Source organism: Saccostrea cucullata, unplaced genomic scaffold (genome assembly GCF_032062105.1).
Source record: "Saccostrea cucullata isolate Sc308-1 unplaced genomic scaffold, CSIRO_AGI_Scuc_v1 ctg2511, whole genome shotgun sequence".
Taxonomy (NCBI): Eukaryota; Metazoa; Mollusca; class Bivalvia; order Ostreida; family Ostreidae; genus Saccostrea; species Saccostrea cuccullata.
Genome location: NW_026922582.1, coordinates 55,542 through 127,630, shown reverse-complemented (window position 1 = coordinate 127,630; position 72,089 = coordinate 55,542). Strand labels below are relative to the sequence as shown.

At 33.2% G+C, this 72,089-nt stretch overlaps 2 protein-coding genes and 1 long non-coding RNA gene across 3 annotated transcripts; 2 read left to right on the top strand and 1 right to left on the bottom strand.

Annotated features, from left to right (window-relative positions):
* Positions 1-22,584: 22,584 nt before the first annotated feature.
* Positions 22,585-24,386, bottom strand: LOC134261986 (uncharacterized). The gene is made up of 2 exons (XM_062744367.1): positions 24,332-24,386; positions 22,585-24,006 (listed from the first exon to the last, which is right to left on the bottom strand). Exon 2 carries the CDS (start codon positions 24,000-24,002, stop codon positions 22,947-22,949), a length of 1,056 nt encoding a protein of 351 aa, XP_062600351.1. The 5' UTR covers positions 24,003-24,006; positions 24,332-24,386; the 3' UTR covers positions 22,585-22,946.
* A 10,647-nt stretch (positions 24,387-35,033) lies between these two features.
* LOC134261984 (uncharacterized) lies at positions 35,034-38,877 on the top strand. The gene is made up of 4 exons (XR_009990922.1): positions 35,034-35,125; positions 35,229-35,344; positions 38,265-38,319; positions 38,839-38,877. It is a non-coding gene; the product is annotated as an uncharacterized LOC134261984 (long non-coding RNA).
* An 8,882-nt stretch (positions 38,878-47,759) lies between these two features.
* On the top strand, positions 47,760-54,784 carry LOC134261987 (patched domain-containing protein 3-like). Its single transcript, XM_062744368.1, has 4 exons — positions 47,760-47,801; positions 47,913-48,941; positions 52,195-52,401; positions 52,637-54,784. Exons 2-4 carry the CDS (start codon positions 47,930-47,932, stop codon positions 54,151-54,153), a joined length of 2,736 nt encoding a protein of 911 aa, XP_062600352.1. The 5' UTR covers positions 47,760-47,801; positions 47,913-47,929; the 3' UTR covers positions 54,154-54,784.
* Positions 54,785-72,089: the final 17,305 nt, after the last annotated feature.

The window sequence follows — 72,089 nt, the reverse complement described above, 5'->3', positions numbered from 1 at the left end:
ATTATATTTTATTGCCTAGATGAAATTAATTCTTTACTGATAACAAACATAAAAGTCATGAAATATAATTTTTTTTTAAATTCGTTTCATACTTTGTCTTCATGTTGTCAGTAAGTTTTACTTTTTTTTTTACTTATTCATTAATTTATGATTTTATACATAGTTGTTTGCATGAACTGCTCACCATGATGGGCGTGCATAAGACATGGAACCAAAACATATTGAGTTTCCACATATGAATAACAGTGCCTTAAACAACTAAAAAGGGAGGGTATGAATAGGCAGTTTGCATGTCGTCCTATCTATTCAGTGTTCTGAATAAATATTGTTTATATCTATAAAGGACCAGAAAAATGCATTACAATGATACGACCGGTACAACCAGTCATGCATAAAAACTTTTTTTTCATCGAAGAAAATCATGGGACAAAAATATTTTCAATCATAAATTATCCATGAGTAAAAAGATTTTTAAAGCATTACTGTACTTAACCTAAGAGACACGTTTACTCAGTTTTTTTTTTTCAATATTTTTTAATGCATTTTCATTTTTGAAAGTCATACAAAGTACAACACACAATTTCATATTTATGCTGCACATGCAAAATTTAACTTACCAACATCTTCAGTCACTAAACATACCGTGTAAAAGTTCTTGGTAACATTGTATTTTTCATTATTTTTTTGCAATATTCTCACAATCATCAATATGTAAGCATGGGACAGTAACTTTATTATATAACTCTAAAGGCATGAGTCAGATATTTTAAGGCAAAAATCATGAGTCGTGATGATTTTTTAATGAGAAAGAGCTGGTTCCACTTATGTGTGGTAGGATTGGATTTTACATAATTAGTAAATAACGATAATTCTTATTGGTTACGATCGTTTGTTTTATATTCGGAAACTTTCTAGCTTTATACAGTGATTTGGATAACGTCCTTGTCTGGGTTATACATAGAACATAGATTTTAATTGGATAAGAGAGACACACCTTTAGACCGCGGTGTATTTAAAGTCCAGCATTTCATGTGTAGATCAGTTGGCTTGGAACCTTCTCAAAGGTTCGTACCAGCTCACTCTTTGATAAGATGGTTGGATCCCGGTCTCTGTCTCTGTTTCGTTCAAATATGATTATCTGTCTCGTTCATTCGTTCACCATTATCCTTTTTGTTTTCCTTATTTTTACGTCCATTTTTCAGTTCCTTATTTCTATTTTTGGTAAACCGGTTAGGTTAGGCATAGTAGATTTTTCGTGCAGGAGTGGGTCACTTTCATTCGGACTTAGCGTTGGGTAGGACGGGCTCTGGACATTGTACATTTGTTAGGTAGGCACTAATTTTTATTGAGGCTCATAAGTATAAGGTCGTTAGTACATCAGTTTTTGTTGTAAATATATAAATGTAAATATTTTTGTGCTGTTAATAAAATACATTTGTGGCCATAATAAATATTTGTTAATTTGCAAACTCTTGTTATTAAAATTCTTGGGTTAGTAAGTCACCTTCGTGACTATTTGAAAATCAAGAGGTTTATTGGTTAGTAAGAAATTTGAATAAAACGTGAAGTACTTTTATTGATAAAGAAAGTGTGTGATATTAAAGAGGTATTTTCATACGGTCATTTTCGCTACACTGGTATCGTGGAATTTCCTAAATTGCATTGATACCATGTAGCGAATTCCGGTTACATTGGTGCCGTGAGTGGTACTTTGGTTTGAGGGTAAAACTAAATCCTGTCACATTGGTGCCGTGACGGTCACTGGGCGTGAAGGTTAATGTCCTGTCAAATGTGGTTACTTTGTAAAATAAGATAGTCATAGACCTTCCAGGGGTGAACCTGGGTAAGTGATAACTAAAATAAATTTATGCGCTCAATTTTTTTACACCGTACGATTTTTTGGTTTGAGTATAGATCTGTTTAAAATTACAATATTGAAACACCACTATGAAATGAACACATTACTAGCAGTAGTCAGCCACGCGCAAAGTTCATTCAAATTAAACACTCGATTGACTTCATTCTATTTTTTTCTTACAGGTAAATTTATCACTCAGTAGCTACTGTATAAAGTCTGTTTTTACGTTAGGTAGTACACCTAGCACTCATGCGTGTCCTTATATGGTTTTCGACTGGTTTGACAAGTTATAAGTAAAATTGAATGACAGTCACCATAAATAGGATATTCATCGACCTTTCAGCAGTTTTTATTTAAAGAAAAATGTAGAAACCAGAGTCTATCTCAATACACTGGGCATTTTTCTTGAATAAATTTAGACAATTAAATGATAGACAAGTTATTTTCAAGATGAGTTTGGAAGTTTATTAAGTATAAAGTATATAAGCATATGATAGATCTGTAGACGGATTATTTTTTTTTTTATCGTTCAGAAGGTTATATCAGTATGCATGTGCTACATATTTTTGTAAGGCATTCCATTTTAGGCTTTTTGATCCATGATTCTAGATATTGGATGCTTGAAGCAGTGATATGGTGTGTTTTATTCAAGATAAACTAGTATAGAATTTTTTTTCACGAAAATCTTAGTTAAGATTTTCTCAGGTTGAGACATATTTTTGAGAGACTTCATTGTGTGAAGCCTACTGTATTTTTGCTTTTCTATTTGAGGTCCTTTTCTTTGGTTGTTTGTTGAGTTTCTCATGTAGGTTTTGAACGAGACAGGGGCAGAGCCGGTGATCATCCCTTAGGTCCGCCATTTTTAGATCTTTGGTCTATCACATGGGTTATTTCCAACAGTAAGGCCCGGTGATCATTATAGGACCTTAACGCCTCAAAATTTCGAAACGTTTTCTAAATTTGGGAGAAAAATAAAACCACCAGAAAAATATTCTCCATGATTTTAATTATTATTTATGTTTAACTTAACGTTCGCTGTCACGCTGAAAAGGAATTCAGACATTAACTTGAATATATGTAATTTAAAAGTTATTTTTCACCAAAAACTTTTTGTGTCCCCTAAGTAAATGTAATTTATTTTTTTGCATATAGTTAAGCTTAACATCAGTCACGCTTACTGCCTGGTGCAGCAAAGGATATTCTCGTTTGTTAACCCAGCTATATGTAGTACTTTGACACTAAGATTACTTTGAATTTGTTGTAGTAAAAGTAAGCTTTCATATTTGCCGATTTCTTTAATAACTTAGAAAGCACCGACTACTTTTTATAAAATTGGTTTATACCTATATTTTTGGTTTGTTTATTTATCATTTAAAATTACAAAATCAATGAAATTTGTCAGGATTAATGAGAGAAATTTTACATCTTGACAAGACAGTACTCATTACTGTTGCTTAATGTTCTCGATGAATTAATAATAATAAATTTTACTGGAATATGGTTCGAGCCATTTCATGAGCTGTGAATTGGCCTGTAAATAGGTGAAAGTACAATATTAGGCTAATACTGCGGGATTAGCTGCCAATACTGCGGGATTGGGGTTTTATTGTGTTTGAATATTGTACTACCCATGTCGGTCGTGTTCTGACAAGCTTTTATAATTTAAGAATCTATATCCGGCCCAATGTTATGTTTACATTTCGAAATGCTAAAATGCAGCGGGGTTAGTTTCCTACTGCAGGAGGGAGTTGTGGCTCTGCCGAACTACAGGGGTACACTTATTGCAAGGTATCCAGTACTAAAACGCAGCGAGGTTAGTTTCTTACTGCTGGAGGCTGTAGGGACTGGGGCTGCAACTCGAATGACTCATAATATCTGTGACAGCATAAGTACTCTGCTTTATATTTAAGATATTTTTTTTCATGGATTTTATGCATATTACTCACTCTTTTTCCTTTGTCTACTTAGTATGGACGTTGTGGACAACTTTATGTAGTTGTAGTGAAGTTGATGATCTCCAGCGAAACTGGTTGCAAGTATCTACAGGTGAAAGTACAAGAGAAACACATTGTTCTGAAAAGGAATCAACGCGTCATTTTTCAATATTGGAGGAGCCTCGGAGTCTTCGGCACGTCAGTGATTCATGGAGGATGATCGTCGTATTCGACTTGTGTGATTAATTATGTGTAAGATATGTGATGTCATGTAAAGTGATGTGATGTGATGTGAAATCAGTCGAAAAATGTTGTGAATATTTATGTAAAAGTATTCTGAAATATTTAAATTAAGATGTTCCTTATGTTGTGCATTGATGAACCGCCTGGGATTCCATGATGATTCCATCCAGATTAACAGTAAAACCAGTGAACATTTATCTTATTAAAGGTACTTGGACACAGATTTGAAGTTAATATTTTCTCCATAATATCACGAATTATATATTCTAATAGCATTTCACACAAAAATTAATTAAAAATCTTATTTCATTTGAAAGTTATTAAAACTTCACATATTTAACTTTATTCTTAATCCTTCAAAAAAGTGGCAATCTTGTTGTGTATTTATGAGAAATATTAAAACTTTAATCCAGAAATATAATTTTATATAGAATAGAAATGTTAGAAAACAAAACACCTTCACAAGTATCGTCATTCCGAGCTAAGTCGTGTGTGCAAATCGATTACACTCGTGTAATGTACACAGTTTTTGTAAACAAGGCACGAGCTCTGTTTTTATTTATTTTTAGATTTCACCGGGTGCGTTCTGAATCGTCACAGTCTGCTTACCACAACCGCACGGACTGAGAATATATTGTGTGTTTGTTTTGCTTTCGAACATGTCTACTCTGAATTTTCTGAATTATAGTATCAATATTTTGCATTCATACACAACAAGATTGCCACTTTTCCTAAGTATTAAGAGTAAAATTAAAATTTGTGAAAGTGTAAGGATGTGTCAATCAAACCCGCCAAAAGAATTAAAGTTTTAATAACTTTTAAATGAAATAAGATTTTTAAGTAATTTTTGTGTGAAATGCTATTAAGAAAAATACTTCGTAATATTATAGAGAAAAAAAAACAGAAAATATTAACTTCAAATCTGTGTCCACGTACCTTTAACTGTTAATTGAAAGTATTGAATAAAGCTTTGTGAATGTTTAATAAAAGTTTACAAAAATTTAAAGAAAAATATATAAAGAAGTCACCATTTTACAAATACATTGTACATGTACTAACATTTTTATTTTTCAAGTCAATTTTTTTTTACCCTCAATATCTTTTCTAGATATTTCGGTTTTGAGGGGGGGGGGAGTGTGGTAGGATTGGATTTTACATAATTAGTAAATAATGATAATTCTTATTGGTTACGATCGTTTGTTTTATATTCGGAAACTTTCTAGCTTTATATTTTTAGATTTGGATAACGTCCTTGTCTGGGTTATACATAGAACATAGATTTTAATTGGATAAGAGAGACACACCTTTAGACCGCGGTGTATTTAAAGTCCAGCATTTCACGTGTAGATCAGTTGGCTTGGAACCTTCTCAAAGGTTCGTACCAGCTCACTTTTTGATAAGATGGGTGGATCCCGGTCTCTGTCTCTGTTTCGTTCAAATATGATTATCTGTCTCGTTCATTCGTTCACCATTATCCTTTTTGTTTTCCTTATTTTTACGTCCATTTTTCAGTTCCTTATTTCTATTTTTGGTAAACCGGTTAGGTTAGGCATAGTAGATTTTTCGTGCAGGAGTGGGTCACTTTCATTCGGACTTAGCGTTGGGTAGGACGGGCTCTGGACTTTATACATTTCTTAGGTAGGCACTATTTTTTATTGAGGCCCATAAGTATAAGGTCGTTAGTACATCAATTTTCGTTGTAAATATATAAATGTAAATATTTTTGTGCTGTTAATAAAATTCAATTGTTGCCATAATAAATATTTGTTAATTTGCAATATCTTGTTATTAAAATTCTTGGGTTAGTAAGTCACCTTCGTGACTATTTGAAAATCAAGAGGTTTATTGGTTAGTAAGAAATTTGAATAAAACGTGAAGTACTTTTATTGATAAAGAAAGTGTGTGATATTAAAGAGGTATTTTCATACGGTCATTTTTGCTACACTGGTATCGTGGAATTTCCTAAATTGCATTGATACCATGTAGCGAATTCCGGTTACATTGGTGCCGTGAGTGGTACTTTGGTTTGAGGGTAAAACCAAATCCTGTCACATATGCATAAAATGCCCTGTAGATATACCAATTGATTGATTAACACTTGATTTTCCATTTGAAGCGTTTAAATAAAAACGAGACTTAGAGCTTTCATTACCTATGAAATTTTTTCTCCTAAAACTCTTGTTCTTGGAGAACTGGCTTTCTGAAAATGCAATTTTCTTGTAATCATGTGTAATTGAGTACTTTCGGTAAAGCACTCTCCGATCAAATGACAAAATGTCTTTTAATCCCCAGGAACAGTACTTTCATTTTCTATTTGCATATTTTAGATCAGAGGTTGCGTTCTATATTAAAAATCGAAAAATGGCTTTAAAAATTGTCAGTTTTTGTAGACTTTTTTCAGAATATGAGGAAAATGATGCATTTCGTGGCGTCATAATGCATTGATTGGCCAGAACATTACTTCATTTTTTATAGATATGCAGTCACCAAAGGTCTTAGAGCTATTCAATATACAGTTGTATTGTTAACTACATGTAAAACTATGCAGTTTCACTTTTTCAGAAATTCACTGGGCCAAATAAGGCAAAAGTGAACCTTTTCTTTATTTTGTACTGGTCCTAACATTGTGATAAATTTTGCCTCCATGGCCCCTAAGTTGTACATGTAATAGTTTTTAAGACAAAAGGCTTTAGTAAATATTTTTTTAAAAATACTAATGATAACAGTTGCAAATGACACGACGATCTTTTGTCAATTCTATTTTGATAGAACATCGGCATCATAAGATAACATAACAAAGATCCACAATATCAGGATGTTGCACGTACTTTTTTTGTCAGCATTCAGACATCCTAAATAAAGCATTTTTGATACTTATGGCATTGTATTTAAAATAAAACTATGACGATACTACCCTATCTTCATCCTCGCAAGCCAGGGGACCTGATTTAACAAGCTGACGTTAGACCAATGGCAACCTATTGACTCAGGACCTATGGTTTGCAAGGAAGCCCTATCTTATATACACAAATTTATTTACTTCGTTTGATCACACTGAAAATTAAATAAAGATATGTATCAGGCATGGTATACGAGGGTTCTCCCAGAAAAAAACTTTATAAATATAATATTTCAAATACTATTCAACCAAAACTAATACCTTTGGCATGCTGTTGGAAAATCATCTTTAAGATACTCTGACAGGCAAAATGTTATAGGCCTGTAATGTCGTACGAATATATAAAAACAGCATTTAAATTATGTCGGTGTTCGGCGCACGCTAATTTTGTTTACCTTTACAAATAGCATTGTCAATGAAATTTTCCTTGTGATTGGCTAATATATATGGCAAAATAATGTCAAAAATTTTACCTACAAATATAACCTTTCGTGATCCCGTGTAGGATTGGACAAAACAAGATGGCGGCGGGAACAAATCGAAAAAGGTAGGTACCTGAGATTTTGGTAAATATCCCCCGTTAACCGTCAGATATGCTTGATTCGAAGATACTGTCGAATTCCTAGTAAAATGCTTATAAGTGTGTTTAATTGCTACTTTTCCTATCGTCTCTTAAACTTGAACATTTAACGACTGAAGACTGTAGAATTTCTCCGATTGAGTTTGAAGCGGCATGGAGTTGTTTTTTTCTTCGATTTTGACAGTTTTATGCATCCAGCAGCAGGAGTGTGGCTACAGTGGCTGGAACGTTATTGTTGACAAACCAATCGTGTAGAATCGTTCGTGTATCGTGAGTGATCGTTCGTTTAACGTGCAAGATCGTTCGTGTATCAGATTCAATCGTGTACGTTTTTAATCGTGCGAGATCGTGCGTTTAGTATCGTGTAAATTTCGTTTTGTAAGTTTTTATCGGAATGTTATTTGTAATATAAGCATTTCCCTTGTTTGTTTTTCTTAATTTATTAATTAAAATCCAAATAAAATGAAAAAGCGCAATTTACATAATAGAATGCAGAACGAACTAATTATCGCCCGTAAACAAGCAACATAGTAAGTCGTACAATATTAAGTTCTTGTCAAATAGCGCGTTCAATATTGTGATAAACCGTACTAAGATCTTTAACGCCTTTATGAAAAATCTGATTTTAATTATTATTTATTTTTTATTGTGGTCCAGATAATCTTGAAATCAATTCATTGAAAATAAATATCTTTTTTTTTACAAAGAAATAAACATTTCTCAATGCTTACATAACTAGTTATGGACACGGCATGATTCTCGGGAGTTTTGATTATCTGTGTTTATCTCTTGAGCTTATTTGTAATTAATTAATTTTAAATTTCTGCAAATAGAAAAGTTGAATAATTGGCAAGTTTATCAGACATTGAATCATTGAAAACATAAGGATAACATTTGTAATTATAATTTTAGTCATTCCATGCTGCCAATTTTGTTCAATTGTATCCCCCTTTCTGCATATCATGATATCCAATTCAATCAAATTATACGACCCACATACATGTACATGGTCTAATAGAACGAACAAAATCCGTTTTTTTGATCGGAGAATTACCTTAGAAATAATTATTTTTTATCTAAAATATTAAGTCTTGCATATATTTAGCTACAGAAATATCATTTTCCTTTTTTTTCTTCAAAGTCTATGAAAAAAATATTGATAATTCTTTGAAATCAAATAAGTATTAAGCCGTATTTCGTTTTGAAAATATTGATTCCTAAATATTTTGAACTATTTTGAGTGAAGAATCGTGCGTTTGCGTTAACAATCGTGTAAGATCGTGTAACGTGTAGAATCGTGAACGTGAAAGATCGTTCGTGTAACAGGTTTAATCGTGCGTTAATCGTGCGGAATCGTTCGTGTAACTTGATCGTGCGTGTAAGTTGTCAACAATAACGTTCCAGCCACTGTAACAAATGATACTTTGGAGTAATTCTGACCCGTTGTTATATGTTTATTTGTTATAACCCATTTTACTACCAATTTGAAAATATTTCGATTTAAAAATGTTGACACGTGCTGGATTGGAATCGGTTAATTTTAATGGAAATTGTGCCGGATTAGACTGCATTTTTGGTGCCGGATTGGATGATGTTCATGATAGTCATTTATGTAATAACTTTTTTCTCTTTTATTTTTTAAGCTATGGCTGCATAGTTCAATGAAATACCAGGAGGAATTTAATAAAGCTTATCTAAGCATCTGCACTCAGGAGTTTTGTAGAGATGACACTTTACAAGCACATAAGAATTGACCATGAAGCAGTAGAGAGGTATCGATGCATTATCTACGGCAGCTGCTACGGTGGAAGTACAACCTACGACGGTACATGTACATCAAAAACAGGCATAGAGAAATTCAGAAAGTCCGAGGAACAGACACTGACCAAAATATTTTTAGGATCTTAGATAGGTATATCTGACAGATTTACCTATCTAAGATCCTAGAAATATAATCTGTGATTATTTCAAATTCAAAACAATAATACTGATTTCCCTCATTCATATTGTTTCAAAGATTTTTTATATTATTTTTCTTTCACGCATTTTACTTTTTTTGTTTGTTATCGTTAGACACAAAAAATGTTCATGATTTTACTTTATTAAAGAACTTAGTTCACAAAGTATCATATGCGACCCTGTGATTTTCGAAAAATTAGACTTTCCTGCAGAAAGTTAGCAATGGCCCAGATAAACAACTCACAATGTGTGTTCGTGAAATCTGCATTTGATTTTTGCAGGGGAAGCCTCACGTGCATAATATAAATGTTAAAACTGGATATGGTGTCTCAAATTTACCTGATTTTATGGAAATTTTGTACTTTGTTGTCAAAGTTTATATGGGCTGCAAGCTTCGCCCAAATTACTCTCAGCATAAAAATAAATAGAAGAACATATGGAAACACTGTGACTAGTTTTAATTTTGGGCGAGATGTGGCGCCATACTTTAATTTTTAATTTTAGAAAATCGCTGTATTCCGGATTCAACAATTAGCGATTTAATTTGGCGTGAAAACGGAATAATTATAGATAACATAGAGAAGAAAACATAAAGATATTAATAAAGGGAATATATTGTGTCTGTAGCTGAATATTATCTTCGAGAAGCAAATAAACGAAACATTTTATGATTTGGGAAAATCATAGTTCTAATTCTAAAAATAGACCGCAGCTCCAGAAGATGCAGCTTGCAAGTGTTGTGAGATGTATATTGTTTCATTATGTATATGATTAGTAACATTAAGTTTCTTGAACATTCCAGAGTGGTCAACATGTTCGGTCATTTTATCTAGAACATTCTTAAATTTTTTGTATCTCCAGATTGATCCAGTAATATCATGTTTTAACAATTTCTAGAATATTCTAGATTTATATTACTGTATAAATACCCTGTCAATTCGATGCATAGAGATACTATACTTTGTCGTATAAGCACTATTGAGATATAACTGGGATGGGACATTGTGTGCAGCAACGGACACTCTGATGTATGTATTTTTAGATTCTTGCTAAGTTTGTACTATATGTTTCATATACTTATTATATATTACTGTAAATAAATTATTATTAAGTTTAAATTGTTTAATTGATCTTTGCTGGCATTTAGGGTTATTCTGACCCATAACACAAGCAACAGATCAACCTGTAAAGAATAGAACATGCCTGATATCAGCATGGTGAACAGTGCATTACGGAACTAAAAGAAAGCCCAGATTTATAAGGTAAGTTGCATTTTCCACGTAATATATGAAAACTGATCCACTGTGACTATGTAGACAAAACAAATGCTGTCGTCTGTACAGGGCGATCCCATGCAGAAAAAAATGTAATTCAGAACCAATTACAAAAAACAGGGGTTAGTTATGTTCCCCACATTTTTTAGGCTGACTGCTAATAAATATTATTATACAATGAAAACTTTAGCAGTTTTTTTTTTATTAGATCGGTTGTTTACTTTTTAGGTAATTCGGACGGATTTGAAAATATTAAACACTGTAATAAATGCGTGCATATTTAAAGGCCGAGGTTTCCAACCGTACGGTTTTCCTCGGGTAAGTTTGGTGTGGGGTGGAGCTAAATCAAAGCGGCTGAGAAGCCCCGAGGGAACGACGCTGGCTTGTGTATACTACCTATATACACAGGATGTTACCTGAGCCCCTGAGTGTATTACCTGTATGCGTTTCCTACGACTTTGTAAACCGAGGCCATTTTTACCATGTTTAGCTCATGAATTGAAATGCAAAATAAAGCATTTTTTGTTGCAAACAGAATCCTTCTCAATTTCTTTTAAAATAATTAATATTTTTACTAATTCGACATTTTTTTATACAGTTTGTTTCTTAATGAATTGTTATAACGAAAATACATTTAGCACCAAAATCTGTCGTTGTAATCTGGCGACAAAAAGGGAAGTAAATAATTCAAATTACACGTCGTCTACGCAAAACGAAAGAAGAAAGTGAATCATAAAACAGTCCCTCGGTAAATAACAATGAAATTTAGAAACGATGTTTTGAGAATAAAATGTTGAAGTAGAATTATTTTAAAGATAAACCCTACTTGGTTTTTCCATAACGCATGGTCGGTAAAAATGGCCAGGTCTTCGGATCGCGGTTGATTCCCTGACAGCTATGAAACGGGAAAAGAATCATCTACATCGTTTCTTTTTTCTTTCGGGATTCATTATTAATTTCAAACATTAAATACAAAGCAAGATGTTATATTCCGAGTAATTTCTCTTCTAAACCTTATTATTATACCGTAACTTCGTCACCAGGTCTCGAAGAAAAGCGACACGTACAGGTTTGTCTTATAAATATAAATCAGCTTGACTCATGAAGAATGTTACAATGTTGTCATACTTGTTTTAAATAATTAGTTTATTTAATTCCATGATACTAGCTTCATACGCAGGGCATTTTGTTAATTAATGGAGGAATAAATGTACATTAACTCGTGTTTTGACACGGAAATTAAAATTATCGATTGTAATCGTGATATGAAATCCTCCCTTTTAAAATTCAATTTATAATATATATTATATTGCCAGGATTTTCTTGTCATTTATTTAATTATTTGATAGATTGATTATATTTATGGCATATTCTTATTAAAAAAAGAAAAGAACGATTTGATTGCTTCTTTATCAAGTTGACATACAGTGCGGTAGGCATCAAAAGTCTGAAAGTTAATTCGATGGTCGGTACGATCTCCAGACAAGGTACACAAGATATACACAACAGCAGCAAACTAAATGTCAATCAAATCAAAATATCCAATCCCAGGCTTCATTTCAGATGATTGACAGAGGTTCTAAGACCAGGTAAATTTGAAGGAGGTGCTTATTTCCTCCCCCTTTTAGAGTGTTGTCGCTAATGTTACAAATCTGAATAAATAAGGGAACAGAATACTGGAAGTAACTTTATCAGTTTATTGTATATGAATGATATGGTTAAATACACTCCCCCTTTAGCTTCAGAAAATAAAATATAAAATCAATATGCATGGAACACCTAAATAATTTTTTGCAATTCTAGATAATAGTATAAAAATGCTGTGGCACTTCAAAATGTCTGGTTTTTTTGGTCAAGGAATTTTTTAATTTTTGGTTGTATTTTTGTGCCCCCACCCCCACTCCCTCAACTGAAATTGCTTCTTACTGCCTATATGTGATATCCATAATTCAGTTAATTTTTTGGGGTCAACTGTAAGTTATTTTATGTCAAAACAATCCATGAATAGTGCCCTGTCACCATTGTTAAGTTCATTATTTTAAAACAAAATACTACAGTACTTTTACTGTACATGTATAGCTTAGCTAAGATAATAATAATAATACTGATTTTTAACTATTTACTATACATGTAGTTATCATCTTGTACATATTTTTAGGTTCCTTTATCCGCTTATATTGTAGAGTCCTGTTATGATATAATGCCTGGACAGAAAGTTGACTACATTGAATGCATTTTATGCTCAAAAAGAACAAAACCAACTGACAGAAGACCAATCAGTAAAGATATAAAGAAGTATCTTTGATGCAAGTTGTCGGTTCCTAATTGAGGCTCCTGAAAACTCTGTAATATGCAACAAATGTTGTCATGTTTACAGAACTGAAACTGGGAAAACAAATGTGTATGCCCTAGCTCATTGCGCATCAACAACAACTTCTGATGACTCTAACAGTAAGAAAAAGAATTTGTCTAGCCCACCATCCATCTCTCTGACTTTGGCTTCTACAGCAAAATCCCATGTGCTTATCATTGTATCTGCAAAAAGCCTGGCCCAAATTTAGTGTTTGTTCCAACTGAAAGTCGCACATATGTTTTTGTTGATAAGAATATTATTCCCCCAGGGAACAGGTGCTGTCCTTTGCATTTAGATAATGATGGTGGAATGTTCACAAGTGATGCTGTCCAACAACTCAAAACAACTGAAAATGTCTTTTTAAATAGAACAACCATATCAGAACTATTACAGCAAATGGGCATTTTATGTAAGAGAAATGGAAAACCGTTTTTTTTTTACTTAGATGATCCGAAAAATTTGACAGACACAAACTATGTATACATGTCATTTTTGGAATCAGCAAGGAAAGTTTTCAAGAACTTTGTGACTCTGTGTAGGGTTTTGTTAAGAATACACCAGCAAGAAACTTGACTACCTCTGTTGCAATCTTTTTTTTTTTTTTTTTTTTTTTGTAAAATGAAAATTGGACTTACAAATCTGTTACTATCAACTTTATTCCGTACATGTAATGTATTGTCTCCTGCATATGTTTTAAGTTGAATACTTTGGGAAACCCCACAAGTAAATGACTGTTATGTGCATTGTAAATACTAAGTAACGGTATTTTCATTATTACTTTTATGTAATACAATGTACTGTAAATACTAAGTAACGATATTGTTAATTTGACTGTTATGTGATATCATAAATAAAAATACTTTGTAATGATATTCATTTGTTATTTATAAAATAAATACCAGTCATACAAATTTTTGTCCCCCGCTTGAAAAGTGGGGGATATTAATTTGGGTCCGTCTTTCTGTCTATCTGTAACGCTTTCGTTTCCAAAGATATCTCGAGAACCCTTTGAGCTTTCGCAATGAAATTTTACATAGCAACTCCCTATGAAATAAAGAACCCTAATAATTTTGATGTCAAAAGGTCAAGGTATCTCGAAAAGCCTATGAGCTTTCGCAATGAAATTTTTCATAGCAACTCCCTATGAAATAAAGAACCCTATTGATTTTTAGGGCAAAAGGTCAAGGTCAAAAATTCGCAAATTATGTCCTGTAATAACACTTTTGTTTCCGCGTGATATCACAGGAACCCTTTGAGCTTTCACAATGAAATTTTACATAACAACCCCCTCTGGCCTAAAAAAGACCCCTTTTGATTTTGAGGTCAAAAGATCAAAGGTCAAGGTCGTAAATGTATACATTCTGTTTGCGTGTAACACTATCGTTTTTGGGCGATATTTCAAGAAGATTTTGAGCTTTTGCAATAAATTTTATATCAAAACTCCCTAGTGCCTCTCTCACCACTCTCAAAGTGTCCCGTCCCGTTTGTTTAATTAGTATTAAGTGTCGCTTGGTTCTATTTTGAGCACAGGGGCATGAGAAGAATTGTTGTCGGCGGACTATTCATTCTTTTTACATCTGTTTAATAAAGGCTAAATTTGACACCTTGCATTGTGTAAAATTTTGACAATAGCGAACGTAAATATATACATGTATGTGACCTAATGTTTGCATATAATTTCCAACCGTAGAAAGCGGGTCTGTTGTGAAGTGGTATGTCATTCGCTTGTCATGCAAGAGACCCCGAGTTCGAATCCCAGCTGATCAATTTTTTTTCTTTTCTTTTCACTAAATGATAGTATTCAGCATAAGGTGATATGAAAAAGATACGACGTCTGGCTTGTAGAAACTCATAAAATCATCAGTGCAGTGTGATAAATATTCTATATAAAAAGAATCAATCTTCTATACACATAATGAAGATAATAAGCAAGGAAATCTTGGCATTTTTTTTATTTGCTTCAATATACATGTACATGTATACATTTAATAATTTTACGAATTCAGTCAGGGGGGATCCCCCCCCCCCGAACTGCGCATGGTCTTTCCCTAACCGGGGGACACAAATTCTCTGAATTAGCTTGTTTTTTTATAATTTATACACACGTATTTGGAACATGCTTATTTTGAAAAGAAATTGTCTTATGAGAAATACATGTACGCTGAGTATATGTTTACTTTTGGAGATAGAAAAGCTGTTGAGATAGACATTCAAATATACTGGTAATTTCACGACAAAATTCCTTTCCTATCTAAGTAAAGAGTCTATTCTTTATCGTATACAAATCTGTAAAGTGTCAGAATGTCAAATTTTTAAGTAAACTAACATTTGGCAATTATTATCAAAAGAACTCGAAGTAAGAAAATATCCCATGTTTCAGAACTTCTTTATAAAAAACCTCATGATAGAATGGATTTTATTCATTAATGTACAATGCATAATCACTTTCTTGTATAATCTGTATATATATCAAAATGCTAAAAAGGCCAAAGGAGCACAGACACTTGTTTCGAATACGAGACACCCCTACTTATTTTTACCACTGTGGTAAAATAAAGAGGGGTACCCCGTATATGAAACAAGTGCCTGTGAAATAACGTCACGACGTCAAGAAGCATATAGCTGTAACGTCATGACGTAGCATTCATTTAAAAAACAATACCAACTTTAAACGACTGTAAAAAGAAAACGAAAAGAGATATTGTTTTAAATTAAATTGTTTTATAATCTGCTAATCTTAGCACATTATTAAGGAAAGTTTTATTCATTTTGGTGACAGGGCGTATTTTAGCACTTCGTGGCTTTTGTTCTTTTAACAAAAAATGTCAGAAATTTTCCTCGTCTTTTTTGAATATCTCTTCCCCGTAGTAGATAAAGGAATGCCTTTTCACCATTGACACTTTTTTCTAGCAAGTTACTATTTTACTAAAATTTATTGTAAACAATTTTACGGTAAGTTCATTTAATTTGCCGTATAACAGAAGAAACATTTTGATTCTGTCTTCTGAAATACAACCAAATCTGAAATTCTAGTATTCTACTCGATCATGTTCATGGTTTTGTACAGTACATCCACGAAGCATCGTTTTTGAAAGGGGGGGCAGCCAGAGAAATATCAATTTCAAAGCCAACTTCTTTCAGTAACAATTTTTTATACTACATTTACCTTATATCACAAAAAGTTGGGGGCCATCCAGCCCTTCAATGAACATTTACTATAGCATAAGTAATATTGTTTTCAGACTTATCAATTTCAACTTAATTTTAATTCATCAAAAACTAAACTCATTGCATTACTTAAAATGAAATATTTTACACATTAACAACGAAACATTTGAAGTTAAATTACGTCGATATCGGGATCAAGCGTTAAACTGTAATATGAAATCAAAAATTAAAATAGGCCTAACTTCGAAAATAAAGAACACATACACATTTTATTTAAAAGATATGTTTATTATGTTAAACTAATTTAGAAAAACATACTGAAAGCAGTTTATTTGCATTAAATTATAAAATTTTACTAGCGTATCCTAAAGCACTCTTTTGTACTAGCGTACGTAGGTACTCTGTTAAGTAGGATCGAATTTTGCCGCTGGCAAACTCTCGGGCCTTTCCTACTAGCAGTCTAAAAATAACCTCGAATGTACATGTACTACACAGACGCCATGACTACCCCCCTTTTCACAAACTTTGAAATAAATGTTGGAAGACCTCTTATCTGTGGAGTATGAAGTTTAACTTTATTGACTGCAATGATATTACCTAAAATATACAAGAGAACCGACTTCTAAACCCTTCAATCCTACATTCAAATAAACAGGAAATGTATAAATTTTTAACACCTGTTGATGATGATACATTCGAGGCTGTTTTTCTGACCTCTGACGGAAAGGCCCTACTAAATAATATGATGCAATTTCGAATTTCGCCTCATGTGCATGATGAAACTCTCGTATGCTTAAGGGTTTTGCGGACGATTCCTCTGGCTTAATAACGGTTCCTCCTTTCCTTTTTTCTGGCCCCACGAGCTCTTTAGGGTTCACCAAAACAGTGGTCTCTGTAAAAGAAATATGAGTACAATAAAATTTGAGATAAAAGGAAACAGAAAAAAAAAGATTTTTAATCCAGGGGGGTTGACCATAACTGATAAGAATCTTACTTAGGTAAGATAAGCTATATTATTTAAATTCCTCCTTCTCGTATATTTCATTAAACAATGCATCCATATCTTAAGAATTAAAGAGAAAAAAAGTTAATACATAAATGACCATAATAAACATTATCCAATCCGGTGTAACGACGAAAAGTGACCCCCGTAGAATATTGACCTGGGGTCATTTTTCTACGTAGAAATTTGACCCCCTGGTCAATATTCTACGTAGAAAAATGGCCCATTTTTCTGTAGAAATTATGGCCTTGGGGTCGTTTTTCTTCGTGTGCATTGTTGAAAAATGACCCCGTAGAATAATGACTCCTTGTCATTTTGAGATAAAAAACACTCGTTTTTGTAGGAATATTCTTGTTAGGCGAATGAATACGCGCTATATCAAGCTGCCTTATGCAAGTGATTGGAGTGTTAATTTCTGAAAGCTTTAAGCTTAAATAAGATAACAAAATCAAAGCTAAACTATACCCTACATTAATAATACAAACCGTTTTATCCCCATTAAAGGGAAAAAAATTCTATTAAAATGTTCTAAGGCTATTCGAGCAAAGATACGCACATTCATAGAATCGCTTATTACATTTTATACAGTACGTTTCCACAGTTGTCAATTTAATCTTTTAAAAAAAAAAAGTCATTTTCTCGCTGGGGTCTGAAAAAAAAGTTTAAAGATTTTCCAGAATTAATTAATTATAAATCATTTTGATTTTACCCTGAATAAATAATTTGCAAAACTCAAAATAAAGTTTTTATTTTTCAAATGTTTAACGATTTTGGTCCCTATACTTTTAAAACTGTATAGTCTTGTCCAATGACTTCGTAATTGTGCAAGGGATCATGGGACAAGACTATTAAAACTGGCGCGAAAAAGGGCGCTAGCTTATAAAATTAGATCTTATAAAAAAAAAATTCGTTTTCTATGATTGAAGTTTCAAGCTTCTCATAAAAAATAGGGATGATTTAATTTGTAAAAATAAGTACGAAAATTAAATTGCCTCTGACCTATGATACAAAGGAAATAAAAAGTGGTTAGCTCAAAACCTGAAAAATGTCTTGTCTTTTGCTAGTGTCAACAAAACCATGGCAAAATAGGGGTTGTAGAATAAAACATGATTAACTGAAAAAAGAGGTGCCCGTTTTTCCAAAATTGGCACATGTAGTATCGCATTCCCCGTTCTGTTCTACATGTACTTACATGTGATGATTTTAAGAGTTTTTTTACCAATAGTAAAAATCAACAACAAATGTTGGATTATGAAAAAGTTGTTATCTCGAAAGAATAAGCAATTCAGAATGGCAGTATCTGTCATGGCTTTATTTTGTTTAAGATAGGTTATTACATAATAAATCAATGGTATCAAACAATGGACAATGATCAAGTATTATTGCAAGTGTCAATGAGTAAGCACCGATCCTCAATCTGGCATTTGGCGCCTACGGTTTGCAGAAACGGAGCCATATGGTGCTGACAACCCTGGAGGGTAAACAGAAGTTGCCAGCGATGGCTTGTTGCAAAATTCTGTAGTTCGTCGGCATGGATTGCAGCCTGGAAGGATCTCTAAAGCCATGACGAGGGACGATGTTGCGCTGGAATCGGAAATGATAACAGCAGAAACACAGGAGAAAACTAATAATAATTGAATGCACAATATTTATGCCCTAACATACCTATGATAAAAATACTATATGTATGCATATCCGCGTACGTAACTGAATAGGGTGATGTATATATGTAAGCAGTTTTTATGGATGACTGGTATATGTAAGCAAGTTTTATGGATGATCGGTGTAAAGGAAAAAACTGTGTGGATTATATGAGGAATATTAATCTACATAAAATGGTGGGGGCGGGTGGGTGATCAAAATCGTCGAGCGAAGAGGATGTGTGCGCAAGCGCATTTAAGGCTTGGGGCTATTTTGGAAATTTGGTTGAGGACAGGGGAGTTATCGCGCTTAGGCTATTCTTCTTCGATAACTGGCATTTACCGCACATGGCGGTAAATGCAATTATCTCGAAAGAATAAGCAATTCAGAATGGCAGTATCTGTCATGGCTTTATTTTGTTTAAGATAGGTTATTACATAATAAATCAATGGTATCAAACAATGGACAATGATCAAGTATTATTGCAAGTGTCAATGAGTAAGCGCCGATCCTCAATCTGGCATTTGGCGCCTACGGTTTGCAGAAACGGAGCCATATGGTGCTGACAACCCTGGAGGGTAAACAGAAGTTGCCAGCGATGGCTTGTTGCAAAATTCTGCCAAGTGGATTGCTGTGCACGAATTTCGAGACAGCAATCCATCCGCCAACAAGTGGCGGACAATTTGGCAAACAAGACATCATGTCTTATGCAACGCAATGATTCTCAAAGCAATACAAAAACAATATGCAGGGTATCATCAATGAATAATGTGGCAAAGCAATATAACACAACATATCAAAGCATCAATCAGCATAACTGGGGGGAGGGGAGAGGGAAGGATGCAATGCAACTCAGTGCAATTGCGACTACTATCATGAATATGGGATGGTGTGAAGGTGTTTCTTTTACAAGCCATGCACAGATACTGTGTTTTATGGGAGTGTGGGGAAAACCTTTTGACTGGAAGTCAGAAACTTGGGCAATGCCGTTTGAATTGTAGTTGTAAAAATAGAATTTCCAAGATCTGATAAATGAACACAATCGAGGAATAATTTGGGCTGATCAATTCTAATATCTGGGTAACGAATGAGGGCCCCATTTAACTTTTGCACAACAAAGCAACCAATGGAATTATTGATTCTTTTTCTAGATTTCTCTGCAGCTTCGCTCGAAATCATGTAACGCCCGTATTTGCGAGGAAGTATGTTTGACCATACAAGAAGAATGTTTGGTAATTTTCTATGAATGGAGGCTAATAATGATTTCATGGCTATTTGTAATTTTTTAAGGGACTGAATGCCAATACTGTTGCCACCACAGTGAACTATTAGAACTTGAGGAATGATTTCATTATGGCGATTTAACAAACTAGCAATGTGTTGATCAAGTTGCTCCCATGTTAGTCCCCCAGATCCGGACCAGGTTACATCTATGTTTAAGTGCTCCAGAGACAAGTTTTGGCCAATTGGTGAACGTGTGCAGTAATCTTCAGCTCGTCTGATGATTGAAGATCCAACAATCCATACTTTGCAGCGAGTTCCTGCAAACTTAGCTTACAGTTAGTAAGACTGACTATCTACGAGACTACAGTATTAGGGCGAACATATGACTTAAAAGCGTTGGATTTCCATCTACCCATGGTTTTGATTTCTTGCTCTGGAGTACCTTGCATATACAATGAAGTTGCAGCCCCTATGCGAAATGAATGGGATTTGAATGTTGATATATCAAGTTTGAGGAATGATAGAGCTTTCTTTAGTATTTGATTGAATTGATAGTAAGTCAAGGGTGAGCCATCCATGTGGCACAGAAACTGTGATGTTTGAGTTTGTGATGGTCTATGGGTCGCGTACTCTAGAATGTTGTGGAATAGGACTTGATTGTGCTTTGTACTGTTAATGTGCATTGTTGTGCCCTTGCCATGCTGATCTGTTTTAGTTTTCCCTAAAGTGATCTGAATGGATGATTGGGATATTGATACATTTTCTATTGATAATGGGGAACTGTGGGTATTTGCCCTAGTGGTAGTTATTTCACCAACTCGAAGTAAAGCAAAGAATGCGAGCCCATATGCTGAGGAGAACAGTAATTTTTCATAATAATTGCGACACACATGTTGCAGCGAGTCTATTAACTTGACTAATAGGGGAAATGTTATCGGTCTTCTTGAATCTTTTCTATGTTTTAGTTGTTTAAAGCCATTTAGCATTTTCTTAACTATGAAAAATTGGCATGGGTCTGGGAAATTACCAAGTTTTATGTTGAAGCTTAAGCCAGCTAGGTAGGTTTTGGCTGTAGAGTATGTTGTCCCCTTTGAGGATAGGTAAGCAATATAGTTAATTAATTGGTCTATGGGAGGGGGCCATACTTCTGTTAAGTTAAATTTTTTTCTAAATTGTGCAAATGAGACAAGACCTTTCTGGTATATTTCTTGAGTGTTATGAGAGACTGATGCTGAGAGTAGTTGTTCTACTTCCTGCTCAAATGGTTCCAGAATTCCAGAGGAACTTGGCAGGGATAATAGTCTGCATGGGGGGCCAGCTTCCTGAACTTTTGCCACTGAAAACGAGATATGGCATCAGCTATAGAATTAGAATGACCTGGTACATGTTCGCAGCGGACTTGGATATTGTATTTTAATATTTTATAAAGAAGAGGCCTGAGGAGGGACATAACTCTTGGTGACTTTGATGTTTTTTGGTTGATTATCTCGACAACAGCCATGTTATCAATATGCAAGATTATTTTGCTGCCTTGTAGTTTGTGGCCCCATATGTATATTGCAAGGGCGACTGGGACTAGCTCCAGATAAGTCAGATCTCTACAATCGTGTTGTGACCATTCTGAGGGCCATTGTAGGTAGGACCATTGTGTACCAAATATGACCCCACACCCAAGTGAACCAGAGCTATCAGAGGATATGTGAATAGTGTCTTTATCTGACCAGTGAATATCTGGGAATACAGTTGTGCCATTAAAGTCGGACAGGAACTCGAGCCATATATCTACATCTTCGTGAAGTGCCCTTGAGATAGTGATATAATGGTGTTGTTTGTATCCCTGTGATAGGCTGTCATAAAATCGCCTACAAAAGGCTCTCCCTGCAGGTATTGCCTTAGAAATAAATGCCAAAGATCCAACTAATGATTGCATTTCTTTAAGAGTAATTTTGCGACGCGAGGCAACGTTTTGAAGTTGGGCTTTAAGGGCGTCTACTTTATCTTTAGGGACAAATATAGTTTGGGTGATGGTATTAATCCCTAACCCTAGAAATGTTAAACAAGTTGTAGGACCTTCAGTTTTTTCCTCTGACAGAGGAACGCCGAGCGTTTCACAAGTTATGTCAAATATTTGCATGAGGTTTTTGCACACAAGGGTGTTTGCAGGGCCTGCAAAAAGGAAATCATCAAGGTAGTGTACTAATGTGTCAATATTGGCTCGATCTTGAACAATCCAATGGAGGGCTGTTGCAAATTTTTCAAATGTAGCACATGCTATAGAGCAACCGAATGGGAGGCACTTGTCGAAATAATAGTTGTTAAAATAAAAACCAAGCAAGGAAAAATCCTCGGGGCGAATAGGAAGGAGTCTGAATGCACTAGAAATGTCTTTTTTCCCCAACAAAGCTCCCTTGCCTAGTTCTTTTATCATTCTTAGTGTTGAGTCAAATGATGTATAATGAACGGTGCAGAGATCTGGGTCTATAAAGTCATTAACACTATTTCCCTCTGGTGCAGATAAGTTACAAATCATACGCCACCCCCCTTGCTTTTTGGGAACAATGCCTATTGGGCTACACTTGATATTTGACATGGGGATAGTCTTGAACGGTCCAGCTACTCTACCTAATTTAACCTCTTGATCAATTTTTTCTTGGAGCTGCTGTGAATTTGTTTGTGCAGATTTCATGTTTTTAGATTTTTGATATTCCCGTATACCCGAATAACAAATGTTGAAACCATATTGAAAACCATTGATTAATTCATGAGCAATATGTTGCAAGGGGTAGTCTTTTAGCATTGATTTTAGGATGTTAACGTTGACTGGGGTTGGGGCCAAGTCCCAGAGGCCTTGGTTGGTTTGGGGGGAACCCTCTACTCTGAAATCTGCTTGGGGACTGGCGGGGATGTTCGGCTTGGGATGGGCGAAAGTTTTCTGTGCGAAATGCCTGACTGTTGTGCCAGCGGCAGTTTATGAGTGGGTGATTATTGGAGCATTTAATGCAAGCATGTTGATAAGTGCAGTATGGTCTTCCGCATGTGCCTTTGTAATTGAAGTCAAAGCATTTTGGCGATTTAGATGTATAATTTGGGGTTTGCTGTGATAGAGTGTTGTGGCCATGAGACACATACAAGAGCCATAATTCTGCGTCGACACACCCCCAGTCGAGAGTATGGTTCCTGGAGCGCTTTAGTCTAAACTGTATGTCATAATTGAGCCAGTTTAAGTTTGATGATCGCTGTGCAGCAGTGCGTATGATGTTAATGTATTTAAGGATTGATTGAATGTGTTCAGGGAACTTAGTCAAGTAAATGCTGCTGAAAATGAGGAAAGCATTTGTCCATGTTTCAATTGAAGTTATTTTGATTTCTTTATGCTTAGCCTTTAGCACTAATTCGCCAGCAACAAATGCGAGCTGTTGCTGGGGCTCGTCATTTGGTTTGAGAGGAAGTAATTTATGCAAGTGAATGAATGCATTATCATATATGTTTTGTCTCAGGTTGTCTGGGACATGGACGCCCAATGCGTCTGAAACGCTACATAATGAATTTGGTGTTGTTGCACTTGAATTAGATAATGTATTAGTGCTGCCTGAAGTACCTGGAGAAAGCGTTGTTGGCGATGCCTCAAACTCTAAGGGGACAGGGATGTCTATTCCTGAGGAAGTTGTAGGCTGGTTTGATAAGGCTGGAGGTATGGCGTCAGGAGTGACCTGGTTCGGTTGAGTCGCGGTGCTTGTAGCAGTGGTGACCTGGTTCGGTTGAGTCACGGTGCTTGTAGGCCTGGATGCTTTGGCCTTTTTGGTGGCAGCTGGAGCTCGGCCGGGCCTGGCATATGGAGACTTTGTAGTCCTTTTTGCACGGAGCATGTTTCTATAAAACAAACAACTGTGTAACTTGTGTTTAACATATACATAATTCATTATTATTATTATTAATTGCTTATATATTTATAATTTTTTACTATTAATTTTTTTTTGTTTGAATCTGAGAATGTAAACTATTAACATCGTTTACTAATTATGAATGATCAAATTATATGTAGAGTTAAAGCCCTTTTGTTTAACGTTTGGCATGCCGCCATTAACGGATGGTGATGATGAATATTGATCCAGCAAAATCTGCTGACATCTTAAGTGCTGAGGCAAGGGAAACGCCCAATTCGCTTCCAATGCTTCACTAGATGTTTAATACATACCGATGACCGGTGGAACGATACCTGTACGATATAGTAATCCAAGTAATGGGTTGCAACTTGGAGGTGATTTTTCTGTTGATGCTGTCTGATCAAAATCGTCGAGCGAAGAGGATGTGTGCGCAAGCGCATTTAAGGCTTGGGGCTATTTTGGAAATTTGGTTGAGGACAGGGGAGTTATCGCGCTTAGGCTATTCTTCTTCGATAACTGGCATTTACCGCACATGGCGGTAAATGCAATTACTTTACATATTATACGGTTTCGGGGGTATATAGTTTTTTTTTCTATTTGCCCGTCCGTCTGTCTATTTGTCTATTTGTCCGCAAATACTTAAACCTTGTCCATAACTTTAGACTAGATGAGACTATGACTTTCATATTTCAGTTGTATTTTTGTGACAAGACCTTTTTTCTGTACAACCAATTTTGACCTTTTGACCATGACCTTGACCTTGACCATGACCTTGGAGTTTGACACACTTTTACACAAATATTCCTAGTAAAGTAACTTTTACTTTGGCATAAACTTTTGGACGGTTTGTACCAGGACTTTACATGCTTTAGATATATGCAAAGTTAGTGTATAAAATCTCAGAAGAAAGGATAGTTACAGCAACCATTTGACAGGTGTCTGTGGGCTAAAAAGTGTTGAAAATGAAAGTTTTTTTTAGAATTTATAGATATCTTCGAACGGTGAACTATTATTCACTCAGATGTAAATTTTTGCTAGTTTTAGAGGATTTTTAATGCTAGTAATGTGTAATGCCCAAAAATTTGCATTACATGTAATGGTAATGTAATGCATTACTTCATAAAATCCAGTGTAATGCTGGCATTACATAGCATTACACAGCATTATTTTGTAACTAAGATAAGTACCTATTTTAAGAAATTTAATTAAATTTAAATGGACATGGATGATGGAAATTATTGTTTAGTTTATTTATTGTATTTATTTATTTTTATTTTTATTTATTTATTTTTTTTTGCAAATGATACTATTGAATAAAGATGTTAGCCTATATAGATATAACATTTCTATATCTATTTACATGTAAATACACTTTTTATTCTGTTGAAAGTACACCTACCTTACATTTAAGTTTTCAAACTTATTTCAGATAAGAATTGATTTCAAAGAATTATGTAAAATAGTTTTAAAAGATCTTTAAAAAAAAAAGAATCGCATATGAGATACACTAATTAATGTACACTGTAAACGATAATTGCTACCTTTTGAAAAACTAGAGTGTCACCAAAACACAAAACAAACTAGGCCTCTGGGTTATGTAACAATTAAAACAATGCATTGTTTGGAGAAGTGCTTCAAACCAGTCCTTTTCTCCTAGCTGACTGTGTTTATAAAACATTAATTGAGCTGACTTACCTTGTACTGACCATGAAAAATCCATTGTACCAAAGAAAATAGAAGCCATGCAGGCATTCTATGCCTCACTGTGCTTAGCAGATCAAAATGTACATCCTGTCTACTTTTTCAAAAAAGTTTGTCAATGTATTTATTTTTTTCAAAGGTACTTATCAAAATAGCCTATATGCTTTTTTATTAGATATTTTATGCAGGGGTTAAAGTGCCCCAAAAGTTAAATTACTTCATGACTTCAATAGTTACACAAAAAGTGGATATTGTACATGATTGTGTTATGAAACTGACAATTCAGAACTTTGAACTTTCTTTGATTGTAAGTTAATGACATTGTAATACAAACAAAATCTTGAAATCAAATTTGAATTATCATTTATCATGTTTACTTTTGAAGGGGATGAATACATGCATATGAGAAAAACATCGCAAAGTTTTGTATAAAATTCTAATTTTAAAAACCTCCAAAAGTAATGGTAATGGTAATGCATTACTTAGCTAAAGTAATGGTAATGTAATGCATTATTTTAAGAAAATAGAGTAATGGTAATGGTAATTTAATGCCCAAATTGTTGAAGTAATGGATTACTTTCAATGTAATTCGCCCGAAGCATGGTTGAAAGCTAAAAGCTAAGGGAATTGAATTTATATAGTTAAATTATACTGAAAGGAAAAAGAAACGCATAATAGCATAATAGCGAAATATATTTAACTATAAGGCCGAAAATTATGAAAATTGGTCAAATGTGTATTTTGATTACTGTGCACTAAAATTGCTGGTCAAAATTACTCAACCATGAAATGTATGGCGTCACGTAGGGGAAATGATAAAAAGCCAAAAACACGTGCATGTTGATGATGAAAATTTTATGATCACATTTTGTGGTGCTAATCGATGCATTGGAGTTATAGACATCGTTTTCCGCATTTGAAATCAGTATAAATTTCGTGCAATCGTGGTATGGCTGACGGAAGTTACAATGGTTCCAGTAATTGAATTGCGTAAGTGAATGAAAAGGCAACAAGATGTTGCTGTGCAGTTTGTTTTAAACTTTTCAACAAGAAAGGGTTTTTCAGTTGTCAGAGAGTAAATTAAAAGGTTTCCAACCAACCATGGCGGTGACGTTGACGCGTAACAACGTCACATCAAGACAGGGCTTTTCATCATGTAACCTCGGTTGTTGTCAAGGTATTATCACTGAAACTGATATTTATACAGCAAACTATCATACCAATATTTTCACCCTAAAATTCATAGAAATTCTCTGCTCTAATTTGGTCCGCGAGCTTGGCAACTTTTACGTCGATTTTACTCTCACGCGCGCACGTACACGTTGTTTGTGTAATGTTTTTAGCATGTTCACACTGGGAAAATGTAGCCAGTGTTTGTCGAGACTTTCTCACAAACATTCACGTGTAAAACAGCTTGATTCTGTAAATTCTATCCTAAAATGAAAATTCGTGGCACTCATTTGGCGGGGGGATTTGTTGGCTTTGGAATAATACAGCTTCTATCAACCATTAAGACTATTGTCGGAAGAGTTGAATAATAATCAAATGAGAAAGATAAATGCTCTGGTGAACTCAATGCACAGGAAAATCAAGGCTGTTACCAATGTGCAAGGGAGATTATGAGAATTTTTATTTCAATTTTGGGGGGTATCGACATATCAATTTCAATAACTCAGGAATTATCAGTCAAAGTCACACTAGATTTTGGTAACTTGTAGATTAAAGATGAATTAAAATGTTTGATAACAATACTGGAAAATATTTTCGAAATAATAGTTTTAATTTAATTTAAAAGTAAAATATGCGTTTCTTTTTCCTTTCAGTATATGTTTCTTTTCTGGCTTCTATGCAGTGCTTTTTGATTTGTAAAATGTTTATGGTTATCAGAAACATATCATGCCATTTTCGGAACAAAACCTTTGAATGATAAAAAAAAATCACAATACAAAATAGGAGCAGAGCAAACACGGACCTCCGAAACATCAGAGGTGGGATCAGGTACAATGGAGGAGTGAGCCTCCCCTACTGACTGTTCACACCCGCCGGGTGCTCCTTGTCATGATCGGGAAATAACGGAAAAATCCGTCGTCAATTCAGTGTATAAATAATGGACTAACAATTAGTATGAAAAACGTCAGTCAGCATTTGACTCAATGACAAGTTGTATTTGCTGAAAAGATCATTGTATCAGCCATAGATCTTACTAATTGATTATTTTAAACGAGACTACTGATATTCTTGTTTCATCAACTTGCTTGTTAATAGTTTACCTCGTTTTAGAAATTGTTAATACGTAAAGCATGTTCTTGTGTATCGAAAAAACTGAGATATATAAACTCCGTATGCAGGTGATGAAGGTATATTGCTGCATAAGTAAGGGAAGTTGACAATAGAAAAGTTCAAGTCATCACGTTTATCATGTAGCTTGGAAGGGATTAAAGTACATAAAATATTACCCCTCATTGCATTTGAAAGTATGAAAAAATAGCAGGAGACACAGATATTAGGTGATATAGTATAAAAAAGTAGGGGGTCAAATTTCTATGGGGGTCATTTTTCGACATGTGTGAAGTCGTAGAATTACTGGTCTGGAATGTTTTTCTACAGTCGAAAAATGACCCTACTTGTCGTAGAATATTGACCGGGGGTCATTTTTCTACGTAGAAAATGACCCCCAGGTCAATATTCTACGGGGGTCACTTTTCGTCGTAACACCGGCACCAAAAATGCAGTCTAATCCGGCACAATTTCCATTAAAATTAACCGATTCCAATCCAGCACGTGTCAACATTTTTAAATCAAAATATTTTGGTAATAAAATGGGTTATAACAAATAAACACATAACAACGGGTCAGAATTACTCCAAAGTATCATTTGTTAGCCACACTCCTGCTGCTGGATGCATAAAACTGTCAAAATCGAAGAAAAAAACAACTCCATGCCGCTTCAAACCCAATCGGAGAAATTCTGCAGTCTTCAGTCGTTAAATGTTCAAGTTTAAGAACAGCATCTTCGGATCAAGCATATCTGACGGTTAACGGGGGATATTTACCGAAATCTCAGGTACCTACCTTTTTCGATTTGTTCCCGCCGCCATCTTGTTGTGTCCAATCCGGCACGGGATCACGACAGTGAATATACTCTATATTTCGTGTACTCGTGTTTACAATTTCATTAATTTGACATCATTAATGACACTTTTATTAGGATATATTCCAAAACGCTTTGAATTAGACATTGTCGTCAATGGTGACGTTTAGCTGTAATGTGCAAATTATCAAGCAACACTATGTTGAGCAGAATTTGACTCCTGTATATATAGAAAAGAGATGTTATCGATGAAAAAACACAAGCATATTTATGGGAAACAGGTTTATATCTACTAGAACGGGTTTTGGGTTTTGGGTTGACTTGACTGATTATCCAAGAGAGAAGATAATAGACACAAACTGAAAAGCCAAAAGCCAGGCGTCACAGGCCTACGTGAAGACCACTGTTAAATAATTCGATCATTTAATCGGGATTGTGAAATAATTAACTCAGCAATCTTTTAGTAACACTAGTATTTGAGATGTGTAGGCTTAAATGAGTATTTTTAGAGCATGCACTTAACAAAACTTCTACGTGTTCACTCTAATAAATGAATTTATTTATAAACTGCTGTATAGAATGATATATTTTCAAATTATAACAACAAATGAGTTTTCTCAACAATTGTCGAAAGAAAATCAAATATCACCGATGAAAACCAATGTTTCGTGACGAAACTTAAAAACAATAAATCTGTACTTTGCGGCATGTATTTTGTGCAATTATCACCTTTTTGTGGTCCTTATCAAATTTCAAAAACTGGTTTCAGTAAAAAACATTGGCAAAATGACTATTAAAAAAGGAGGGCCGTTGGAATAATGATATCTGGATCATCCTTACACCACGTTTTATTCATTTTAATTTTGGTTTAATTTGTTTTTGATATCGCTTTTAAAAAATGACAACCAGTATCAAAACCCACATAAACGCGTTTTTTTTATATAGGCTGTGCGTCATTTTCACCGCCAATTTAGCACAATTTGAAAACTTTGGACAAAATTTAAGCAAAGCGGAAGTTACCTTGATCTTCGTCTGAGGCCAGGGTTTTGCCTCACACCAGGTTGAAAGAGTGTTATAATGTCCTGAAACAATCTTAGAAACATGAAAATACAAAGTTTAAATTGTATGAAAATGATAAGAAATCGGTGCTCGTGGTAGTCTAATATTATCTCAAACAGACTGAATCATTCTTAAAGCGGTGCACTTACGTGCTAAACGCCCAAAGATATTGACCAAAAAACATCTGTGAGATGATGCACTGCCAAGTCCCCGGATCTGAATCACATTGTACACATTTGGGATTGAGTGTCAAAGCCCCCCTTCCACACAATTTCAAAGAGATTATTTTATGTGAATTTTCATTTTGAGGGTACATCATTTCCTTGACCTTTTGCTTAAAATTCTGTTGAGATATTTACATTAAATTTATGCAACATCAAACTGAAATATGCATTATTAACCCTGCATTAAGGAAATTATTTCTTATATGCATTTGTTCTTTAAAACTTACGAAATGAAAGGTGAACACTTAGAAGTTGGGTATAGTGCAGTTTCCAGAACAAATTCACATACACTAAAAGATATGTTTTGACTTCGTCAGTGTTGCAACAGCAGCTGATTTGTTAGAATTTGTTTATCTGAGAGGAAAATTTTATTTATAGAGAAATTTTTAGTCATCATTCAGAATATGTTGACCATGATGTATGCCAATCTTTATACTCCTATTGAAACAAGATATATTAAAAATGTTTGCGTTTTTCTGGGACAACCCTCGTATGTTTCTTTTTCTAGTTATTAAACTAATTAATAGGCCGGGGAAGGAATAAATTTCCAGCTAATAGAACTGAATTGTTTCTACAAAAATTATATTTGATACAGTCGAAAATGATACATTTAAGACCAGCTTATAAAGACAAATGGATTACATTATCCATACCACGTAGTGCATATTAGACTACTAAAATAGAAAAAAGGTGTGTCTACCCAAAACTTGAAAAGAAAAAAATTAAAGGAGCACTTCCAGCCCCAAAATTCCTGTATCACCTTCAGTTGAGAACTCGCTAACTACTATACACCTGTACGCTACAAAACACCTGAGAAAAGTGGCATTTAAATCATGTTTGTGATATGACTCTTAACTACAGGTAAATGGACTTGAAGCATGTCCCCCAAAAAATCGAATGTTGTGTCATTAAAGTGTTTTTTACAGGATAGTGGGTCTTTGCTCCATAATTTTGTTAACCAAAATGTGTAATTTTTACACAAAGTTTCTTTTTTCAATATGGAAAGAAGCTCCCACCTATATAGAAAAATGTCTTAAGTATGAGAAAATGGTTCAGTGAATGTATTTTATTTCATTGGTAAATAATTTCAATCTTTGTAAGAGTTTTGCAAATTGTGGAGCTTCTACAAAAGAGTTTTATGTTAGGTGAAATATGCACAGGTACTTGTGTCTGTAATAAATTTTTGACCTATAGTATAATAATAACACAAGGTATCTCACTCCGATTTACACCGAGTACCCCCTCCCTTAGAATCGCGCTCATTTACACTTTCAGAGGAAATGCATGGGTAGACTGTTTATACCTATGTCTTCTAAGATAATTTATCTACAAATATCTGACATTCTTGTCTTTATTTTCTTTTATCTCCGAAATCAGCTTCAAAACTCTGCTCGCCGAGTGGAAAGTAAAACTCAGTACTAGAATGGTATGTTCTAGTATCGGGCAAAGAATTGTACCTCGAAATTTCCTTTTCAAATCTTGTAAAACCATTCTTTATCAAGAATTTAGTACCAAACATACATAGCCATGCAGCAAGGCACGCAAGTTTGTTTTGGTCGAAGTCGAGCAGGTGCTTGAAAATCTAGTCCAAGGCCTAATCACTCCCCACACTTGACAGTATATAGAAAAATCAGCACACCCTAAAGTTTAATAAATCTGGTCAATACAGGAAGTTTACATGTTGTTTTTTATCTCATAAAAAATTCAGCTCCAGTCTCGTATCAAAATACTCGAATCGGAAGGAGAGATTCCGGGATTATTTGCGTCAGCTATGATTTGACGTGAACCAAAATGAAATACTGTTATGCCACAAATATTTCAATTATGCAGGGGTTTATTTACAGCATATTTTATCGATTCTTTTATTTATCACTAAAATTTAATAACTATATTTTGATGTATCCCTGTTTTGTTTGCAGAGTGAAAGGAGGGAACGGGAATTATAATTTTTGCTGGGGTATATCTGAATAATTTTTTGGTTAACATTTTTTTCTTTCATCTCAGCCGATCAATATCTAAAATAACTTTTTTTATACTTCACAACTCGAGTATGAATGACACTATACAAAATCACATACGAAGTTAAATAAAAGGCACATTTGCAAAAGTATCATAAACATATTAAACAATTAAATGGTGTGTAAATGATTACTACAAGAGAGATCCTACAGTGTGTGGCTGTAATAGAAGTATCAGAAATGCACCTTTATATGTTACACACCTCCTCATTAAATAACAATGATATTTATTCAACATTCTTTTACAATCAAGGACTACATACTAGATTAAATTCTTTCACAAAGAAGTGTCAAAGATAAACACGTTGTACACAATTATATGTAAGACAATTCACATTCAAATAGAAATTAAGACTCGGAGTATTCATGGTTTCTTTGATCTAAGAGGATACTGTAAAGTAAATACGTTGTCTTAATTGTAATCCGATCTAAAAAGTGTGATGAATAATAAACATGTTATAAAGCATTATCAGAAAAAGAGGGGAAAAATCTTAAAGACAAGCATGTTAACAGTGATCCATAACGTTCCTCGTCGATTCAAATTAACAAACTGTACACTTCTTCTTCTTTGCCTATTTACTGTGAAAACAGTCCTTGAAATTTTCCTTTGATTAATACATGTAAACAACTTATCTAATAAGTTTATATGTGCGTGTGATGTTAATTCCATAAATTCTCCTCTTCTTCTATGCCTATTTAGTGTAAAACAGTCCTTGAAACTTTTTTTTCTATTTATAAACAAATTATATAATAACTTTATAGGGTGTGATGTTAATTCTATAATTAAAATTTTCTTTCTAAGATCAAGTCACATTCAAAACAATTTTATTTACGTTTCCTCATGCTGCACAACCTCACCGCAGCTCTGCTCTTGCTGAGATAGAATCAAGTAAAATCAACAACATTGTTGTTATGAAATATGTCATTTATTAAAATGACGAAATAAGAAAAAATATAAACATAACATGACTGGGGATCAGATCTCCGCTCGCCGAAAATGAGGACTTCATTTGCGGCAAACCCATTTTCAGCACGACTTTGAAAAATTCGACACCAATTCTCCTTCTGTGAAGCCATTTATTTAAAATTTTTTCATATAACTTAAATTGTGTTTCTGGCTTATCAGATGAATTTTGTTTTGATTTACATGTATTCCGAGAAACAGATGCAATTGGAATAGTATTTAAAATTTTGTTTGTGTGTCGATAGACCATACCAGCATTCCTATAAATCAAAATAATACTAATCCAGTTTTAGAAGCTTCCAGTTTAAGTACAGATATAAACTAAAAACCCATAGAAAGTGTTTTATTCTCTCTGTAAACGGTCAAATATTTTTGTTTTTTGTTTCATTTTCTATCTCTATATGACTTCTTTATATATTTTCTATATGTGAAAATTAGAAAATTCTAGATATAGAACACTTAGAAAAGTAATTGATTTATCCTAAAAAATAAGAAAAATAAAGAAAATTCGCAATAGCCGAAATCCATTTTGTTAAACTATTTGTGTCAATTTGTCAATATCATTTGATAGAGCCTATATGGTTATATCTTTTATGCAAAAAAAAAATAATCTTTAGAAATAGAAGACCTTTTCGCATGATTGTATGCAGTATTTTTTTTTCCATTCTTGATGTCCAGGTAAAACGTATTGAACTTGACGTGACCCTGACTCTAATATAAAATGGTCAAAACTTATCTAACTTATATCATCACTTAGTGATATTGTCTTCTTAATTCTGTGAAAATTTCATTAATTTTTAAATACAAGAATCCTACCTATACTCGAAAACAAGGTCTTGTTTAACTTCTTTGTTCAAATCATGTCCCTACATGTATATTCTCTAGACAAGTGATACTGTCGTATATTTTTATGCAAATTCATTAGAATAGTATCAGAGGGATCCTAATAAATCAATTTATTGCAAAGATATAACACATGCAATTACACTATTAAATAGCTCTATATACTATTAGGTTTGCAACATTTTCACGGAGTACTATATATTGTGGGAAATAAATATAAATTTATGATTTTTAACATGTTTTGCCCTTTGCGATATTGACATTTATAGATGACCTAAATACTGCGAGTAGGTGTGCTGAAACATAATCAAGTCATAATTAGAGAAGAATTAAATGTAAATGTCCTCAATATGTAGATTTGAATCACATTACATTCGTCTGATATCAGTAAAGTCCTAAAAAGAATGGCCTATAATTATAAACAATGTATTTTTTAGATACATAAAAAAAATCGCAGATATTTCCATTTGTTACCTTAACTGTACTGAGTAATTTTCTTCCTCAAATAATCTATGCAGTGGATAATTAAACATTTCAAATTAACAATTTAATTGGACAGTTTAACATTTCTTATACCTTATATCTGATAATTCGCTGCAGTTTTGTATTTAGGTCTTAGAGTTTTCTATTTCACAATAGGGACAAATTGAGGGTCAATTTTTTTCAGGAAACACCTGCTTCGAAGAACTCCTCCTACAATTTTTTCAGTCCTTATCAAATTTTTGAATATGATCGATAATATCCTGTACATTTTGTAATCTGAGCTTATCATTTGTATTCTTTTGGGCAGTTTGAGAACATGATTATATTAAATTGCCTATGCTCTCTTTTTTACATAAAATCGCACATAAAAAAATCTTTTTAAAAACGTATGCTTCTCTTATTTCTTAATTAAAACTATTATTTGTTTTTCTTTGTAAAACCGAAACATAAGAGGCACATAGACTAATACACACCTGAGTGTTTTCTGTTTAATTTGATATAGATAAATGCATAAAACCCATTGTGTGGTTCTATAACTGATAAACCGGGAATAAAGGGAGAATGCATTCAGTGGAAACTTTTTTCTTTGAGGATATTTCTGTCTTTTGACGGCATTTGTTTACTACGTACTGAAGATTGCAGGTACAAAACCAGCTCTGGAAAGTCACTGTGGATATAACAATGAGCATTCTTTGTCACACAATGAGTGAACCTTGAAAAAAGTGTGTTTGGATTTCTAAAGTCTCGTCTAAAAGAACTGTGACATGCTTTGGTGATTAATGATTCTTTTAGGTGTTAACTCATACCAAGTCTATCTTTTTTGAGGTTAGTAAAGTATAAGTGTGTTTGAAACTGGAAGAGCGTCCTCCTAGAAATTCGATGCTCTTCAAGAAGACGTTGCGAACTTGGTGTCCATAAACTACATATATGAAAAAGGTAACGTCGTTTACTAGTCTGTTAATCTAATGTGTGATTTAAATATGAATAGGTACACGAGAGTAGCATTTTAACACTGCATCAGTACTCTGCAATTTATGATTGAGTACAATATTTTAAAGTTTTTTCAATACCCATGATTATGTCTATTTTTAAATTAATATATATTTATGATCTCTCCAATGACAAAAATAAAACAGAAAAGTCAAGTAATGTAATTCATTTATTAAACAGCGGAGCGGATAGTTGGAAAATATTTCACATGCAGATACAAGCAGCAAATTATGCATGGATGTTCTTTGGAATAAAGAAATATCGTTAGCCATTCACTTTTAGGCAATTTTCAAGGTGGCCGCCACTTATTTCAAATGGTGTCTGTTTTTATAACTTTTCCCTGATATTTTGAAATGTTTGTTGTGATATGTATGTTATGTTATATTTTTAATGTATTTATTAAGTTATGTAATATTTTTATGTCATGTGAAATAATAAAAGGTAACTTGGTATATGACATGCATGTAATTGGACCTCTATCTTATATAAACATACACTGCACATGTGCTTAGATAAAGAGCTGTAGCTGTTTAAAGGACATAACTAACTTAATCTTCTGAGCAGTTGCAGCTGCATAAAGCAGAAAATGCAGGTAAATGGAATCAGTAATGATAAATATTCCCTGTAAAGCCTTAAATCTGATGCTCTATACACCTTATAAAGGAGGGGATAAGGATTGTTAAATTTAAAATTCCCTACCGTAAACCACTGAAGATTTCATGTGGTGATATTACACGTACCGCGGGGACTTTGATTTTTTGCGACCATTTGGCGTACCATAATGTTGGTATACATTTTGTAGGTTTGATATGATGCTTTGGGCAACATTAAAACCTCTTGCAATTATAATAGTATGTGGCACACCTTCTTTCGGTCCCCCAATTTCCTTTTTCTTATACCAAACATTCAGAGAGATCCCGGAGATCTTTTTTTTTTTAAAAGTGTTAATTATAGGAAAAACCTTAAATAAAACATCGAGAACCCCAGCTTTTGATGGACTTTTTGTATCAGAAAGTAAGGCATCATTAAAAAAACAAAGGAATACCGCGAGAATATTAAATTTTCTAAAAGCAGGTCTTTTCGTTCAATGAGATTGGTAGAAGAAATGTAAAATTAACAATTACATTAAAACCCCATTTTTACTGATTGAAATTATACCAATTTTTAAAAATGTGTGACAAAACTGTCTTATATTGAAGCATTCGTCCGACAAGAGAAAGAAATACATATTTCTCATACAAAACAAAATAATTAAGATATAATAAACAATCAATAGATAATACAGATGTCATTTAAAAGAAATATTTTGGATTTTAAGCTTAGTATTGTCAAGATTATAAACTTGAACTCGAAATGGACCCCCCCCCCCCTCTCCCAGTATTTCTCAATCTTTGGTCAAGACAATTTAAGAATGTTAAGAAACAAAGGGAAGATTAGAAAGGATTCTGTAATGATGTATAAATAATATTAAGATGACATTTAAACAATTCCTTCATATAACTAAAGTCAAGAGTGAAATATCTTAAAATACTTAAAAAGATCGATATATCATGACTAAAGTTTTGATGAAGTATTAGTTCCAATATAATGAAAAAAGAAGATATCGATGATGCATGGCCATGAAGTTTTGTTACATTATAACAAAGGTATTCATTGTTCATTTGTGTCTATTTCATTTTATCCTAATCAAAAAAAGCAGCATGCTTATAATTTTGTTCCACTTTATTATGGTTGATTATCATTCTTGAATTGAATCTTATATTGTCTGCTCTAGATATCTCTTGCAGATAGCTTCAACAATCCTAACTTTTATCAACTTTACAGTGATGATCAGTACCTAACTTATCAGTGCAATCGTGTTTTATGGACGTCAACGAATAGTCGACTATCAAAAAATTACAGGTTTCAGAACCTAAAAATTCTATTTTTAGTCGAGAAAAATGAAAATAATTGCAGTATGTCTCATAACGAATATATATTGCTCAGTACTTCTTCTCTCCTATTGTACGTGTGCACAGAAAAGTTTATCAAGTTTCAATAGTTACCATGGTCTCAAGTACCCAAGAATGAGTGTAAGTAGACCAAAACTTTGATGCAATCATTTTAAAAGGTTAATAAAACATATTTCTCACCTTTGCATGCTCCAGATGAATTTTGTTTACAAGTTTGAGCTAAAAATAAAAGTGTAGTGACCTTGACAAACTCAAAATCAACGAAACGGTAGATACAACCTTTGATTTTCCTTCTGGCACTTATATTGTGCAGTCTTTTTAAGCAGTTTAATTGTCATATCTTAGCTATATACTCATAATTTTCATAAGTCTTTCTCTGTATGCTACAGATATCTTAAAAGAAGCACATAAGTCTGACTCGTTGTGTTACTTGAAATAAATGCAAGAAAAGGAGGCGATAAAAAAGGATTTCTCATCTCAAAGAAAAAAGTCCTTCGTTAAACCAAGTATCATACATCTTATGACGAATAGGAGTTCAAGTTCATGCAGTCACAGTATACTCATATAAATATTTTTATAACAAAAGTCTGCTATTTTACTGCGATAATTATTTCTCAAATACTGATCAATTTGTTTTTGTAATATTATATGCAAAGCTATACTGGACTTTGTTTGTAAAGTTATTAATTGAATTTGATCAAGCACAAACCAAATACCAGTTAAAATACATCTATAACCTAGCGGACGTGTAGATAGTGTGTAAATTACTCAAATTTTCCTAAGATTTAATACTCAATCTTAAAATTGGCTTGCGAGTCTCTATAGACGTCTCTTGGGGTACTATTTCGAGAATTCTTCATACAACGATGTTAAACGATATTTAAGCAAGAAATGAAACATTGTTCAACTTTTCTTTCAGACAAAGTTGAATATGGCCGTATACCGTCGAATGTAGAACCCTATCGACAGCATAGGTACCTTTAATTATTTGTAAAACATATGCAGACAAAACATGTGCACTTTGTTATTAATTTCATTGAGCATTTGTATAACACACTTAGTTTCTGTAGTTATGTCATCTTCCAAACAATAAAAATATTGTCTATAGGCTCCACAAGAGCCCTATGAATTAACAATAGTTGTACATTGTATTAAATATAGTTTACTTGAGGTAATCAATATTCATATAAAACAATACATATGTAAAACAATGATAATATTTAATATTTACAATTAGTATTGCGTAACATTATAAACAAATAATGCCATTGGTAAAATGAGACTTTCTTTTATCACTTGAATTATGAAGGGCAGTTAGAGTACGACAACTCAGATAGAGTTACAGAGATACCCTTACACATACAATCATGCTATATCCAAATATATATGCTATGTGGCAGTGGTGAAAACTAGGTGGATGCCTTCTTTGCTATCTGACATATTTTTTATCCAAAAGTATTGAGATTAACTTGTGCTTTTGCCTTTATTTTTAGAGGAAGAAGAAATCTTGGAAGATAGAAACATAAACGGTTCGTAAATTCTTACTGTACAGTACATCCGACTGTATTATAGACTGGGTGAAAACGGATTTATAAATTTGTAATCATACTAACATTATGTTAACAGCATAGTCAATTATTCCACTGTAATACGAATTTAAACTTCACCATACTTTTGGTCTTGGATTATTCTAAGGTCGCAAAAAGGTCCCAAATTTATAGATCTAGTGCATATTAAAGTTTTGTTTGTTTGCTTTTCGAGAAATGTCACGATTACATTGCAACTATCCCCACAAAATACAAATCCGAGTTTCTTCAATTTATGGTGAAGTTGGCATCATTTTAGCTTTTGAACCAAGACATAAAAACTACATGTGATTAAACTGTCACCGTGAATTTTATTGTTCTTAAAGCATGGTGTCTCCCAAACATATGTCCTAATACCAAGTCTCTACTACAAATGAAAAAAAAATTATATACAACATGTAATTCATTTCCTAATATACATGTATATAGACAGTTTAATCACATGTAGTTTTTAAATTTAGATTCGCAAATGTCCAAACATGGGATATCAACATGATCTAGGTCTCTGTTTTTAAGACGGGGTCACGTGACCCATTTATTGTTTGTGAATACGAATGCGGGTACGGAGAATGTTACTGGTCTCACCATTTTAATTTACACAACATCCTGGACAAGTAATCACATTTAAAATAAATTCTGTGTATCACACGATGTATTGGCGTCCACTGAAAATCTTTGGCTTTATAAGTTATAATAAGCTTCTTCACTTAGATGACCACAGGTTCCACATTGGGGATTTTTACATTTACTCACTAAATAGTTTCATTCAAAATAAGAGTTACATAGTAATCTTTTCAGGTTCTTGTCTTAATATTCTGGCTCTTCGTAAATATGTGTACAGTCCCTGAAACGTTCTACTTTCCCACATGAACGGTGAACGAACGCTGAACGAACGCAGAGCAAACGGTGAGTGAACGATGTGTGAACGCTGAACGCAACTTTAAGAAGGATATGTGAACGGTGAACGGTGAGTGAATGCAGAACGCGAACGGAGCGCGAACGCGAGCGCAAAGTGAACGGTGAACGCAAGATGAACGATTTCTTTGGAATGCCTCCGATCTTTTCCTTGCATTGAAATTATTCTTTTATTTTGTAATTCTAATTTCTGGTGCTAAAATATAAAAAAATAAAAACAATAGATAAATGAATAAATAATAAAACATTTTTTTTCTGAACATACGTATGTTTTAAATCGATATCTTAATAAAATGATTTTATTGTATGTACATATACATGTGTATTTGTTACCGAACGCGTGTACTATAAATATAAAATTAACCTACTTATTAATATATAGTAAATATGCTTATTCTTTTAACTAATGAAATAATGTGGACTTTAGAAGGTAAAACTACTACTTATAGAAATAATAAATTACATTGTACCCGGTTGAAACAACCATACATGTATTTCCGTGCCAAGGCGATTTTGAGTAAAATAACAGATTTTTTTTAGCTTACCTTAGTTTACATGTATCTTTCGTTGGTCATGTTTTTTGTTCGTACAAAATTGTATTAGGCATATCTCCATTACATAAGCACACAATTTTTTGCTTGTCAAACAAAAATTTTTAACTCCTCCCACAAGATCTGAAATTTCTAAATATAATTATCAATGAGAAGAGCCTGCGATAAGTGATATTTATATGGAAATACAAGTATCCTCAGGTGGTTTTGATTCAGGTATATTCCACTCAAGACCCCTGGGTTCAGATAGGGCTTAAATGGGCGATCAGAATTCTACAACAAAATATTCTTTTTAAAAATCTTATTAAATATTTTCTTCCCAAAACAGTGAATAACTACGGAAGCGTATTAGTGCCACTTGCACACTATTCTATTTTTTAATTTCGACACTTTAATCTGTAAATTTTACACTTTAATCTGTAAATCTTACACTTTAAAGTGTAAATTTTACACTTTAATCTGTAAAATTTACACTTTAATCTTTAAATTTTACACTTTAAAGTGTAAATTTTACACTTTAATTTGTAAAATTTACACTTTAATCTGTAAAATTTACACTTTAATCTGTAAATTTTACACTTTATTTTAAACAACCTGAACTGTTATCGGTTATAATCAAACTGTCGATTCGTGATGTTTTACCTATGACACTCGAAAAAAATGTATTAAACTGAGATTTTCACAATTGCTTGCATATTTTGTTTTACATGTATATGTTTATTAGTATATGATATACAAGGATGGACGATTTCCTCGTGAGTCTCGTAATTTTCCCCAGCATAAGAAATCAGGGATCTGCTTTTGTTTCAGTATATATACATGTGTTTCTTTAGTTTTACTATAGTGTAACGAACAGTAAAAATATATATCTCAAAGATTTTTTTTATTTGCAATTCAGATTGATATTACAAGTTCATGGTTCTATGGTCATGATGAAATGATATATTAAAATTACGGTCATTTTTTAACGTAGCATTAAAGAAACGTCATTGAATCAAAAGATAAATAACATTGCCGTTCCAAAATTAATATAAACATACTTTGATTATTTATATACGTACATGTATATACTTTTGGTTATTTAAAAAAATTCAATTAAATTAACTGTTGCCGTAAAATTACAGATTCAATAATTGAACTACTGCGCGCATTAAACGAATTTGCCTATAATGATATCAATATCACATTCATCGAGAATATGTACATGTATGTTTGATATGCTCTTCTTTTATATTCTAAGAAAAGTTTTACTTGTATCAGTAATACTAATTTGCTTATCATTTGCATTTATTATGAAATAAGAAATCAGAATTAAATACTATCTTGCATGATTAACGGTCTATGGCTTCAATCAATTGGTATATCTACAGGGCCATTTTATGCATAAAGTGAACCGACTTCTTTACACTTTAAAGTGTAAAATTTACACATTAAAGTGTAAAATTTACACGTTAAAGTGTAAAATTTACACATTAAAGTGTAAAATTTACAGATTAAAGTGTAGAAATTAAAAAAAGTGAAGTGTCCAAGTGGCACTAATACGCTTCCGTAAATAACAATAAAGCAATGATAAATCACATTTATATGGAAGAAGTACCATGCATAATCATGCGACATATACTGATGGACGACAATATGAACAATGATGATAGGCACAAGAAATCTTCTCCAGTTTTCCATAGCAATAAAGTCAATAAAAGTGTAATTTTTGTAAACCTCTAATATCCCTTTTCACTGACCATACAGGTAAAGATCCTGCCAAAAACCTTTATTTATTTATAAAGTACGAAACATGCCACAGGTACGGGTACCAAAATTGTAAAAAATAAAATAGAAGGAAATAGAAAAAATACTTCAAACGAAAAAAATTGAATGCATGAAACTACAGTTGACTAAAGTCATTTACCGGTATGATACCCCAAGGGAAAAGAGTACGAATATTTCCCCCATAGAACTCTATATAAACCTTAAGCCCGCTCAGTAGTTCACAATTTTAATTTCGGGAAAAAAAACCCATGGCATTATTTGAAACTTTGTTCTAAGTATTTTCAAAAAAATTCTGAAAAGAATATGGGCACATGGATACTAGGTCATTTTTATATTTTTTAGTAATAACAGGTGTCGGGCGGCCATATCTCCAGTGAGGATAAGGCACATAATGTCGCCAGCGACAATATATACATGTGTTACTTTCAGCCGGCTACAATATCTACTGATGGACGAAAAAATGTGCAATGAAGGTAGGTACATATTGTCGCCAACGACAATATGTACAAAACAACATTTACTTCATATACAAACTTCTGAATGGATTAGGTATTACTTATTCTTCCTTCAATGAGAATTATATGCTGCCATGCATGTGTTTGTCAATTCTTACAGCTTTACTCTTGATGCGCCAATAAAGCGATAAAATTGAAGTTTAATAAATAAGCTTTATTTTGAAAATATCATGGACGTAATCTTATAGGTGTGAAAACTTGTTTTGAAATTCAAAAAGGTTATAAAGGGAGAATATATCATTTTTATTATACCCCCGCTTGAAAAGCAGGGGGCATATAGTGAACGGGATATCCGTCCGTCTCTACGTCTAGCTGTCTGTCCGTCCATCTGTTGCGCTTTATGGTACCCATCTCTTATCCACAACTCCTCTAATACAACTGATTGAAATTTAATGAAACTTCACAAATCTTTGTTATATATTGTCATTGTACACCTTCTAATTTACTTTATGATCGGTCACATATTTCGGGGTTCCCAATGCAAAACATTGACAATGCGACTCTTTCTACAATTTATAATATTGAAGGGTACCCATCTTTTATCCACAACTCTTTCTACACCACTGAATAAAATTTGATGAGATTTCAGCGATTCTTTATTACATAAATGGCATTGTGACCTCCTATCTTACTTTTTGATCTGTCATTTTTTCGGGTCTCCTAGAGCAAAACATGTATTTTGCAAGTATAATCATATGGTACGCGGGAGTATCAGTTTAAGTGAGCTCAGAGCTCACATAGTCTAGTCATTCTACTGAAAAATGAGAACTAATTGCAACAGTATATATTTTAATGCAGATTTGTAGATAAGCTATTAGTAACTCACATATAAAAAGTTTATTCATAGGGGAAAGTTGGGAAATCGAAAGATTAAAATTAGGGATCGATATGAATTTAGTAGTACCCTTTTGCACACCATACTTTTTCTATATGAGCTGTCTTTGACAGACAGCCTTTAAACAATAGCCAATTAGCATTAAAAGTTGTTGTTTTAACATGTAGTTTGTTATGCTATCAAAACTAAATAAAAAATTATATATTTTGATTTTCAAAGAAGTGAAGGTTTTGACTTCAACACCGGCCAAATATCATCTACACATATATAATGGTTGCAATTACCATTCATGTAAACAAAAAAGTATGGAACGCTGTTTGTATTCACAATATACATGTATGTGAAATTCCTAAATGTGAATGTGTTTATTTTCATTTTATTTGTAAACATCTGATGGACAGTTTTGCAATTTATACTCATGAGACAAAAAATGTATGGAACACAGTTTGTATACAAAATAAGTCAAAACAGCCTTTTTCTAAAGAATTCTGCAAGGAAGCTTCTCAGACAAGTACATTACAATGTATATCAGAGTTGTTACAATTGCATCATCACAGAATATATTTTGATTAAATATCTAGAATATATATAGAAATTTATCATTTTGAAATAAAGAGTACAGAATTTATGGAATCACATGAACAAGATTTGATATGAAGGTCTCCAAGTTAAAAAAATCAAATATTTAATTCCATTCAGGCATCTCCGGAACTTAAATTTGAACTGTGTGATTCAAACATTTTTTTTTGCTCTCCAGATTTACTGCTTATTGCTTTTGTAAAAAGAAGTGAACCTTATATAAAAAGCCAATTGATATTGACCTTTTTCTCTATAAAGACTGCACCATGCATCTATACATGTACAAAAGCTGCATTATGTTTATAGTAATGGAAATAATTCAAAAGGAATCGTTTAGACAGAATTATATGCTTAAATGCTCTTTTTTGAAATTCTTAATGTAACTTTTTAACAAAATATTTTAAACCCATTTTTAAAAAACTTAACTTCTCCTTGTAGATCATATGGTCATTTTTGCAACAGTAAAATGCTTGATGTGGCACTTAAAGAAGCTCCATTTTATGGGGACTGGTGATAACGGCGTTTCCATGAGCATGCTTTAGAATGTGAACAATCTGGAACACTAGCTTTCAAAGTCACTTCTTAATAAGAGCAACATTGAAAAAAGAAAAGTAAAAGGACGTGAATCTTTCTAGTATAATTGTATATTGTTTAACGTCCCTCTCGAGAATTTTTCATGCATATGGAGACGCCATCACTTGCCAGTGAGGAGCTGCACATTTTGTTCTATACTCAGCACTTAGGGCCATTAAGCAGTGAGGGATCTTTTTTGCGCCAGTGCCTACTGCGACACGGGACCTCGGTTTATACGGTCTCCTCCGAAGGACCTGTCTCCACATCCCACAGTGGGATTCGAAGCCGCGATGTAAGGATCAACTCCTTGCTTCGCAACTCTAGAGCAGATGCTCTAACAACTACACCATGCGGGTGAATTCCTAGATTATAGCCAAAGTCTTATAATTTCTATATCTGTTAGGATAAAAATATTTGGGGAAAATATAAGAAACATTAATAATACTTTTACATATGAGTTTTAACAAGGAGAAATTGATAACCAGTATCTACCAAGAGTTTAACAATTAATTCTTCCTTGAAACAAATACTTGGCTTGCTCTCTTTTACTTCATTCCATTTGTGTAAGAATTTGACTTTAGATTTTTTTTTTATCAATAAGAATAAAATAATCTACTGTGTGCTTTCAATTGCCCCCACCCTCTTCAAGTAACATTACATAGCAATGGTTTGAAATACATTAAGATTCAAGAAGGGTAATAATATGATTATTCTGTACTGCGCAGAACCTTTGCGCGCACATTTCACGATATTTTGTTCTCAATGCAATTTAATTACTGTTGATTCAGCTACATCTTAGTCAACAATGATCATTTTCAAGGGATAACAATTTCAGATTTTATCCTAAAACATGTCTTATCTTCATATTATTGAATGTAGTTGAGGGTTACACTGAAAAAATCTTGAAATATTTTTTTGGAATATCACCATCCATGAAGCAACATTAAATGTTGCTATGTTCTTATCACACCGGAGGGCGTGGTTTCATTTTATGGAGAGTAAAAAAATACATTGATCCACTTGATATGAGTAAGATAGCATTTTTAATAAACTCATGACAAGAAATACCCTGTAGGGTACCCGGGTGTGGGGTGGGTTCAAGTTCTGATCAAGCAAGAACCATCATACTCATTATAGTGTACAAGCATTTTATGATACTGATGTAAAGAGAGTATTTTCTTTTTTATTTCTGAGCATTTTATACAAGTTACCAACCAATCATATTGCAGGGACTCAAAACTGGTGTCACATGTTGAAAGAAAATTTTCTGAAGGGTGGACAACACAACTACAATGTAATCTATGGGTAACGTACAGCTTTGCTGTGCGTAAAAAAAAATTCAGATTTCAGATTACTTTTTGACAAAAAAATAACAACCTACCTAATCCAGAGTAAAACATATAAATCTATATCGGGGAGGAATGGAGTTCTATGAGACCTTCCCACAATTTTCTTCATATACGGGGAAAATCTTTCAGTTACAGGAGGGATTTAGTTTGTTTGTTTTTTTCTTTTTTTGGGGGGTGGGGGGGGGTGGGGGATGGGGGTTGGGGCATTTTCTGCTACTTTTTCATTAAAAAAAATCTTATTGGGGGATGTCCCCTGACCCCTCTAAATCTGCTCCTAATTCTTTTCGGATATTACCTTTCATATTAATTAAAACATTTTTATTGTATCTTTACTTTTGGTGATTGAGTATATTCGTGCTATACTTAGCATTGCTGAATACCAAAACTTTTTATGTAAAATTCATTTATAATGTATCCATGTTTGCCACCTATTTACATAAATCTTCTAAATAATTTCTTTGAAGCATTTATGGCAAAAGAATGCATTTTGAGTATGTGTGTAAACTAACGTAAGTGACTGTATTCGAGTTTGTCAAGGTTCATTGTTCAAAAGTAGGTGATACTCTCAATTTATACTGTTTCCATGGCAACCAACACATATACACTTGTAATAACCAAAATTTAATATTTTTTCAATTCAGTTTATTCAGTTAAGTTTATTTCCCTACTTACATGTTTTTCAAACCAGTATAGAAGTTTCTACTTTACATTGTTCGTTTAACACTTAATCAGAGTGAACACAATACGTCCCAATAATGACCTCATTTTTTTCAATTTTTCCCATGTATAAATTTTTCTAAACTTTTTGTTATATATTCAGATCATATCATAGATTGATAAAAACTAAGTTTTGAAACTGTTGCAATTAGTTCACATTTTGATGGAAAATTTGATAATTTGACTAGACTAACAGTGCCTCTTGTATATCTTCTAGCTTTAAAGCGGCTTTTATAGCTTGTAACTATTGTTACAATTAAACATGGCTCTTTTTTGAACTTCGACATTTGTTGTTTTGTTTTTTTTTAAAAATCTGTCTTTTATTTTTAATTTTTTTTTCTGTTGTTTTGTGATATGATAAAAAAGGATGGTTTTACAAAATATCTCAAATAACTAAAAATTTTGTTTGAGTACATATCAAAGGAAAGAAAAACTAATAAGCTAAATAAATGAGTCTAAAATGTTGGAAATATTATAGCATAATGAAAAAAAAACAATTGTTTTGAGTACACTGATCAAACTTGAAATTTTGAGTGAGGAAACGGTCCAGCCTCGAACAACAACAATTAAATAATATCAAAATTTTAGATTAAGTTTGATATTGAATTAGGCTCAACATATAGTGTCTTTAGATGAAATACAAATCAGCTTAAAAGCTTTTGATAGACAACTTTCTATTCTTTTTGTAGTATTTTTAACACCCAGATGTAATAAAATGATATCGTCGAATGAATGAAACTGAATATAAATTATCATCATGACCCGTTAAGAGACTGATACTGTTGAACTACTTTATATAATTATTCCAGTTTGTTTTAATTAGCATTTGTACGTGAGAATTCCTAACATTCAGTAGAGTTCATGTATAAATGGAAAAACCAACTCATAAATAATGCAATAAAAGCTTAACAATCAGACAAATTGCTTTTCATTGGACGTTTTTATCTTCCGTCAGGCGTGTTTATCCAAATTATATAAATAACAGATGTAATACAATGTATCTTTAATTTCGAACTTAAGAGGACAAAATACTTTTGAATAAACAAGACCGTAAAAAATACATCAATATGTAAGTATGTATCAATTATATTCTTATGCTTGATCAATCAGTAATCGCAAAAAAAAAACGTTTTAGTGATATTTTTTTATTAATAGAAGACACTTTTAATATCTATTTCAGCAAAATCGAATTAAAAGATGAATGCCGAGAAGAAAACCTGTAAACAGTGTGTTTCGCAGTATGAAGAAGCAATACAGAATGTTTTCGCAAAACTGGGTGTTGTTTTGGCAAATCATCCTGTCAAATGTATAATATACTGTGCTATTATAAACTTATTATTTACAATCGGTTTTATCAACCTCAAATTCCAAAATGATGTTGAAATGTTGTATACACCTGAAAAAAGCAAGTCTTTACATGATAGAGCTTACATAGAGGATCTATTCACAGACCCTACTGGCCAAAACTTTTTGCCCTATCAATTGACAAGAGTTGGATTATATGGAGAAATTTTAATCATGTCTAAAAACAAATCAAGCATAATGGAACAGAAATATCTCGATGAGATAAATCAGATAGATGAGTTTATAAGATCATCTATAGTTGTCCAGGGTTCAAATAGTTCTTCGTATAAATACACAGATCTGTGCGCTGTGGGACCCCATGGATGCGGAATGGTTGGCGACATCATATTATCCCCTTTTTTCCAGTCAGATTTTATAACACGAAATGTATCATATCCTTATTATAGAAATATTTCAATCTCTTCAATGTTTGCTAATGTCGTTTCACAAAACGGAACTTTACGATTTACCAATGGTTTAAGATTACGTTACTACCTGAGACGAAACACGACTAACTCTGAAACATTATCTAAACTTTGGGAAAGGCGATTTGTTGATGAATTAAGAGATCTTAAAACAAATTATACTTCTCTTGCATTTTCTTACTCTGATTCCTTAAGCAGCGAATTAGACTCTATTACCGAAAGTGCAACCGTATTTTTTTCATTAACTTTGATACTGATGATGGTTTATGCCTCCATATCCGCAGCGCCCTTCAATTGTAACAATGTTGCTAACAGAATGAATCTTGGATTTGCTGGTATTTTAGCAGCTTTGTTGGCGATTACGGCCTCATTTGGATTAGTGTCTGGAACTGGATTTGAAGTAACAACTGTTGTAGGGGTCGTGCCTTTTCTTGTCATCGGTAAGATTTTCATTAAAATGATCTTAAAAAAGAAATAAGATGTCTTACAAGCATTCTTATAATTACTTTTTTTTCTTTTTTAAATAGGTGCATGAAATGCATATCAAATTCTAAAAAAAAAAATACGACGATTGTCCCAGAAAATGCCAAAAGAATTAGTATCTTTTGTTTCACTAAGACTATAAAGTTAAAATCTGGCATACGTCATGATGAAATATTTTGAATAATGCTTTAAAATTTTAATAACCTATAAAAAATATTTTCTCTCAGGTAAACGAATCTAATAAATCGGCTGCATGTGGGCGCACTACTGACGACGTTAAAATGTAGCTCGAAATGTTCTGGAAAGTGTGCCTCTAATTTAAAAAAATCGGCACTCACCGTATTTAATTTTCTAATATACTTGTCTTACCAAATGATTGCGGAATTAATTCTTTTATTGACAACTTCACAATTTTAATCATAAACATATCTGATCGTATTGTTTAACAGCGGACTTAAGTAGCTTATATAGGTTTATGGCGTCCTAGTGCTGTTTAAGATCGTTTTCATTTAGTGGCCTACAGCTGAATTTTCTTCTATCGGATAACCAGTCAAGTCAACCTCAAACCCCTTTAACTAGGGATAAACCTGTTTCCCATACAAAACTTTATGGTTTTTTAGGTCACCTGAGTAAACTCAGGTGACCTATTGCTATCTGTTTTCGTTAACATTTGAACATTTTTTTTCTCTGCAACCACTGAACCAATTTCACTCAAATTTGGCACAAAGCATCTATGGGTGAAGGGGAACTTTTCATGATCCCTATGCGGGGCCTGAGGGGTGGAGCCAAAACCACTAAAATTAATGCAATCTTTAAAAATCTTCTTCTTTACTCCTGGACATCAAGCAGTCAAACTATTTGCATGATTGTAATCAGCATTGAGTCCTCTACCATAATTGTGAAATTCATGGCCCTGGGGTCAGGGGCTCTAGTGCTAGGGCGGGGCTAAATAAGTATACAGTGGAAATGCATTATTTCTTTGAAAATCTTCTTCTCTGCTCCTGGGTATTAAATAAACCAACTAAGTACATAGTTATGATGAGCAAGAGTGCCTCTACCAAAATTGTGAATTTTATGGCACACACTCTATTGATTATAAATAGTGAAAATACATGAATTCTTTGAAAATCTTCTTCTCTGCTCCTAGGTATTAAATAAACTAACTAAGTACATAGTTATGATGAGCAAGAGTGCCTCTACCAAAATTGTGAATTTTATGGCCCCAGGGTCAGGGGTTCTGGTGTTAGGGTGGGGCTCTATTGATTATAAATAGTGAAAATACATGAATTCTTTGAAAATCTTCTTCTCTGCTCCTAGGTATTAAATAAACTTTTAGTTATGATGAACAAGAGTGCCTATAAAATTGTGAATTTTATGGCCCCAGGGTCAATGGTTCTAGTGTTGGGGTGGGGCTTTATTGATTATATAGTGAAAATACATGAATTCTTTGAAAATCTTCTTCTCTGCTCCTAGGAATTAAATAAACTAACTAAGTACATAGTTATGATGAGCAAGAGTGCCTCTACCAAAATTGTGAATTTTATGGCCCCAGGGTCAAGGATTCTGGTGTTGGGGGGAGGGGGGGCTCTATTGATTATAAATAATGAAAATACATGAATTCTTTGAAAATCTTCTCCTCTGCTCCTAGGAATTAAATAAACTAAGTAAGTACATAGTTATGATGAGCAAGAATGCCTCTTCTAAAATTATGACCCCAGGGTCTGGGGTTCTGATGTTAGGGTGGGGCTCTATTAATTATATAGTGAAATACATTAAGTCTTTGAAAATTTTCTTTTCTGACTCTGGGTATGAAGCAGATGAACTACCTATATAGTGATGATGAGCAAGGGCCCTAATCTTGCAGAATTGTGAATTTCAAGGGGTCAGGGGTGGGGTGGGGGGGTCCTACTTATATACTGAAGATGAATTAATTGTTTGAAATCTGCTCCTTTGTATTTATAAAACATTTATTTATTTTTTGATAGGCAATTTTAAGGGTGCCTTTTAAAATTTTGTGGACCTAAGGTCAGAGGTTTATGTCACATGGTTAGGGGCACTACTGATTATTGCTGAATATTACTGATTAGTTGGAGTGCATTTATGTTCCCCTACCCTGCGTATGGGTATTCAGTAACCAAGCTAAGCAACTGCTAAGTATATTGTTATGATGATCAATGGTGCCTCCTTCAAAATTGTGAATGCCATATAGCATCTGGCTTAAAACATGAATCAAATTCAATACACTGTAACTGGAAAGTTGTTGCATAATGCTCAGGTGACCTATAAGGCCCGTGGGCCTCTTGTTCATTGTTAACATCTCTTTTCCCTATGTACAAGAGTCATATCCCGCTCAACATAGTGTTGCTTGATAATTTGGTGCTCCAAATTACTGCTCAATATCTAATTTGTTGTGATGTAGCACAAATTGTCATACACTTGTCAGTAATGATGTCAAATAACTGAAATATTAAATAAAAGTACAATAAATTATAGAATATCTATGTAGCTAAATTTTTTGACATTATATTTCCTTAAAGCCTGACAACAAAGAAAACTTCATTGACAATGCTATTTGTGAGTAAAAAAAGTATTGCATATATTTAACACCTTATATTTACATTTCCAAAGTCTTTGTCCGAGATAAAATTACAAATAGTTAAATTTCATGATGATGATCAATCGATTGGCATTTTTTAATTTTATGCATAAACGACTTCGGTTTTTATGCAAATTATCACGCAAGCCAAGCGATTGATAACATCATGAAATCGAAAAATATACAGTGGACCCTCATTTATCCGGACGGTTTGGTTCCCAGTCAATTTGTCCGGATATGTGAAGCATCCGGATATCTGAATCACCAGTTAAACAAGACAGAATAACATTTTAAAATTTCGTTCCGATGAAAAATCGTCCGGATACTGAAGCATCCGGATATCTGGCGTCCGGATATCTGAAGGTCCACTGTATATATAATGCTATTTTTACGTGCATATGACATCAAAGGCCTACATGTATAATATTTTGTCATAAAAATATCATTTTCCAACAACATGCAATTTTTTAGTGTTGGTTAAAAATTAATTTAAAATAATCAGGAAGTTAGCTTTTTTTATGGGATAAACCTCTTACATAAAGTTCATTGTTATATAAGCCCGGTCAGTGAATCTGGTAAGAAATTGATTTAAAAAAAACACTAAATTCTTTCAGGTATTGGTATTGACGATATGTTTATACTTTTGTCTGGAATGGCGGAAGCTCCACCACTGACGACGGCAACAGTCGAAGAAAGGATGGTGTATATGTTGAAGAAAAGTGGAATAGCAATAACCATTACTTCGATAACTGATATTTTGGCATTTATGATTGGAGCATCTTCGGTTTTTATGAGCATTAGGATATTCTGCATTTACACAGGTATAGTATTATTAAATAGTATTGATTCGGGTGGTTTGTGTTGGATCGGGAAGTGTAGCTGTTCATATTTTGATTTATCTGGACGCTACAAACATGTTTTCTATGATAAAGTTTAAAAACAAAGGATATATTTGTAATTAAAATCAGATTGAAAGTTTTCTTAAAATAATCTCTAACTATTAACTTTTATTTTAGAATAATGCATTTTTTCATACCCATATTATTTAAATTTTAGGAGTTGCAGTCTTTTTCTGCTTCATTGACCAATTATTTTTTCTCTGCCCGGCCATTGCAATAAACGAAATACGAACGGAGAAGAACAGACACTTTTGCTTTTGTAGCATCGAGGTACAACCAAAGGATGAATATGAAAAGGAATCAAAATCAGAATGTTACATACAATGTTTTGCTGGTCACCGTCCACAACAAAAAGATGATGTTGAGAGTCCAATGGAGAAATATCCAAAGCGGCTTATGTACCTAATCCTACATTATAGAATAGGAAAAACCTTTGTTTTGATGATTTACTTAGTCTATCTTATTTGTTCCATATATGGTACAATACATTTAGGACAAGGTTTGCTAATGTATAAACTTGTCCCTGAGGATTCCTACTATCGAAAATACAGCATTTGGGATGAGAATTATTTCAAAAGAGAACCTATTGTAACAATCTGCATTCCTGAAAATCAGCAATATCATTTACAAGCCACCCAAACTCGTATACAATCTTTACTACAAACCATAAAACAAGAAGTGTATTTTGACAACAATTTTGAAATTAATTGGCTTGATTCATACATCAGAAAGTCTGATTTTCACAACTCATCCTCAGAAGAGGCTTTTAATAATGGCTTAAATAAGTTTTTGCAATCAGGCAGTGGAAATTCGTTTCAAAATGACATCGCTTTTCACAAAAATAAAAGCTTTATAAGGTCATCGAAAATGTACGTTAAGTCTTTGAGTTTGACAACATCTGAGGAAAAGGGTGATTTTTTGTTACGAATAAGACAAATAGAAAAAGCTGCAACCTTTCCTGTTCTAATTTTTAGTCCTCTTTTTGTTCTTTACGAGCAATATATACAAATTTTACCAACCACTCTGCAAACAGTTGGGATCGCTTTAACTGTAATTCTTTTCGTTAAGTTTTTCTTTATACCCAATTTACTTTTAGTAGGTGTGGTAGCCCTTACTCTTCTGAGCATTCTTGTTGGAATATTTGGGTTTATGCACTTTTGGGACCTGACTTTAAATTCAATGACCATGATACATTTGGTAATGAGTGTTGGTTTTTCGGTAGATTTTAGCGTTCATATTTGCCACGCATTTGTGACTATTGACATCCTAGATAGGGATTTAGTTCTTCAAAAGGCTTTAGATACAACAGGCGGACCAATCTTTAATGCTGCATTTTCCTCATTGCTTGGAATATGTATTTTAGCTCTTTCTGAGAACTATATTTTCCTGTCTTTTGGAAAAGTAATGTTCCTTGTTATAGGATTAGGTTTGCTTCACGCCTGTTTATTTTTACCTCTTTTGCTCTATTTTCTTTTGCCGTGTTTTTCAAAAAATATAAACTGCATTGAACCAGAAGAGAACATGAACGGCTGTAAAAATGATGAGCAACCTTATACAATATGCACTCCGGATATGGAGATGAGATTGCCTGAAATAGCTAGCAGCAATGACGGTAATAAATCAGACTTTGTAGGTAAGCCATCCCAAGATAAAAAGGTTTGTTCAAAAACATAAAAATGTTGCCTACATTTGAAAACATTTTTAGAAGGAAATGATTAAATGGATTTTGAAAAGAAAAAAGTCATCAAAAATTGTTATTTTTGTGAGTTTGGTTGATCTAAGCTGTAGTGCGGATTTTTCTCCATGTAAAAAAAGTTTGTCTTCTAGTTAACCAGAGTAAAAATGTAATGTGATTTCAATATTGTTCGACTGAGCTATGTCTGAACCCTACATCAATGACATTCAAATTAATGAGATTTGAGATTTATAACTTTACGGAGGTTTCGTTTGTTTTATTGGGTATGTATATGAGTTTTTTAGTGTCAAATAGCAAAACAGAGGATTTTAGTTTCAATATATTTTAAGTATACACCAGGGGCTTTTTAGGTCACCTGAGTAAACTCATGCTTGAAAAATAAAAGTGTTTCAAGTTTTTTTTTTAATCAAGACCCCAACTGGTGTATATAAATACAAGTAATACAACAAAATTATAACAAATCAGCATGAATGCATGAATGAGTGGTACTAATGTTAATTACTAAATACATGTATAGTTCAAAACTTCAAACTATAGAAGGCCCCTGTTTATATAGAATAAATCTATATGTTGTGAAACATATGTTATACAGTTGTTTTGTTATAAATCATTTATCACTAACAATAAAATTTTGCAAAATTTGGCAAGTCCAAAAATGACTTTAGTGTCCTTACAATTTAACAAGTCATAAAAGCTTTTTGGCCCCTGGTTTGGGATGTCTTTTAGAATGATACAACAGTTTATAGATAGAAAACCACCCCTGTCACATAATGAGTATTGGTTCAAAGTTATGGGATACACAGAGGCAACAGGGAGGTCAGAAATTATGTCAATTTTCGAAATTTTTCATTTTTATTCAAATTTTAATCAATTTTATGGAACATTTTCTTTCAGAAAACATAGATCAAAAGCTTGCCTATTTATAATATATTTCATACACTAGTATCAGATGCATCTTGTGTTAAAAAATCTCGGATAGGCATGCTTGTGCTCTATGTTTTTCGAAGAGAAAAGTATCTCAAATTTGAACCAATTCCACCAGGATTGAGAAAATTTGGGAAAACGTACTATTTCAACACCCTCTTCTGGCCTCCATGTATGATTTGAATCAAAATCAGTGCTTGTTTTAAAACATGCATTAATTTAAGTTCTTACTTAAAAACTATCACAGTTTTTACAGTGTTCTGATTTTTACATCAAATAAGGGGCCAGATTCAGCGGTAACCATATCTTGTCCTTTGAAAACATTAAGTTTCACATAAATTATTTGGAAAAGGTTTTTCTACCTTCTTTTTTGAAAAAAAGCACATTCTGTAAAAGGTATTGCAATTCATGACATAACTTATTAGAGGAAAAATGATCAAAAATTTGATCATCTTTGTCAACTTCCCAAAAGCTCTCTTTCTCAACTGGAAATCCGTGATTCGTAAATCTAAAATTACATTAAGCTTTCCTCAATTCTTTTTGACGATAAATCAAATATTTTTAAAAACAATGTTAAAACTTAAATATCCCATAATCGAGGGTTTTAGCTTCTGGTTAAATTGATCTTTTAATCTAGTGTTCATCAAGTTTGACACCAATATTTTCTTTTAGAAAACTGTCGTAACCAAAACTCGCACATTCCACATTCATTTAGTGTTCTTTTTGCAACACAACTAATCCACTTAGGCTGCATTAAGTCACGCTCGCTATGTTGTAATTACAATTTATGTAAGAGAAAATATATTTGTCTTGATTACATGTAACACTAATAACTCTATGCCAAAAAACCCCAAAACTCTTGACTTAATAAATATGTCTAACCGGGTATTATCCCGAAACATCATAAGGGTATATTTTTTCAGATTTAAAATTGTTTTGTAAAATTTAAAAATTATCCTTTCTATGATATTGTTATTATCAAACCCTTATACTTCACAACCATAAAGTCATATGGGTGTAACTTTATTGTCAAATAGTTTCAGCTGAATGTCTAAAGGTAAATTTAAGCATCTTTATCCAGCGCGGATAATGACCAGTAATTCACAGAAACAATAAACGTTTTCCCGCCACTACCCATCATAGATGATAAAGTGTGAGCAAAATTAAAAAGACAAAGTAACAACATGTAAATAGAGATTGATAGGGAGTGATTGTACGACGAGGACTCGGATAATCCTAATTATGTTGCAGGTTAGTATCTTACCCTTGTCTAATTGTAAATCATCCTTCTTCCTCTTACGGAAATCCAAAGCAAAATATGGTGAGTTAACTTGGCATATCTTTCCTACTTTGCTCCAGAAGCTTAGTTTTATTACCAACGAAAGAAATATTAATAGGAAAGGTAACACCTAACTAAACAAATTCATCGATACAGAATTTTGTAATGAAAAGACTTTTAAGGAATTACCAGTTTTAGGTTTATAAAAAATAACAACCATTTATTTTCATGCCTTCACTTGGAATTTCCAAGTTTTACAATACAAGAACATATTGTATTAAAGCAGCTTGTGTAAGAGGTACTGACTCTTTCAAAATTATAGTATCATCAACATACGGTAAAGTAACAAATGATAAAGTTTCAGGAAATTTACTACCTCCTCAATATCATATGCCCTAGAAATAAAATCAACAAGGTCAGAACATGTGATAAGTTTTCACCATGACATACACAGGCATTTCTTTAAAAATATTTTGACTATTGCTACCCTGGCGGATGCACGACTTTGTATTATAATTATGCATACTATGAAAAACTTTAGAAAAATTTTATGAACAACACGTCAAAGGGATTGGTCACAAGTTCAAAAAACTTAGATAGTCCTCTCCCTTTTTCCACCAATACTATAACGTACTAGTCTATGCTAAAGAGCGACTCTGTTAACAGAGTCAAATGCTTTGTTTTATAATTAATGGATATACTTATATTCGTTTCTGCGTTTTAAATGAATTATACAATTTAAACTGAAAATATGATCAATTGTACTGAAACTTTTCCGAAATCCGGCTTGCTCCTTACACAGGAGATTCATATATTCCAAATACTTCTTTCGTTTATTGTTCTATATATATTGTTGTGAACAACTTATCAAAACAATCTATCAATTTAATACAGTTATTTGGCAAATATTATCATTTAATTCCTACAGTTATTTGACCATTTCCGAATAAGAAACAGATTCGGCGGTGCTATAAAGTGCCGACCGGACCCAACCTGACACAAAGCAGTTCCAGAACAGTCTCGCAGCGATCCCAGAGCGGTCCCAGCGGTCCCAGAAAGCAGTCCCAGCCGTTCCAGTGGGCGAGGTTTATTAATTTAATGGGCGGAGCAAACTCAAAAATGAGATTTCCAATAAACAATGGAACTATAAAAGGCAGCTGAAATTTATTTTGAGTAGTACTATGCCAGGAATCCTTACTGTGCGAAGGTTATTTACATGTATGAACATTACGCGCATAGAAAAAATTGGAAATAATATTTATTGAAATGAAGAAAGAAAGCTTTCACGCCTACTAAACGAATTACACTGAACATGCATATTTAAACACAATAATCTGATAAAAACGTAAATGAATTGTTTACTACTAAAGTTATTTGTATTCCCAAAGGATAAAGAGAAACTAGAGGTACTATGGGTACTGAGCTCACTTTAATGATACTACACGCCTCCCATATGATTATAATAACAAAGTCCATTTTCTGCTCTGGAAGATCCGAAATAAAAGCCAGATCAAAATAAGGGGTCACAGTGGCACAATGTAATAAAGAATATGTGAAAGTATAATTAAATCTTACGCATTCAGTGGTAAAGAAGAAATCGGGGGTAAGAGATGAATACACCCTCAATAATAGAAAAAAATGACAGTATTCATGCTTTGATAAATAATAAGAAAAAAATATACTTTGGTAGTATTCAACACAGATTCTTTGAAAGCCTCATTAAATTACGTGAAGCCTCGTTAAATTTCATTCGGTGTTAGAGGGGGAATTGTGGATAAGAAATGGGTACCCCAAAGTGTATTAGACGGACGGACGTACTAATTACAATAAATAAAAGTATGTATTTACGATGTATGAATCTGTTTTTTGAGTCGGGGGTCATCCCAGATTCTCCAATCTCCGTACGATAATGAGGAAGCCTTCGTTTTCGCTAGCTTTAAATACATTGTTAGCGCATGTTTGTCTATTGTTCTCCTTTTAACAGTAGTTGTGTATTTGCATTTATTTGCATTTATTTAGTAATGATATGTTAAAAGGAGATTACTTAGACCAACATATGCGCTCATGGTTTAAATGAGTGCTTCTTCTTCCTCTAGCCCTTTCTATTGTAATCAAGGGCTGTAACACGTTGAATGTTATAATTCACCACATAATGTATTTCCTCAGGTAATTTTGTGAATAAAAATTCCGTCACGCGACTTATAGGTACTAGTAGTTGTTTTAGGTAACTAGGACACTGTATTCGAACACGTTAAATACTCAGCCATCAATCAAAATATTCTTAACTTATATTGATGGACTCATAGGTTTAAAACATTTGAAAATAATGTACTTGTGCCAGTATAAAATAAATAGAAATATGGAAAGTATTGATCTCGTATTATTTAATACATGTAATTATTATTCATCCGGTCTAATTTTAGATTCAATATTACGATATGTTAGATCCGTCTTTCATGTATACATAATTTTCAATCACTGGCAGGAGTGTAAATGATCTGTTTTTGGAAAAACGTGATGACAAAAACATGAATTATTTAATTCATTGCAGCCTTAAATCATTTTCAACATTTTAAGATCAAGGTTCACTTTTGCATTATTTAGCCCTGTAAATTTCTGAAAAAATGAAACTGCATAGTTTTAATTAACAATACATTGAATAATTACTTAGTGATTACTTAGTAATTATTTAAAAGTGAGCTTCAAGATTTCAAAGCAACGGAAGCTACCGAAAAGGACCCAAACCACAGCGTTAAGTGCAGTCATCCGTTTAAAGCACAGACAATGAATATGTATAAGGACATTTATCTCTTCAATTATTCAGAATTGAAAAAGAATCTAAAATTTTAAAGCATTTTAATCTCCGTAAACGAAGTTTCGGGGTAATAGTTTATGCCGTGTCCGTCCGTCTGTTTGTATCTCTGTCTCTTTGTTTGTCCGCAAAAACTTTTACCTTGCCCATAACTTTTGATGTAATGAAGTTATGACTTTCATATTTCACATGTGTATTCCTTGTGACAAGACCTTTCTTTGGGTACCACCAAATTTGACCTTGACCTCGGAGTTTGATCCGCGCTTACACAAAAATTCCAATTTTTACTTTGGCCACATCTTTTAAACAGTAGAATCCAGGACATTTATACTTTACATATTTATTTTTTGTTTAAATTCCTTTCATCGGATACTAACAACTTTGATCTTTTGATCTTGACCTTGGAAATTTCCTTACTTGTAAAAAAAACTTTAACCTTGGCCATAAGTTTTGAACATTAAGAGATAGGGCTTTCACATTTCATATACGTAATCCTTGTGAGAAGACCCTTCTTTGGACACCAAAAACTTTTACCCTTTGACCTTGACCTTGACGTTTGACCTACTTTTAAAAACCATACATAGACGAAACTTTTAAAAGGTTAGGGCTAGTGTTTTCATTCTTTACATATTTAATCCCTGTGACAAGACTTTTCATTTGATAGCAAGACCTTTGACCTTGACCTTGGAGTTTAACCTACTTTTTAAAATCTTTAACCTTGGCCATAACTTCTTAATGTTTAGGGCTAGGGCTTCCAAACTTTACATTTATTTTTTGTGGCAAGACCGTTCATTGGATACCAATGACCTTGACCTTAAAGATTTCCGTAGTTATGAAAAACTTTAACCTTGGCCTACTTTCTATTTCACAATTGTATTTTCAGTGAAAATACCCTACTTTTGGCACCAATATTTTAAATTTGCATCTAAGAAAAGTTTAATCTTGGCTATGTTGCCATACGGGGGCATCAGTGTTTCACAAACACATCTTGTTCTTCCAATTTCACAGTGTATATGGATTGGATAACTTACGCACTTTTCAAGACAGCTTCAATGACAAAAAATCATTTGGGAAATAATTCTTTCATTTTTTTCCAAATTTACAATTGAACTTAGGTTCTTCTTCGTTGTAATCAACTGTAGCATATCGTGAGGTGAAACATACCTTACCTTATTATCACAAAGGACATAGTTGAATTAGACATAAGCAAAGCGCATACGCTAATTCATGTTTACATTTTCCGATTACATACGGGAAAACAGATGTTACGTCACGTACTTACACAATTAAACGACATGAAATATTAATACAGAAAACCTCTGCTAATAAACAAGTATTTTTGTAATTTCTGCTTTAAAGAAAGATTGATTGTAATCAATGCATCGTGGGGTATTTCCATATGTAAATATAAACTTACCAGGTAATCCATATTTCATCTCACTGCACTGAGAGATCTTATATGACGTCACTGACGTCATAGACTGTAGTGTTAAGAAACGGAGGAAGTGGTCGATCAGCACAAAAAAATCAAATATTTCAACGATTTTTTAAAACTTTTTATTATTTAACAATAAATGCTTAAGCTGATCAAGTTCACGAAAAATGAACAAATAAATAGCACCTACGTTAAGCACCTACATTAATTTAACTGTGATTATGACGTACATATAGGCATTTCAGTCATATGACATGTGTCCCGTATTTCCTTAATTTCTCAAAGATATTTCTGTTGTTTTTTTTTAAATATGCATTTCAAAAAATTCCTGAATTCAATATTTTACAGGTCGAAATAAATGAATGTTTTGATTGAAATATTTTTAAAGAAATATTTTATCCAAAAAAATGCACATTATATTTGCAAATTCCTAAATCACCGACAAAAAGTCTTTCAGTAGAGTTTCCCGAGGGGCCTGCAAAATATGCTCGCTGGCCAGTTGGCATGATTCCAACAGAAGAAAACAATGAGCAAGAAACAGCATCTGCACTAAACCAGCTATAAATCTTGTCAGCATCATCATCATTTACGATTTCTCCACATCGTCGTATTCTTCGACATGAAAGACTGTTGTTACGGTCACTGTTACACCTTTTATGCGAACCGTGGTAATGTGAACATGCGTGGCGATAACTTCTATTTTGACACGTTTTTCTTAATGAGGCATACAAAAGTTGAACTACATTGATGTTGAAAGGTGGTCTTTCTTTCTCAACACTATCAACCACGATATATCATTTCCATATGTTGTTTTCATAATTCCTTTACAGACATGAGAGTGTGAATAAACACCTGTATGAGAACCCACTGTGACAAACCAGTCCCTCCAGAAATACTTCGTACTTAGTTTGTGGAACAGACCTTGGCTAAAAGTTTCATAGTCAACATTAACATTGTCAAGCGCAAATCTATCAATATCCTTAAGTGACTGACTGTAAAATATATTCTTCAGTTCTGAATCAACTGCTTGCATTTTATTTTGAACCCGTTCAATTCGATCATTCCATTGTTGAGAATAAAATGGAATAACATTGTCGTATCCCTTTAGAGTCATGTATCCTATTTCTAATTTTGCAGAAGTGATAAGCAATTTCAATATACCCATCATGAATGTTCTCATCATTCCTCTGTCATTCTCTGTATAAAGCATTGCCGGTCTTATCAAACCTTCACTCACAACGCCGTTATCGATCATAAACGCTGCAAATAATTTGGAACCACTGTCAAGGTAGCCTGTCTCATAGCTGAGGATGAACAGATTTTTTTTCAGCATTATATCCAGACTGTGGCACTTGAAATAATCTATTAAAATGTTGCGAAACCACATGGATTTTGGCTTCTAGATTTGAATAGATGCTCTGAGTAGTTTTCCAATGGATTAACCTAGTGACATCCAAAAAGTGTGCATCTACCTGGTCAAATCTTCTATTAATTGTGTCCGAAAGGTTTCTCAGAAATTTGAGTTCAGGAGATTCAGTTGATGAAATAGATATATATCAAAAAGAAGTTTAACAATTGAGTGGAAAATATCAATAAAGGGCTTTACATTTTTTTCTACAACGCTTGTGAAGGCTCCTTTTTCTATATTTTTGGTAAATGTTAACGTTTCAAGCAGGACACTACTAAACTGTGCATTGCCATTTGACCACACCATAAGGAAGAAGATTATGAATGGTAGAAATATCGTTGGTGATATCTGCATTTGTTTTCCTTTGGTAATATCTGCCGTATTTTATTCCTGAAACGGCGAAAACATGAATTTCAACAATTGTTTGCTTTATTTTCCTGCAGTAACAAAATTCATTTTATATTATAAGCTAGAATGATCCAAGTCATTAATGATATGCTATTGCTATTTTTACTTCTCTTTTATACATATATTATGAATATACATAGCAAATTTCAAATAGATAGATACATAAATAAACAAATTATGAGATTGTATACATGTATTAAGTCTTGTATCGCCTTACGGCGCACGGATGATAACGTCAAAGTGTCTAAAACAGCTTCATGTTTAATCTTTGCTAAAAATAAAGTTGGATAAGTCCCGCTTAAATTTACGAATTTCATTGATGCTCATAAGCAGTCTAGAAATCAATCTGACACACATATGCGCTCTTCTGAAGATTTAATAGTAAGTTACAGACATATTCTCACCATCAATCTGACAATCTTACATCGACGTTCGCCAGTGACAGCGTCTTTTGCTATTACAAATAGCAGTTTATCCGCATGTTTTGTACTTCGCGTGAACCCGATAAAAAAAACTTCGCTACGAAAACTCCCATTTCATTTGTATACTAAAGATCTGGTGATATTTTTTTTTTTTTACATTTTCTTTTCTTTTGTATTTATTTAAAGTCTCTTAGGGTGTCATTACAATATCTAAAACAACCTGACCTACTCTCTGGTGCGCCGTAACGTCATCTAACGTCGTCATTCTTCGTGTGTTGTGTTAACTAATTTCCCATTTCGAATGCTCGGGAAACTGCTAAAAATTAACCAAATGCCTTGAATTTTTTTAAAAGATGACAGAGTAGAGTTCGAAATCAAATAAGGATATTTTTACCCCAATTGTATCTATTTTAAACTTTTATTTCGAATAAATACTTGTATATTCTCTAATAAAATCTTGGTTTTCTAAATGCGCCGTAGAACTCTACCCTGTGCTCGTTCAAGCATAATAAACTCTATATTTTTGTTTATATTTTGTCAAAAAAAATTATGATGCACTGAATTATGATATATTTAAACATTTACTGAACATTTCAGCTTAGTGCGCCCATTAATTTTCAAGAAAAACGCCTTGTCCACGATCTTACAGGACAACCCTTGTAGATCATATAAAAAAATATGCTCTTAAACTTAAGTTTGTATGGTTTAAGTCATTGATGCATTTGAAAAAAATGCTAGTGTGTTTCAAGAAGCCTTATTGACGCACTGAGCATCAAATTCGGCTACATACATCCTGGTATCCATAAAAAGACCTTTACACATAAACGAATCATTTAGGACCCCATTTAACATTAAAAGCACTTTATGTGACAATAAGTTGCCCGCGGGGAGCAGTGGTTAGAGCGTCTGCTCTAGAGTCGCGACGTAAGGAGTCAATCCTAACGTCGTGGGTTCCAATCCCACTGTGGGACGTGGAGACCGGTCCTGCGGATGAGACCGCATAAACTGAGGTTCCATGTCGCAGTAGGTGCTGGCACGAAAAAGATCCCTCACTGCTCAAAGGCCCTAAGTGCTGAACAAAGGACAAAATTTGTAGCCCTCCATCGGCAAGAGGTGGCGTCTCCATTTGAGTGAAAAATTGTCGAGAGGGACGTTAAGCAACATACAATCCATATAGGACAATTATATTTTTTCACATGTATATTTATACTGAGGCAAATAATTAATCGAAGAGGTCCTTAACTGTTCTGCTGTTTAGCAAAATATTCACTTGTTATGTTGTTTGAATCTTCATAAAACTTAATTAATAAACATTTGTACTTATGTAATCAGAATGCCTTACGACATTTGGAAGGTGTATGAAACTCGCATTTGCACTAAAAGTTTTCACTGTCAAACGAATGGGAGTTATAAGAATTCTTTTCTTGTCTAATGAATTTCATTTTTTCGTTAAAATGAAAATTAATTAAAAGTATCCTATAATGCGAAAAAAATTGTGCGAATTAACAAATTTCTTATACCGGTGACAAATAAAGATAACATAATCGCAAATTCTATGTTTAGAATACCATTAACTTAATGCTTGAAATCAAATATTTTCGTGGGGTCAAATTTTCGATTTTTGAGAAAAAGTTGTTGCATGGTTTGATGGAACTTGATTTCGTAGTTGGAGAAGTGTTGAGTAGTACTTTTTATGAAATTTTACGTTTCGTGGTGGTCGTGAATTCATCGGTCTCTCCATACCTTTAAAACAACGAAAATTAATCCCCGAGGAAAATTAGTGAATCCACAGTACATTCTATAATTAGGAATTGTATTTATCAAAATTGCGATTAAAGTTTCAATTGTTTCTTGTTATCTCCATATCCTTCTTTCTTGTGTAATATTGATTTGAAAGAAAATAATAATTAAAAAATTAATAAATTAAATCATGTTACAAGGGCTTCTAAAAGCATAACATATTATCCTGGTTGCCTATAGTTAACATGTTAATAAATGATAGTTAATAAACAAAGCCAAACAACGGTTTAATGTGTCTAAAAAAGGCTAAAGGAAAAGGTCAAGCTACTGTTTTAACGACTGTATAGTGACAAACCATGTATTTCAGTTACCTATATAAATGTACCCTCTTAGTTTTACATGTATGATAAGGTAATTGATTGACTCTCGTACGACAGAATCCTGGTGAATGAACAAGAAAAAAATAAGGAAACTAGAAATTACGCACTGTTTCCATGATATAAATATTATAAAAATCTGATTTTGTAATTGTTTGAGATAAATATTAAATTTGGATATTTGTTCTTCCTTTAATGAGTCTTTTTTAAAATAGAATTTGTTAAGAAAAAAACTTTATTTAATGCGTAACCAAAAATAATACACTTTGGAAAACTAACGATATATCAAACTAGTCCTGTTGCAAGTTGAACATATACACTATGCGATGATAAAATATTAATAAAGGAATTAATGTTACATTGATTAAACTGGTAGATGAACCTTGCAGGAAATACAAACACAAACAGTTGAGTGAAATTTGAAGTTGGTATGTCTTTCATGTGATTTGCATAAACTAAAAATGATTTGAAGCTTGAAAACTATGATTGTACTAAAAAAAACTTTTACCTTAATACTTACCTCGTCAGTACACATTGATAATTATACTGACCAAGTTTAGAGACTTTAAACGATTTTTTTTTCTTATCAATCAACTACAATATAGGTTACTGCACAACGTAAATTGAATAGTGTCAATGAATGGAACATATTGCAATTTCACACGGAAATGTGCACGTAGACCAGGAAATTTGGTCGCTGCTGTAATCATTAGGAAGACTGTAAATACACAGCTTCATATTAGTTCTAATAAATGGTAATTACTTAAATTTTGTGCTGAAAATTGCAAAACAAAAAACTGATAAGATTATCTACATAGCCTTGACAAAATAGTAATGAAAGACTCATATTTAGATGTCTTTAAAAGATGTTTATTTAAATCTTGACTTATGATTGCAAAACACTGTAAACGTATAACATGCTTATTAATTTATCTTGACCTTTTAAAATGATAAAAATACTTGACTTGATTACAACTTGGGTAATATAGGGTACATTTCGATTTTATGGTAGTACGATCCCATAGATTCAGAACCTTCTAGTGTGCAGTGAAGGGAGGGTTCTAAGTGTATTTGCAAAATAATTGTTTTATTAAAAAAATATCAATTTTATAGGTTTATATCAGTCGCTTCATTTCTGTTTCATATTTGAATTTTTTACTAGACCAAGAGGCCCACGGGCCTTATAGGTCACCTGAGTATCATGTACCAACTTTCCAACAATTGAATTTTTTCGTGTTTTAAATCATATATTCATATAAAGGCCATCATAACTATACACTTAGTTTATTGACTTTGGTTACTTAATACCCAGAGGTAGATCAGAGTAACAAAGAGAAAACGCATTTCTACTTTACAACTAGTTGTGCACCCCACCCCACAGGAACCAGTGACCCTGCAGGCACATATTTCAAAATTCTGGAAATTTTATCATAATTTTTATTTCATCATAAATAATTGTTACCAAAAAGCAGATTCCAACGCATTAATTTATTTTCAGACTATGTAACCCCACCCCCACCCCAGTACCCTGACAGGAGCCCTGAAATTAATCATTTTCGAAGAAACATCTTTCATCATCATTAATATGTACTTAGAATATTGTCATAATACCCAGGAAGAAAGGAAGAAGTTTTCGAAGAATTCCTGCATTTACACTGTATATTCATAAGAGCCCCGCACTAACACCAAAAACCCTGATTCTGGGTCCCTGAAATTCAAAAATCTGGAAGAGACATCCTTCCTCATCATAATGTACATAGTTCATGTTTAATACACAGGAGCAGAGAAGAAGATTTTTAAAGAATTGATGTATTTTCACTACATAATCAGTAGAGCCCCACCCTAACCCAAGAACCCCTGATTCTGAGGCCATAAAATTCACAATTTTGGAAGAGGCACTCTTATGCAACATAGATATGTACTTTGTTAGTTTGTTTAATACTCAGGAGCAGAGAAGATTTTCAAAGAGTTTATGCATTATATTTCACTATATAATTAATACAGCCCCACCCTAACACCAGAACCCTGACTCAGGGGCCATCAATTTCAAAATTTTGGAAGAGGCAGCCTTATTCAACATAACTATGTATTTGGTTTTTTTTATTAAATACCCAGGAGCAAAGAAGGAGATTTTCAAAGAAATAATGCATTTTCACTATATAATCTACAAAACCGCACTCTAGCACCTAAGAACCCTTGAACCTGGGGCCATGAAATTCACAATTTTGGAAGAGGCAGCCTTATTCAACTTAACTATGTACTTATTTAGTTTATTTAATGCCCAGGAATAGAGAAGATTTTCAAAGAAATAATGCATTTTCACTATATAATCTATTTAGCCTCACTCTAGCACTAGAACCCCTGACCCTAGGGCCATGAATTTCACAATTTTGGTAAAGGACTCAATGTTGATTGCAATGATGCAAACAATTCGACAGTTTGATGTCCAGGAGTAGAGAAGATTTTTAAAGATTACATTAATTTTAGTGATTTTGGGCCCACTCCTCAGGCCCTAGGGGGGCAAGGACCATGAAATTCACAGTTTTTGCTCCCCTTTACCCATAAATGCTATATGCCAAATTTGGTAAAAATTGGTTGAGTGGTTGCAGAGAAGAAGCTGAAAATGTTCAAAAGTTAACGCACGATGCACAATGACGGACAAAAACGGATAGCAATGTGACCCAAAAAGACGGTAATGGAGACCTAACAACAAAGCTTAACAATAAAGTGATATTGATGACTTTACTTTTCAATCGTCGACTTCCCTTATTTGAGCAGCATTATACCTTCTTCAACTGCATACGGGGTAGGTATCGCTCAGTTGATTCGATACACAAGGGACCTAGGATGCCCTACGTACGAACAATTCCTAAATCGAGGTAAGTTATCGATTGAAAAAAAGTTGATGAAACGAAAATATCAACAGTCGCCTTTGAAATCACCATTTCGTAAGTTCAATGGTCGAGACAATGAAAGTGCACAATCTATAATTAAATCAAATGCTGACTGATGTTTTTCATACTATAATTGATAGGCAATTATTTACACACTGAATTGTTGACGGATTTATTTCCCGATCATGTCAAGGAGTAAACGACGGGTGTGACCTGTTGGCAGGGAACGCTTACTCTTTCTTGGCACCTGTTCCCATTTTTTATGTTTTAGAGGTCCCTGTTTGTTCTGCTCTTAATTTCTGTTTGAATCAACTTTTCAGCTGGAAAACTGTTCGTTTTCTCCATATATTTCATGCTTTCATAACACAATAACAGAGTTATACCCCCACCGTGGTGTTTGCTTCCAAATGCACACCTTCATATTTAGGCATCCCTGGATATTGCTATAGTTGTTTTATAATTTACATGCAGTTTATTATTTGTCAAATTGAGCACAAAACGCTGTGTTTAACACATGCCCCATGGGCCTCCAATGAAAGTATTTCATAAACCAAATTCATCACCATTCTGAAATAAGAGAATTTAACTAAATGATGTATAATATTATGTTTTTATTTTCAAAAAACAGCAAATATTATTATCTTATTGCATAGGATTTTGAATAAACTTAAAACTAAATCGATGTCAATGTTTTCAGAACTGATCAAATTGTGCAAACTTTTCGAAGTATTTATGTCGAGGATTCAAAACATGAACTTTCCTTGACTATTTCAAGTAGACTATTTAAAGTTTCAAAGGGGCAGAGTAACGTTTGGAGCAAATGTGATGAAGATCTAATTGTTTGTTTTAAAAAGAGACATCGCTTACATTCTTACACAGTTAACAGGAAATATTCCCTACACTATCGACATTATCATTGCATCCATAAGGAAAGACTGTGACTAGTTTTCAAATCCAATATTCTTCTCGTTGTCTACGAAAAAAGGTGAGGGACTGTTTGTATGATGGTTTATTTTCCTTGAAAAAAGAATGACAGGGTAAAATAAATTGCTGGTAAAGAAGCTGCTGGCACCCATTGGTAATTTTAAATTCATGTCCTAATAATATTTCATTTAGTAAATATTTGGTTTCATCTACACTAATAAGTCCACAAATATTACATACTATTCCGTAGACACCATAAGAAGATGATTGTTGTTCAGCGTCCCTCTTGAGAATTTTTTGGGGACGCCACCACTTGCCGGTGGAGAGCTACTGTCCTATACTTAGGCACTAAGGGCCATTGAGCAGTTAGGGATCTTTTTCGCGCCAGCACCTACTGTGACACGGGACCTCGGTTTATATGGTCTCATCCAAAGGACCGGTCTCCACGTCCCACAGTGGGATTCGAACGCACGACGTAACTGAGGATTAACTCCCTACTTTGCGGCTCTAGTGTCTAATCAATGTACCACGCGGGCGACTATTATTGGAAGATTTTCAGTTTAGATTTTTCCAAGATTTGCTTCAAAATCTCTATCCAATTAGATAATTATCAAAATGTGACATGTTTTACAGCTTTCCGCAGAACATTGTGAAATAGAAGACTTTGGATCGGAAAAGGAATCTTCAGATATATTTTTAATCAAAACTTTACGTTCTTTCAATTTTTTGTATGAAATATTGGTTTCAAATCAAAACTGGGAATCTAAAGCTGCACTTATGACATATATTTGATATCCCCTAGGATTATCCAAGGTGCACTAAATAGACACTTTGATTCTGTGCCGTTTATAGACTCGTTAAGGCAAAAAGAAATTCTTGAAAGCAGGGCCTTTATTATGAAACGTTATTTTTCGGTCCCAATGTGACTTTATTGCAAATCTATAGGACACCACCAATCCTCTTCAAATAAATTACTAGGCTATTGCGTAAAAATAAAAGAATTTCTGGAAACCAATGTCTTTTTTAAAAAATACATTTTTCGAAATACTGAGGAAATTCAGAGAATCTTTGTCCCCCGCTTAAGGAAAAAAGTATGTGTGGATCTACAGTACCAAGCAGACTAAACCTGACACCCAAACAGTCCCAGATAGCATGGGACTGCTTTGGGACCGCTCTGAGACTGTTGTAGGAACGATGTGTGACTGCTCTGTGACGCTAACTCTATGGGACTGCTATGGGATTGTTGTGGGACTGCTCTAGAAAGCTGACCCAGCAGACCTTGGGACTGTTTTCTGGAACTACTTTGTTCACTCATGCGTGAAGAAAATTCTGAGTTTCATGATGGCTCAACTCCTTGTGTATTCTGAATTTGCACGCTTCTGTTGTTGTTTTGTTTACATTCAGCAGAGAGGTGTTTAAATTTTAAATAAGAAAATGAAATCCAAGGATTTCTTATAATTATTTTAATAAATAGAAATATTTATAGTTACTCTATACATTATGCCTTCGGGGGCTGTTAATTTGATCAAAATTAGTCTAAAATTAATTTGAAATCTGTCCCTTTTATTAAACTTGTACTTTGATTTTATTTAAACTTTAATACGGGTTTTTGAAAAAAAAAGTAGATGGCCTTATTAATAAATGCTGTTAAATTATTTATTAAAAATACAATTAAAAAACTTTAATAACAGTTAAATATATCAGAATTTTTAACACTAACACAATGCTTTGTGAAATTTATTTATTTTGATGAAAAATGTAAAATTAAACTTTAAGTTAAATCACAGAAAATAAAACGAAATTTATTTATTTTGATGAATGATTAATAATCCACATATTAATGGTTAAATATTCATGTTATTAAGAGGTGTAAATGTCTTCTTCCAATAATTATTATTTGTTTCTGTAGGTTAACTGTTTATAAATGACTACCACGTTAGAATTCTAAACACTTGTTGATACTACTCAGAAAAAATGAATCATCAATTTCAACTGCCTTTATTAACAGCATTGTTAATTGATAAACTCATTTCTGAGTAAGCTCCATCCATTAAATTAATGAACCCCGGCTACTGGGACTACTGGAACTACGTTCTGGGACAACAGGGGCTGCTTTCTGGGACTGCTCTTGGACTTTTTTTGTGTCAGATTTGGACTGGTTAGTACTAGAAGTGGGGTCAGGGATCTTTGAAACGTGTTGGCAGGCCATAGGTAGTGACGTATAAATCTTCATTGCAAAAGCTCAATTGCCCGAAAATGAAAGTTTTAGGCAGAAACAGAATTTATAAATTTACAACCTTTAACTTTGACCTCTTGACCACAAAATTAATTGGGTCCCTCTTAATGCTACAAGAATTTTTATATACAATGTCACTGCATAAGCTCGAAGGCTTCTCAATATATCTCGCGGAAACGAAAGTGTTTAAGACACACAGACGGACGGACTGATGGACGTATAGACAGATAGTCCAAAATTAATTTAACATCCCCGTTCTTTGTGCATCCCTCCCTCATGTTCAACCAAACTTAGAAATTCTGTGGAACACTACATTTTTCTCTTTCCATTTTTACTTTCAGAAATCCTGGATAAACATATAGAATCCACTTTCTACATATTATTTTCATTTTTTCAAATACTAGTACGCTTTTTGTTAGATAAGATTTTTCGATTTTAGTAACAATGTCAAGTGCAATATATCGCCGGCCCATGTCAATAGCCACTCTCAATTTGTCTTCAAAGAAAAACGACTTTCCCATAGGCGGCAAGACCTTTTATCATCTTCTAATGAAGTTCTTCTTTTCATAAAATTCTGTATTCCACTTTATGCCTGTGTCATTAGTATATAAGTCTGCGTGAGTGTCCAAATCTTTTCATTTAAATACATTTAGCTAATCGAATTTCAAAATCATTAATAATTTCATATTAAGTTCAACTTTAAACATGTATGGTGATTCCTTCTTTTTACCACCTTGATCAGAAGCTAATCTCGTTTTAGAAATTATTTGTGCGTAGAGCATCTCTTGTGTAGCGAATCAATCAGGAGACATTAACACCATTTGCTGGTAATGTGAGTATATTGCTAAATAAGTAACGGAAGTTGACTCCAAAAAAAAACGGAAGACATCATGCTTCATCATGACGTTTTGTTTCTGTTACTGTCTTTTTCTCGTAAATTTTCCAAAAATATGAAACAGATGTCAGATTCTTTGGTTTATCTTTCATTTCAAGTTCTGTGGAATCCATCAAGTCAACATATAAATGGAAGTAAGTATTGTTAATTGAAAATACCT

Bases quoted from the DNA above. Each gene is read 5' to 3' on its own strand.
- LOC134261986 (XM_062744367.1), bottom strand. From the start codon at position 24,002: ATGCTCCGTGCAAAAAGGACTACAAAGTCTCCATATGCCAGGCCCGGC.
- LOC134261987 (XM_062744368.1), top strand. From the start codon at position 47,930: ATGAATGCCGAGAAGAAAACCTGTAAACAGTGTGTTTCGCAGTATGAA. The intron at 48,942-52,194 runs GTAAGATTTTCA...AAATTCTTTCAG, and splicing joins CGTGCCTTTTCTTGTCATCG to GTATTGGTATTGACGATATG. The intron at 52,402-52,636 runs GTATAGTATTAT...TTTAAATTTTAG, and splicing joins GATATTCTGCATTTACACAG to GAGTTGCAGTCTTTTTCTGC.